The sequence below is a fragment of the Curcuma longa genome, chromosome 14, assembly GCF_044706935.1.
Source record: "Curcuma longa cultivar G26 ecotype Majalengka, Jawa Barat chromosome 14, ITB_CL_G26_1.1, whole genome shotgun sequence".
NCBI lineage: Eukaryota > Viridiplantae > Streptophyta > Magnoliopsida > Zingiberales > Zingiberaceae > Curcuma > Curcuma longa.
The window spans coordinates 10,763,461-10,822,431 of NC_133874.1; the positions used below are offsets into that span (position 1 = coordinate 10,763,461).

Genomic DNA, 58,971 nt, shown 5'->3' on the forward strand with positions numbered 1-58,971 from the left:
CTGTTAGATTTGAGAGGTGTCCTAAGGCAATCGCCTTACAGTTATACTATTTATTAGATAAATAGCAATTCACTATTTGAGTGCACATTCCATATGTGTTTGATCGGATCTTAAACTCGAATACTGAATGTCCGCAATACGATTCATAGCATGAGAGAATTTGTGATTGGATCACAACTCGTGAGCATCTCTACATGTGCAATTATGAGCGTATTGAAATTATCCCTAGTCAAGGAATTGATGAGCACGGATGTCATCGATTCTGTCGAGACTAGCACGTTTTGAACTCCTTGGTTAGCCAAGCAGCTGATCTCACTGCCGTCAACATTAGATGTTGAGAGTTAAACGTGGATGCTGGTTAAAGGTAACCAGTTCATTGGAGTGACCTGTCTTTGAGACTTCATATGGTTCTATATATATATGTCAATGAAGATCTCAATGCAGCTTAAGTGCGAGTTTCCTTTGACTTGCGGTATTCAAGTCACCTTGGTCATGGAGGCTTATACTTTGACATCTTAAGTAAGCATCTCCGAGGAGGTGTGGACCCGAGATGATTGGGTATAAGTCGAAGTGTCCGAAGGTGTTTGAATAGCCCACAGAGGATTCACCGCTCCTTGGAAAAGGAGACGTATACCCTGCGACCGCTTGTCAGGATTGTTACTAAAAGTCTTTGGCCAAACCATTACATGTTAAGAGTACGATACTCTTGGATACGTGTACGAGTAACTTGAATCCACAGGACAAGAAAGCAGCTTGGGCTAGGTGTGACGTAGTCAGCCTAGTGGGGATCGACATATAGACCATGTCCTGAACAAAGCGAGTATAAAACGGTGAAAGGAACGAAGCACGATTCAGTGTAGCTGCTGAAAGGTTTAGAACTGTTCTGGAATCAATCGTTGATTTTTTAGTCAATTGGGAATCATGATATACTACTAGGTGTCACTCATGATCGTTCCGTAATTGATGGTTAATTACGGACGGCCAACATAGCCGAAAACCTATTGGGTCACACGCACAACAAGTTCTCCGAACGACTTAAAACGAGTTTGAGAATTAGATTCTCAGAACGAGAGATATAAAATTTGGTTGGACCAGACAATGGACAAAATGATGGAATTCATCTTACGAAGATGAAATGAACGAAATTGATTTCATTCAAATCAGAGGTCGTTTGGTTAGTGAACCGAATTGAACCAACTTGGTTTGGTTCATGATGGAAGAGATTTTGGCAGAACAAATGTGATGAAAAGCTTCGTCTTATGAAGACGAATCGAACAAAACTAGTTTGGATCAAATCTGAGTTCGTTTGATTTATGAACCGAGCGAACCAAGTTCTAAACCCGATCTGGTTCGGTTCGCTACAGTATGAACCTGGTTTAGGGTTTTGGTTTTATGTTTTACTTTTTGTTGTTTTGTTTTGGCTGCCGCTAAAACAGAAAAAAAAAAAACCAAAACTAAAACCCGCGTTACTGTAGCTTCCCTGTTTTTTATCGCGACTTTTGTTCTTGTAGATCTTCCTTCCCTCTCCTCTCCGCGCCGTCTCCCCACCGTGTGCGCCAGCCGCAAACAAGGAAGAAATACTGAGGTTAGGGCACGTTGTTTGCTCCTCTCGGTTTTCCCCTTCCTTTCCGCTCCGATCGCGACTTTAAGGGATGAATTTCCGCCGATCAAGCGCCTCACTCGTCGGCCTTTGTTCGTGCTGTCTGCCGAGCAGAAACGCGAGCGACGCCCGCCATCCGCCACCCGTCGGAGAAGCAAGGACGCAACAAACCCTAGCCGACGCTATTTGCTTCCTGTTCGCGTGAACACAGCCGACTACAAGGAGGAGAAACGCGAGCGCCAGTCTTCTTCTTCCCGAGTTCACCGGCGTTCTTCTTCCCGATAGCACCAGCGGCCTCTTTCTTCCCGGTGGAGAATCGCACGTGAAGGGGCTCATTCCTTGCTGAGAATCACGTGTGAGGGTTTCCTTCTTGCGATGAATGCTTCTTGTTGCCGGAGAGAAGCATGCTCTGCTTCTTGTTGCTGGATTGTTGCCGAAGGAAGCACATTGCGGGAGAGAAGCTTGTTGGCAGAAATAACTTGTCACCGAAAGCATGTTGACGGATAGGAGCCGTCCCGGAGCTGCCGCAAGGGAGAGGAGAGAAAAATTGTATTCTCTGTATTCGGCCGTGGTTGTGTGGGAGAGGAGAGAAGAAATTCTGTTTTATCTTTCTTTTCGAAGCGATTTATGAAATCGCTGTCGAAATACTATTCCACTATCATTACCGAAAAGTTTTCGGTTGTTTGTCCTAATCGGCGGTCAACGGTTGACCACCGATAAACTACATCGGGAATACGATTCTTGATGATAGTTCGAAAGCCTCAGAACGATCGCGACACACGTTGTTGTGTGGTTTCCGAAATAAGGCTTCTCTCGATTCGATCGTCATCGATCATCGGCTAGTACTGAAGACGATGACGCGACTCGTGGTTTCCGAAGCCGTCCAGACGGGAGCTTGGCGTGGATCACCAGTAGAGGCGGGACTCAGACGAGGATCGCTCGATTGATTCAACATGGCTCAACATCGTCATCGCGAGGTACACGTTTAGAATAATTTTATTCTGTAAATTTTATTTATGCACGTAGAATAATTGTTATTTAGAAAATTTTAATTTCCTGCCATGCCTTGTACATGTTATTACCTGCTATGCATGTGTGTGTTGTGATAATAATTAGTTTTAATTATCTGTATATTTCCGTTGCGCACGTTTCCGAAACGTGAGAACACGCGCATTGCACCAGGACGATCCCAACACTACTGTTGGGTTGCAAGGGTGCAATCATAGTTCCACATCTAAAGTACATGGAAAAGATCATGGGGTTAAAAGGATGGAAAGTATCTCTATTGGTATGAGACTTTTTGGGAGAGCCCAAGAACAAAGCCATGAGGGTTTAAGCCCAAAGTGGACAATATCATGCCATTGTGGAGATATTTTGATTCCATCAGTTTTAACAAGTGGTATCAGAGCGAGATCGCTCTTCACCGGACTAATCGCGGATGAGCTATGATCCAGATTTAACCATGTGGTTTGAACCTTAAATAAAGGAAGTGGGGTGCTCCCGTATCTGAATCAAGAGGACCAGACACCAGGTGAGAAGTCCTAGTAGGTCGGGTGGACCGAGGGGCAAAAAGTCCTAGTTGCGACTAGGTGGGAAGTCCTAGTAGGTCGGGTGGACCGAGGGGCAAAAAGTTCCAGCTGCGGCTAGGTGGGAAGTCCTAGTAGGTCGGGTGGATCGAGGGGCAAAAAGTCCTGGTGGGTCAAGGATTCAGACATCAAAAACGACGTTGAGGGGGGCCTGTGGTCCTTTGTTTGAGGGGGGGATTGTTGGGTTGAAGGGTGCAAACATAGTCCCACATATAGCTGTCAAGTCGGGTTAGGCCCGCCGGGTTGGCCCGCCCCGCCAAGAAATTTAGGTGGGTTGGGTTGAAATTTTATCAACCCATTTTAAGACGGGTTGAGGTGGGTTGGCCCGCCTAGGCCCGCGACCCGCATGGGTTGGCCCGCGACGGGCTTGGGTTGGCCCGTGGGTTGAGAAAGTTTATTTATTTATTATAAATTTTAAAATTAAAGTATACAACTTAATGAATTAGTGGATTTCGTTTATTTAAAATACAATTTAAGCTTAAAAATTATAATTCAAACTTAAAACTGTCAACTTAATCAATTTAAATTATATTTTAAATTTAAAAATTTTAATATTTTTAATATTTTTTTATTTTTTAACAGGCCCGCGGGTTGGCCCGCCTAAACCGCGGCCCGCCTTGAGTTGGGTTGGGTTTGAGATTTCGACCCGCCAAATTGGTGGGTTAGCCGCCCCGCCCCGCCATATGATGGGCCCGCCATGGGTTGGCCCGTCCCGCCATGGGTTAGCCCGCTTGACAGCTCTAGTCCCACATCTAAAGTACATGGAAAAGATCATGGGGTTAAAAGAATGGAAATTATCTCCATTGGTATGAGGCCTTTTGGGGAGAGCCCAAGAACAAAGCCATGAGGGTTTAAGCCCAAAGTGGACAATATCATGTCATTGTAGAGATATTTTGATTCCATCAGTTTTAACATTTACTACAAACAGTATATGGATTCGTCCAAATCAGTCAGACCAAAGTCGTGCGTGCGTGTAAAGGGAGACAGGGAAAAAAATAAATCCTTAATATATTTTTAACAGCGTATTATCTATCCACGCTGCTAATACCATTTTTTTAACCCTCTTTTAACAGCGCAGAATTTTTGCACGCTATAAAAAATATTATTCACAGCGCACGATTATACGCGCGCTGTTAATTTTAAAATATAATATATTATCCGCAGCGCACTTAATTATGTACGCTATAAAAATTATTATTAACAACACACTATAGATGTGTGTCGTTAACGACGTGTTGCGGAAAGTTAAGTTTGTTGTAGTGCTAGATTCGTGTAATTTTAAAGTCAAAAATAAATCTTCTAAACTACTTACCTCTAAATTCTTAGAAATATAGTAGGAATCTACTATAGACATCTATTATGGGATACGTGGAAAAGCATTCAACGCATACCTTAGAGTGTTTCGCTTTGACACTCTTTTGTCTAGATTTTGTAGATTTATTAATATCTCCTTAAGACATGCATGTAGTTGAGCCACTATTTCTTCCTTATCTAACTTTAGGTTGCTTAGTTGATTGCTAAGCAGATCTCTTCTGGTGAGCTTGATTTCTAAGGTACCTTCATGAAGTTCTAGAAACTTTTTTCAGAGATCTTTGATAGAGTTGTAAGTATCAATCAGATTGAGTTCCTACACTAGTAACACACTTAGTAAATGTAATTCAGCCTTACCATTTGCCATGAATTTATCTCATTATTTCTTACTCCATCTGGTTCATCAATTTCTTCACTATCCTCGTTCCTGGGCACTTCGAAACCATGTTTAATACAAATCATAAATTGAAAATCTATTTGGAAAATACCTTCATTTTCTTTTTCTAAATTGTGAATTCACCCTCAAACTTTGGTGGGTTGGATGTTTGATCCGGTCATTCCTCCTGATCTAGTTGTTGAGTTGGCGATTAGTCCTTTTGAGCAGTCTCGTTCTGATACCAATTGTTGGTGCAGCGGAAGCAACTTGGAATCACTGGAGGGTAGTGGTGAATAACAACTTGCAAATCAAAATCTCAATTTCTCTTGCTAATGTTTTAGCAAGGATACACTAGTTAAAAATACAAATATAATATGAAAAATATGAAACATGAATTTACTTGGTTACAACTCTCGGGTTGTTAGTCCAAGAAGTATGAAAACTTCACTAAAATCTCCTCATTAGAAATGATCCGGAAGCAAAGAAGCCTCATACAACGGTTGAGCATAAGAACTATAAATATCGAAAGATAATGAATTCGAATGTGTGTTATTTTCTTCTTCGAGTTTCAGTCTATTTATAGCCTTCACCACGATTGACCATGGTGCTGATGTGACACTTTTGAGTGCTTGAATTCGTCGAACTCAATCCACTTTGGCAACAGACCACTAATAGCTCTAGATGATTCCTTGCAATTCGAGCGCTTGGAAAGGATCTGGGCACCTGAATTTTACTACATGGACTCCATCCTGATCCATCTCGGTAATGATCATGATAGCTTGGATTTGGTATTCCGGCACTTGGAATTAATCTGGGTGCCTAGAACAGCTTCAAGCGCTTGTAATGGTCGACCTTGGGTGGATCATTTTCCTTCTTCGTTATACCTTGGTCACCTTATGCATTCTTCTTTCCGGCTTCTCATTCTTCAGATGCATTAACCCCTTCTTGCTTGCTCCTCTGCGTCCTTCTCGCTTCGTTGAAGTACTCTTCTATAGCTCCTCGTACCTTGGATACACTGAGCCCGCCAGCTCCTTTTCCATGCCATCCTTCTCACTCGATTGCATCTTTTGCCAAGGTTCACCATCTAGAACACGTGTGTTATCCTAAGTCTCTGTATACTTAGACATATACATCAAACATAACACGGACCTAATTTCAGACTTATTTGACCACACATCAAAACTCCACTAGAGTACTAACACTGAGTTCCAGTCAACTAGAGTGGTATTCAAGCATCCAAAAATATGTAATGTCAGTAACAGGATGAACAAAGACTATCTCGTGGATCAGATTGACCTACCACGTCATGTATTTTTGATCTACCGATAAGGGTTTTTCGATCAACCGAAAGTGTCATGACTAGACTCTATAAAAGGGAGGTGAGGGTCTCTTGCTCAAAGTACACACAACATGATCAAATCTTTAATCACATTCAAATTTCTAATCCCTTTCCTCTTTTAAGTTTATACTAAACTGTTGTAAGAGGTTTCTCTACCCCCATCACCTTACTAAAGAAGAGAAGGATAGTTGACAAATGCTTCCTTCTGTGCATAGGCCTTAGAGTAACAATTTGGGGGTGTTGAACCAAGTACAAAACTCATGTCCATATTGCTTTTATGTTTATTTATTTTATTAATGTGTGTGTCCTTGCTAAGTAATTAGCAAGAGAAAAAGAACTTTAATTTGGAGGTATACTATTGACCCCTCCCTTTCTAGCGATTCATATCCCTTCTGCATCACATTCAGTAGGAACATTTGGGTTCTAAGCAACTAAGAGAATTTTCAATTAACCAAAAGATGTAGGGTATATGAAAACAGGCAATTGGATATTCTGAGTGACTAGAAGCAAGTTGGGTGATCAAAGAAAGAGGATAAATATTGGATGCTTGGTAAATGAAAAGAATCAGTTCGGGAAATTGTGTTTAGGATGATCAGTAGTTGGTCCAGTCAACCGAAGTATAGATAAGAATCAAGCAATAAAGGAAATGTTATTAGTAGGAAAAACAAAAATTTGAGGTCTGGTCAACCTAATTATCCTTATAAAAGAGGTTGCGGGTGAAGCTCAACACACAACTCAAGGCCAAAAAAAAAACATCCTTCTACTCAAAGTTATTGTTCTTGTGATCTAGGAGGCGGCAGCATGAATGCAAATCCCATTTAGGGCTTGTAGACGTGATCAATGATTGTAAAGTTGATTTACACTTTTCTTTTATTATTATATCTTTTGTATTATTGTATTATTATTATGATAGAAACTTTTAAGAGATTTCTTGGACTCTAGAGGGTTTCTAAAAAAGAGGAAGGTAGTAGATTCACCTTGAGAAGTAGTATGTGGAATAGCAATCCAAGGGGTTCCTAACCACGTAAATCTAGTGTGTCTTCTATTTGTGAGATTGTTTTATATTTTTTATATTTTGTTATGTCCTAACAATCCAACCAAGAATGTTTGACTAAGTGGTATTCATTCTCTCTAGTGTCTAATTCGATCCTATAGTGACAAGGCTCTGATACAAATTGTTAGGACCATAGTGATGGCTCGAGGGGGAGTCAATATCCTTTTTCATGCTTGTTTGGTGAATTGAATTAAAAATTTTTAGTGTGGAACAAGCAAAAAACAAATACTGAAATAAGACAAGAAGTAACAAGCAATAAAGACTAGAAATTTTGCATGGTTTGACAATCCAACCAAGGACTCCTACTCCATCCCCTTGATCTATAAGATGGATCACCACTTAATGTTTCCTCTAAAATTTCTCCTTATTGGATGACAACCAAAGGTAGAGAAACCTTCTTACAACTCTTCTTGCAACAATGTGGTAGTTGAGTATAAGAAGAGTAGAGAACAAGTGTCACAAGAGAAAAATAGCAGCAAGTATGAGGAGCATTAGTTGTCTTCCCAAACCTCCAAGTCTTTGTATTTATAAAGTATTTTCCTGTGATTATACAAATTCATTCTCAAGTAGAGTTAATTAGAGATATACCTTTGATACATGTCACAAAGAACATTAGCGTAGCTTAATTTTTGTATTGAGCCACTTAAACATCATGTGAGATGTTAGGAAGATGTGGTTAGTTCATAATGCTTGTTATGATGCATTACATTATGCTAACCTATCATCTAGAGATATGAATCGCTAGATGGAGCTTGTGGCACTTGATGGAGAGGACTCCCACCGCTCTCCTAGAGTTGGATGCATCGCTAGATGTTGGTGGTGTCTGCTTGGCGTCTGCTGGGCATTGATTCACTACTCTAAGGAGCTATGTTTCTGATGCTGAGGACACATGAGGATCTGCGCCGGCTGGAGGTGATGATGACACATGACACAATATGTTTTCACCACACTGACAAAGGGGCGCTGCGGTCGTTGGCAGGAAGGTCGGATGGACAGAGTTATCTGCATGATAGACAGTGTGTGAGATGTATTGATAGTGTTGGTACACATGTGAGCACATAGATACTATGACACTTACTCAGATCTGACATTTCGTCAGACATGACATGAGATAGAGTCATGAGTTTTTGTATTATTGTGTTTTTTCTTGATGATATATATATTTACCTTCATAAAAAAAGAGATATGAATCATTAAATTAATCATCGAAAAATCTTGTGCATAATCAATGTGCAAATCACCAAAAGAACATGATTGAAAATTTCAACAAAATATTTTTCAAAATAGTTTCGAAACACCTAGAAAGGCATATTTTTAAAGTTTTTCAAATTATTCTAATTTGAGTTACATCATCAAAGTTTCATGATTCTCCAAATTTGTTCATATTTGAAAAATAGTGGGTATTTTTCTATAAAACTATTTTTCCTTTATCGACTTTGTTAGGCCATATATGCTTAATTTAGTTATCATTTATCAAAATCTGTAGAATTTATACCAAATTTCTAAATTTTAACTAAACAGTTGCATAATTTAGTTATCATTTGACTATTATATGTTTCATTAATCAATTTCTAAATTCATTTGGATGATCCTAGGTTATCAATAGATCAAACCTCTACTAAAGGTCAATCTGCCTTGCTGCTTTGTTGTCCTGGTTGCATTTCTATCCTCTTACTAGAAATGTTTTGTTCTTTGTTTGCAATATTTGGAACAACTCCTCCATAAGAAGATTGTTGTTTTTAACACCTTGACTTACATTCTCATTCATTAAAGGGGGAGAAGTTAAAGGATGAATTTTTGTCAAAATCCTCTCATCTGTATGACTCAATTGAACTTGCATACTGATTTACGAATTCTAGATATTATTGGTACATTACCTAAGGGGGTGGTTCCTCTACTTTAAATGGAACAATTTCTTTTGATTATATATATGTGTTATATACTTCATATAAATTTCTTGAGGGAGGTTAACTAGAGGAATAGGTCATGGGGAGGTCTTCACCTTGATTTAGTTGTTGTGAAATCCCTATGTTTGAAGCGTGTCAAAGGAGGAGAAGTGCAAGTTTTAAGTAAGTCAGGTTGGATTGGAAGCGTGCTAGAGGAGGGGGAAAAACATGAAAAATAAATTTACTTACTATTGGTTAACTCTTCGAGTTAACACAACCGAACAAAAATAAATACAAAACTAAATACCACAATAGTAGACACACTATAGGTACAAGATATAAGATTTGTCATGGTTCATAACACCCAAGTTGCTACTCCATGGTCCTACAATCCTTATTGAGATTTTCACTACTTTTTTCTTTCCAGCCTTAGTCAAAGTAGAATAAACCACTTATAATATAGTTATTTTATAGTTAGTTGTAGATATAAGCACAAAATTGATAAAATACAATAAAAAGAACTTCACAGAGCTTTTAGAAGTGGGAAATGGAGTCTCTGCATTTGTGAAGTGTATTCAATCTTTTTAAAAAAAGATAGGAAAAAAGACAAGAGGTTGAAGGCCAAATCCTCCTAACTGAATGGTTGAGCATTGAGAATAACACATTTTGCAGAGCAATCAAAGAGAAGATGACCAACAAAATCATTTCTCCTTAGAAATTGTGCATGGACAAGCACATCATCATTTTTACACACTTTACCATCAGTCAACTATTCAAACTCCATCAGTTGATCACATTGATCTTACCGTATCTAGTTGATTTATGGTATGTAAAAATCTTCGAGATGAGTAATTCCAACTTCTAATTCTACTTATGTTGACTATGCACTCCAATAATCTATTGTGTTGTTGATGAGTTGACTTTCCTGTCGATGTTGGGAGCACCACTTCAAATCTATATTTTGATATATGACTGAGTTTAAAGTTAGTCTATGTGTGTACTAATGAAATTGTGTCAAGTGTGCAGGTGCAGATTACTTGACAAGAGGTGAAGTCCTAGTTGAGAACAAGGAAAAGACTAAGTCTCAGTGGGGCAAGGTAATAGAAGTCCTAGTTGGGAACCAAGTGAACGCAAGTCCAAGTGGGACTAAACAAGGAAGTCCTAGTTGAGATCCAAGAGGTCGAAGTCCTACAGGGGCTAGATAGTGGAAGACTTGGTTGGGAACTAGGCAAATCGAACCCAGTTTGGAACTATATGAATCAAGTCCAAGGGAGTCAACTCAGGGTTAAGGTCTTGGTAGCAAATCTAACCAAGTCAACTAGGAGTAAGTCTTGGCAACTAAGTCTAGATGAGTCAACTGAGAGTTGAACATCTAGCTAAGGTATGCAAACCTAATCATTAATATATTTTATCATACTCATTATGTGTTAAATTTGCATAGAATAATTTTTCAATGGTTTCATGTGATCGAAAAGGAGGTTGGGGATAAATCTCGACTAATAGAGTTGAAGGTTCCAAGTGATTAGAGTGAGGAGCGGGGCAACCTCAATGTCCGAGCGATCAGAGAAAACTTTTAGGTGATCAAAGTTAAGGAATGTTGGTGGAAGGAGCACTAGCCTACCTACATAGTTTCAATGCTTGACAATATACCTAGGTCTGATCAATTTGATCAAGGGTTGATTCAAATAAGACATAATATTTAGATGCGAGTGAAGTTTAGTCAGATCAAAGTTGACTAGAAGACTAGCGAGAACTCCTAGTCAGTTTAATCGGATAAGAAGTCCTAGTTGGAGGCTAGGTAGGGGAAGTCCTAGTTGGAGGCTAAGTAGGAGAAATCCTAGTTGAAGGCTAGGCAGGGGAAGTCCTGGTGAGTAAAGCTAGGCAAGAAAGTCTTGATCTGTGAGATTGTACTAGTGAAAAGTTTACTAAGTGACTAGTCCTAACTATAGGTTAGGTAAGGTAAAGTCCAAACAGGTCAAGGATGATCGAATGTTTGGCAGGTGGGAAGTCTACCTAGTGATTAGTCCTAACTGAAAGTTAGGTACGAGTAAGCCTATTATGTTAGACCAACAGGATAAGACTTAGGTAAGTCTAGTAGTTTAGACAAACTACAGGTAGGCTTAGGTTACTTGTTTGTTGTACGTTGAGTTTGTAGGAACTAGGAACTAGAAGCGAGACTGAGGAAGGATAAGTGGAGCAAATAAAAGCAGCCGAACCAAACTTAGAGTCAACTATGGTCAAATTTGATTTGACTGGATCTGGGTGCATGGATTATGCTCCGAGCGCTCGGAGCGTCCAGGAGCCAGAGGTTGGTCTAGGCGCTTGGATAAGGTGGAATTAGCCCCGATAAAGATCGATAGAACCAGATCGGTCCAGGGTGCTCGGAAAGGGATTCGGTCACCCAGAAGTGTCTTTATAAGGCCATCAACGTCCAACATCAAGTAACACGAACTAAGCTACTACTTCTTCATCTTGTGATGCTACTGAACACGAACAGAGTCTAGCTCGTGCAATCGAGGAAGCTCCAGGAAGGGTGCACTACGCTCAAGGACTTCTAGATCAATTACACGAGTGTTGTCTTTATTTTAATTAAATCTTATTATTCTATATTTTATTTTTATTATTATTGGATTGTAAGATAGATTTCTCCACCTTTGAAAAAGTTTCAGAAAAGAGACCATTAGTGGATTGACATCTTCCTGTACATAGGCTTTGGATGTACGAACCCTAGGGGGTTAGAAATCAAGTAAAATTTATGAGTCCCCTATGTTATATATGTCTAATATCGACTGCTAGTCTATTTGACAAAATAAATAAATGAATGAGCACTATTCATCCCCTCTAGTGCTTACTGGTCTTACAATTGGTATTAAAGTAGGTCTGCTTTTAATTAGACTAACCACCATGGGAACAAGAAGGTAAAGATGGAGGGGCGAGAAGTAATTACTTTAAAGTTCATTTAAAATTGCATATAATTTATTTTAAGGGCAGGGAGAGAGGACACTACAAAAATTAGTGCCCTACTCATAAGACTCGGACGACACCACCGACGACAAAGGAGCAACTGATGCTAGGAGCCAAAGGAATAAAGAGCACATCACGTGCTTCATGTGCAAGAATCGCCACTTTAATATAAATTCCCAAAGAAGAAGACAGAGAAGGAGTCAAAATCAAAATTAGGGGTTGCGATTCTACTAAGTCCATTAATTTATGAAAATACCCCTAAGATTTTGCATGCTAGATTTACTTTTATTGATAATTTATATAATGTTAATTTAATTAATAAAAATATTAATTTAAAAAGTTAAAAAAAATTAAAATTAATAAATTTGACTAATCAAATGATTTGAAAATTTCAAATTTGACTAAGTCAAAATCTAATAATTTAAAAAATTCAAAATTAATTAATATGACTAATTCAATATCTAATAAATTAAAAAATGAAAACTTAATTAATTTGACCAATTCAAATTTAAATAATTCAAACTTAAATAATTTGATTAATTTAAATAATTTAAAATTAATAAATTTAAAAATGTTGATTAATTCTGATAATTTAATTAATAAAAATAAATTAATTAATTTGAAAAATTCAAACCCAAAATCATATCAACAATGAAAAATCACCTAACTTTAATAATTTAACTAATTCAAATTTAACCACTTCAATCATTAATAATTTAAATTTAATTAATTTATATAATATAATTAATTTAGATTTAATTGAAATAAATACAAAATTAGTCAATTCTTCAACCTATTTAACAAAGATAACAATAAATTAAAAAATTTAAATTTAATTAATATAAAAATAATTAATAATTCAACCAACTAAGATAAAATTAATAATTATCAAGTAAATCTAATAATTTAAATTTAATTAATAATTTAGAATTTAATAATCAAGAAAATCTTAATAATGAGACAAATTCAGAACCTAACAAAATAAATTCTAAATTTAATAATTTAACCACTAAAAATTCAAAATTAAATCCTAAAAATTCTTACAATAAATTTTTAAATTTTAAAAATAATAACTTAAATTTAAATATTAAAATTTAAAATTTAAATAATAAAATTAATTACAATCATATACCTTTTAATTATGAAAATATGAATAATCCTAAAAATTCAAAATTAAATCCAAACAATTCAAAACTAAATACTAAAATTCAAGGAAATAAATCTATATATTTTAATAAGTGAAATTTAAATCTTAAAAACTTAAATTCAAATAATAAAATTAATTATCATCAAGTTCTATTTAATTATGAAAAAATTTAATTCAAATAAAAAATTATTAATTCAGAAACAAAATTCAAACAAAATAACAAATCAATAATTAAAATAAACACAATTTAATTCCATAAAACTAATAATTATAATTATGAAAATAATTATAATATTACTAAATGAAATAAAAACTTAATAAAATTTAAAATGTGTCAAAGTGGGTTGACACATTCGTGGGCCCATACGAAATATATCAAATTAAGAACTTAATACATTATTAGAAATTCAAAATTAGTTGACTTGATTGACTCATGCATATTTATCATGTACATGCATATATTTTATTATTTATACACATAAGTGTCATGTCATTCATTTTTAAATTTCTACTTAATTTAGAATAATTAGTTAAGGACATCTGCATGTTTGACACTTGTCTAACATAGTACTAGTGTAATATATGAGAAATTTTAGGGTTGATTATAAATAATCGAACTCTAATAGGTAAGGATTAAAGGGTTAATTAGTCATTTGAGACTTGATTAATTAAAGATTGGGTTTTAAATTAGGGTAATGAGGTAACCTAACCCTTTAGTCTAATTAAGAGGCTAATTAAATGAGCCCATTTAATCCCTAATTTTAGGCAAATGAATCAGGTCATTTACCCAAATTAAAGACCAATTAACTTGAGCCCGAGCAGGCCAAATTGCTTAAGGGTTAATGGTTAAAGGGTATTGGATTTATAGTTTATTGGATAATGTTATTGGATTCTAACCATTTGATCCGTTAAGATGCTATCAAACCAGTAACCCACTAAACTAGAACCGAAGTCTCCTCCTCCCAAATCGCGAGATTGCGATCTTTCTTCCCACTTCGCCGATGAAGCCCTTCTCCAGTCGGGATCCTCCTCATTCACCGAAGCCTTCTTCCCCTTCCTCGTCGAAAATCACCCTTTTCCTTTCTCTCCTGGTGATCCTTTCTCCACTTCGTCGCGTGCCAGCCGCCGAATGAGCCAGCCATTGCTTGCCTCACCGTCGCCAAGATCAGATGATTTGACGAGGAAGCATTCTTTCAATTTCAGAGCCGAGAGTGATTTGGAGGTCTGTGTTCCGCCTGAGGATTCTGATGGGTGGTGATTTGAGGATTCGACGTTGGGATCTGAGGATTTGTTTAGATCTTGGGTGGCGGCATAGGTGATTCTAGGGTTGGTCACTTCCGTTGGCCTTGCTCGGTCTGCTCAAGGACTTCATCAAGGTTTGGCAGATTTTGATTTCCATTTTGTTTCCTCCACCGCTCTAAGGTCTTGTATCTTAAAAGAAAGGTTGATTATCACAGATAACTAGCTGGATTCAAGATTGGATCAGAGATGAGGTGGGGCTGAGGAAGTAGATTGGATTCTAGGGCATTAATCTTGTAAGGTGAGTTCTGTTCTTGAACTGGATTAGTTCTTGATCGGAAACTAACTAGGATTTATTGCTGTTGGATGGATTTTTTTAGAGTGTTGATTAATCTATTTATGGTGATCTGATCAGTGTAAGTTATTGGTCAGATTTTAGGAATTTGTTGGATCTATTAGTGTTCTGTTGAGATTGTTGACCTGTTAGGAGTTAGGGTTCTGTTGAAATGTTGTTTGCTTGTGGTGGCTTGAATTGATCTTGATTAGTAGATTAGGTTCTTGAGTTCTGATCTGTTGGTGTTAGATTTGGTAGTGCCATTAGATTAGGGTTTCGGTTTATTTAGATTTTAGTTTAGGATTGATCTGATTAAGTTAGATTGTAATTAGGGTAGTTAGGTTAATTAAGTTAGGTTAGTTTAAATCTGATTAGACTTAATGAAATTAATTCATGTTTAATTAACATGAGTTAATTGAATTATGAATTTAATTGGATTTGGGTTATATGTAGATCTTAAAATTTGTTAAGATCTATATGTTTATTAATGGATGTTGTTTATTTCTTTTGTAGGTCCTTGATTTTGATCAGTTACTTACGAGGATATTTTTGGGAGATTGACTTATATATGTAGATGGGTAATCTTGTATTTGGCGATCTACTCTTTTTGCAGTGCATGATTGCCTTTTCTATTGTTGTTGATTAGTCTCTTGATCACATACCTATACCTGTTAGTGGGTAATTTACTGTATTTGGTCAATACAGTTCTTTCTATTTCCAATGCATGATTCTTTGACAGTTCTTGTAGTTTGATACTTTGATGTTATTCTAGCCTGTTATTTGTATACTACTTATGTTATTCATGCTCATATCATGCTTGACCTTCTGTCTATTGATCTTGGATTATTAATCTTGACTATTGTCTCTATCATTGATATGACATCTGTGATCCTTATTGATATGGTTCTTTCCTTAAGATACTTGAGATCATCATGACTTATACCTACGCTTATTGATTAGTATGGTAGGTGCCGATTGTTATGATTTGAGCATCTCATCATGATGCATTATGAACGATTGTAAATCTTTTGTGGGTCTATCGTGATGGTAGTTGGCCTTTAGTGGCATTATTATATAGGTGGTTATTATACCCTATTTCCATCTTGGTGATGGCGACTGTATGGCAGTGTACGCAGTCGATGGCTATATGGCAGTGTACGCAGCCGAGTCGATGATCTGCTTCGACACCGGGTAGGGGTGGTACTCGGAAAGTACATAGTTGGTACGTCGGGGATGAGTATTAGAGGACAGATATCGGCCATAGTATACATAACTTATCATAGCTATTGGATCACTGGACTACTTGATTGTACCTCTGATCCCCTGATTTGGATCACCGGACTACTTTGTTGTAGGGCGCGGAGTACTGACCAACCGATGCCGGACATTCCCAGACTCAGATGCTTGCATGAGTGCTATAGTGAGTGTGGCAGGCAGCATATGCTTATATATATATATATATATATATATATATATATATATATATATATATATATTGGACCACATGATACTGCATCTTGATTGTTTACTTGTTTGATTCTTGACTGTTGCACTATGTTTGACATGTCATTCATATGGTGCATTAAATGAGATCCATTTTAGTTGTTTATTATCTGCAGAGACTTTATTGATACCTTGTTGACTTTTGGTGTGCATCTATCCTGTTGCTTTTACTTTATTCATGCACTTTCTTTCTGTATTACCCACTAAATATTTGTACTCACATCTTTGGACCCCGAGATTTTTCTGTCTTTCCAGATATCAGGTAGGAGCTTACAGAGGATGTCAGGGATCTACCAGCTATGCCATCTCATGACAAGGACTCTGTGTGTGTGTTGGATATGGTTGTAGTATGTTGTAGTATCATGTGTATGACTTGTTTACATTTCTGCACCATCGGACTTCTGATTTCGTTTCGGTGTTTTCGAAACTATAGCATGTATTCTATACGTGATTTCGTACTATTATTTGTTACGTTTCCTCTACGAAACTTTGGCTTTTCGTTACTTTTACGAATTTATTCTTTGATCGTTGTGTAGAGTTAGAATTTCATTCTTATGCATTGTGTAGGATGTGTACGTGGCCATGTGGGTCACTTTTATATTTTTTATTACTTGTATAATCCATATTTTGTAGTGTGGATAGGCCGTGTAGGCCTTATATATGTTTGTACACAAGGAATTGTCATGTAATATTGGGGAGGGCTGTCGAATTTTTTTGGACGACTATCTCCCGGGTTGTGACAACTAGGGTGGGGCGAAATGATAGTACATCAAGGAAGCTTGATCTAGGTAATCAAATGAGGTAAGGAGTACCTTGCACTTAGACATAAAACCTTTAGGTCAACACTATATCTACAATCCTAAGATACATAGGTAGAAATTTCTTGTGGTTAACAATTATAACCTAAGGGAGTGTCTTGCTAAGGTGGAGATTATTCTTGAAAAATCCTATTTTCAAAAGACCTCTTAAAAATTACTTGAAAACCTCTTTTAAAATATATTTTTGAAAACTCATGTTTTGAAAAATGATTTAGAAATTATTCTTTTAACTTGAACAACCCCTAAGATACATAGGGAGATTGCCTTGAAGTTAACAAGAAGCCCTAAGGAAGTGTCAGATTTAGGAAAAAGTTCAAATTGAAAGATCAAGTAAAAGTCATATTTTGAAAAACATTTTTGAAAGTCATAAGTTATTTGTTCTTTTTGTAGGATCAGTGTGCGTTAGGGGGTGAATAGCGCATCATTGTTCGTTCATTCTATAAAACACTCACAATGGATATTAAAAAATAAGAATAGGACATGCAAATTTATTTTGTTCTTAATCCCTCAATGTTAGTACATCCAAGGTCTATGTATTTGAGGCGCTCGTCCACTAGTAGTCTATAGGGAATCCTATGCGATAAAATAACAAAATTCACAGAGAAAAATAGGATCCTTCCCGTGATTCATGCAAAAAATTCGTACAAGTTTAGATATATGAAATCCTATCTAATATGGTATACCTTTGATGCTTACTCTTCGCTTATTCCGTTCGTCCAAAGGTTGTCGGATCTCTAGCACGTTTAAGTGTTCGTACCTTTATGTGTATCCATACTAACACTCACTTTTTGGAGAAAGTTAGTTGTACTAGAAACCTTTTTGTGTGACTCACGACCAAGAAGAAGAGAAGAGAAGATGATGTTCATCTAACCTCACTTTAGGGTAGAAAAACTCTTTTTATACCCAAGTCATGAATACCAAAAGATTTTAAGCTTTTGGTATTCTCTCATCAATGCATGATTAATTCTATTAATCATGAATGATAACTTCCTCTTCTATGCATGATAACTTCCTTTTCTTCAATGCATGATTAATCCATATTAATCATACATAATAAATCAACCTCCATTCATCAACTTGGTTTAATTTGAGTCTAACTCAAATGCAACCAACATGAGTCTAACTCAAGTCTTGACCATCTAATGAACTTAATTGTTCCTTTAGTCAAACTAAAATGAACACATCTCCAAAATAGAATGTTATTTGTGTGTGCCTCAATAGATTCTTGTAACGTTGACAATGTCTCTAAACCCCATTTTAGAAACATAAGCAATGAGTGACATCTAGCAATGCATCATTACTACCCAAGTGATAAGAATGTCAAGATCCGACATAACCTTCATGACTATGATAATGTATGACCATGTCCTTCTATCCTCGATATCTAAATTGATCAATGAGAAATAGACCATGTCATCCTTTTATCAATCTTTAAGTTTCTTGATCCCCAAGTAGACTCACTCAAGCAAATAAGTTCAATATCTCATATTGACTCATTTGAGCATGGTCATGCATTTCGTGGTCCTACTCTATCAAGAGGACGTAAGATATCACTCCTATTATATGAGAGGGATAGATCCTATCTACATCACTCACATCCCTCCGCATAATTTGTTACATACCCAGTGATCACCTTTATGGTCCATCCTGTTACGAGTGACGTTTGTCGATACCAAAGTACATAACTCTTTATGTAGGGAACTGTAGTGACTTTAGGTCTAAAGACTATTCATACCAATAATCACATGAGAAAGTTTATGACACTCATATAACGATCCATGAAACTTTCTCATGGTGGATCAATTCAGTATACATTCTCGAATGTATATACCCATGTATCAATTCGATATTCCATATCCATGACTTGTGAGATCAAGTCATCCAGTTGACCTACATGCTAGTCTCAACGCATTTATATCATCCTTGAATATTAATACTTGATTAGAAATGATTAAGAGTAGTGTTCTCTGTTGGGATGTATACAAGAATCCTAGCTATCTATGTAAATAAACATTATGAAATGAGAATTATTCTTTGGTCAATCTTTGCATTTAGTTTTTATGCAAAGTGTCCATTTAATCTATATTGTAGATAAACATGGTGTGCGGAGTCACACACAGAAGACCATGTTATCAGTTCCTTGTAGATTATAAACAATGTTCACAAGCAAGATGGATTGGACAAACCATTGGACTGGTTGTAATGTAATTTGGTCTTGGTTTGTCTTGACCATAGAATTACACTAGTACACTTAGTGTGTATTGAGTAGGACCACTTGAGGATTGTTCGATTTATACTGACTATATAATCCAACTAAACTTCTGTTACTATCGATGTACATGCTCTTAATCTCAATATAATAACGAACACATGTACTTAGTATATACTTCTTTGATTCATCAACAAGTGAGATCTAAAGCGATAGATCAAAAGGCCCGATGAGTTGGGAAGTAGTATTATGTACATGGTGTGTTGTTGATTATAGAAGGAAACTGTGTCCTATAATCTAGGCTGATGATGTCCCCTTGAGGAGCTCATAAAGGATTATCATGTAAACCCTGCAGGTGGATTTAGTTCTGAATGATAACAAAGGTTGAGTGGTATTACTCTTGGATTAGAAGTTGATTAAATTTAAGTTGTCAGTAACTCATTTAATTGACGGACATACGATATCTTAAACATAGGGAGATTAATGTACTTATAGTAAGAAGGAGCTCATATTGTAATATGAGATTGGTGCGGTAGTGCGATGATAACTCTCTAGCGGAATGAGTTATTATTGATGGACTTAAGCTGTGTGTTCGGTAAAGAACATGGAAAGCTTAAGCCCATCGGAGATCTAAACCAATTCCTCCTCTAGGTCCCTGCTGTAGCCTCTGGAAATCCTCAAATCCGCCTTGGAAGAATTCATGAAGAAACTAGGCATTCGAACCCATACAAAGTCGTGTAATCGATCAACTGATCAATTACACACCTTGGTAATCGATCACCTGATTGATTACCAAGCTCCGTAATCAATTAGCTGATCTATTACAGAGGCTAGTAATCGATCAGGTTACTTAAGAAGAAAAAGTTACGAGCCTTAATCGATTCCTTGATCGATTAAGCCTTTGGGTTCGAATTGGTTACTTTTGAAATCATACCAAATTCTCAGATCTGATTGATTCAAATTATACCAAGTTTATGATTTAAATCATACCAAGTTTATGATTCAAATCATACCAAGTTTATGAGATGACTAAGTTATTAAAGAGGAGGCTTGTAAAGGGTTTGAGACACACGAAACAAAAAACCTTTTGGTGGCCGGAACTCCTCTTTGGTCGGCAGCCACCACCTCCTCTTCCTCTTCTCTTTTCTCCTAAGGGTTGGCTCCCACTCCCCCCCTTCTTCTCTAAGGGCCGGGGCCTTCCAAGATTTCCTTTTGCGGCTTTGTGGTCGGCGTTCCCAACTCACCCTTTTCCAAGGGCAGCGTCAAGGAAGGTGGAAAAGATAAAGAGAAGGAAGGAAATTAAAGTTTCTTAGCCATCGAAGAGTAGAATTCTGGTGGAGAAATTCTCGAAGGATCGTTACCCACACAACGTTCGAGAAGGAGAGGACAAAGAAGAATCAAAAAATGCTATTCACCCCCCTCTAGCGAACCAACCGATCCTAACATAAATGACTAACAAGAAGTCCTAGCCGGTTAGACTAGGTAGTAGATCTGGAAGAATGGGCAAGGAAATCCTGGTGAGTGAAGGTAGGCAGGGAAAGTCCTAGTTGTAGGCTAAGCAAAGGAAAGTCCTAGTTTGGAGGATCAGGCAGAAGTCTTAGGCAGGTCAAGTGCACCAGATGCAAGTCCATGCAGTGTCGGAGGACCGGGAAGCATGGCCAAAGTCCAAGCGAGTAAGGTCAGGAGGACCAGAGGCTTGGTGAAAGTCTAGGCAGTCAGGAGGACTGAGACCTAGCAACAAATTCTTGAGGGCCGAGGATCACAGCTAAGCAAGAAGTCTAACAAGTCTAGAGGACTTGTTGGCAAAGTCTCCTGAATGGAGTGGATAAGGGCGCGTTCCTAGTTTAGGAACAATAGGCATCAGACTAACTCAGGATTTTGGTAGAAATTCAAAGTTAGACCCACAGAGTAAGGTTTAAGTTGCTTGCATGTTTGTATGCTTGTCTTGCAGGAACCAGGAGCTAGAAGCAAGATGGAGAAAGCATTAGTGAAGCAAATAGAGGTAGCTGAATCAAGCCCGTGGTCAGCTCAGGTCAAACCTGAGTCAATTGATTCCAGGCGACCGGAATGATTCCAGGCGATCAGAATGTTCTAGGCGATCGGAATGAATGTTCCAGGCGATCGGAATATAAGACTCAGCCCGGATAAGATCAAAAAAATTGGATCGGATCAGATCCTATCTAGTCGCTCGAATGAGGGTTCTAGTCGACCGGAAAAGGCTATAAAAGGAGGATGAACGTGCACAACCAGAGATAACAACAACAAGCCATCTTCTTCATCTAGTGGTATTGTTGAACGCGAACGGGGCTAGGCTTGTGCAACCGGAAAATATCCAGGAGGAGTGAGCGGCGCTTAGGACTTCCGGATCGACTCTATACAAGTGTTTGTCTTTATTATTACTATCTTACTTTGTGTTTTATTGTTATTCTTTATTGGACTATAAGACGGGTTTCTCCGCCTGCGAATGAACATTCAGAAAGGAGATCACTAGTGGGCGGGCGCCTCCCGTACATAGGCTTTGGATGTACTAACCCTGGGGGGTTAGGAACCAAGTAAAAATCCGCATGTCCCTGCTTTTGTTTCTAATATCTGTTGCTTAGTTTTCTGATAGAATGAACGAATGAAAAAGCGACAATCACGCTATTCGCCCCCTCTAGCGCGTTAACGATCCTACAATAGCAACTTTGACCTTGTCGGATACTCTGACTCGGGCTATGCTAGTTGTCAACTAGATCAAAAAAGTATAAGTAGAGGATGTCAATTCTTGGGTCCATGTCTAGTTAGCTAGTGTAGTAGAGAGTAACAATGTGTTGTATTATCTACAACTAAAGCAGAGTATAGAGTCATGGGTAAATATATTGCACAATTACTTTAGATGATGCACACATTAATGGATTATAATTTAAAATATCATAACACCAAGGTGTTAATTGATAATATAAGTTTCATAAATCTGACCAAAAACCCAATGCACCACTCTAGAACAAAACACATAGAGGTTAAACATCACTTAATTAGAGACCATGTCGCTAAGGGAGAAATTGTACTCGATTATGTTGAGTTCAAATCTAACTTACCAGACATATTTACCAAATCTTCACTAGAATCTGAGTTCAGTACAACTAGAAGACATTTAGGGCTATGCTTGGTAGACTTAGGGAAAATATTGGATTTTGAAAAACTCATGTCTTCAAATCTACTATTACTTAGTTTTTCAAAAATATTTTAAAAGTTTTTTTTCTTTTTAGAAAACTTAATTTTAAAATTTTAATTTCAAAGCAAATGAAAGGAATGTTTTAGCCTTAGACTAGAATTCTCTCCTAGAAAGCATGAACTTATAGATCTAGGTTAAGCATCTTACAAAGCACACTAGATAACTTGATTGTGTATTGTGAAACCTTGAACGGTGTGGGATGCCTAGGAGTCTAGCCTAAGTTTCAGATGCTTATATTTTCTTTATAGATAACATGCTTGGACTCAAATCTATACGCTTATTTATATTATGATTATGTCAAAGGGGGAGAGAAATTTCAAGTTCAAATGATTTCAAAAATTTTTAAAAAGTTTAAATGAATTATAATTACAATTTTTTTTGAAAAGTTCAAATAAATTATCAATGACTTATGATTTTAAAGTTTATCAAGTTTAAAATTTTTCAAAAATCAAAAACATCTTCAAAAGTTTTTTAGAAAGGGGCTTGAATGGTTTTGTATCAAACTCATCAAAACTAAACCATGTTAAGTTCAGGGGGAGCGTATAAAATTTTTCAAAACCTTGAATCTTTTCCCAAGTATAAGTTTAGGGGAGTCCTGAAAGTAGGGGGAGATAGATAATCATTGCATAACTATTATCACATGCATGAATTGTATAAATATTTTCTTAAGCATGAATTAAATGACATTCTTTCAGAAATGTTTTTTTGACATTTTCTTTAGAAATGACATTTTCTTTAGAAATGTTTTCTTAACTTGAAACTCATGTTGTCATAATCAAAAAGAGAGAGATTATTGGTGCAGGGAGCACCAGATGATCGAACCTTAATTTTGATGATGGCAAGAGGTTCAAGTTAAGTGTGTAGTATGTTCCAATGTGTTGATCTAAGTGTGCAGGGAGCACAGAAAAGACTTAGTTGAAACTAGGCACTAGCAAGTCTTAATGGAAAATAGGCAATGGAAATTCCTGACTGGAGGCTAGGTAGCGGAAGTCCTAGTCTGGAGGACTAGGCAGAAGTCTTAGTAGATCAACTAAACCAGGTGAAAGTCTAGGCAGGTCAGGTAGACCAGATGCATGGCGGGAAGTCCAGACAGGTCAGGTGGACTAGATGTTTGGTGGAAAGTCTAGGCAGATCAGGTGGACCAGTTATCTAGCAACAAATCCTCGAGGCCGAGGATTGCGACTAAGCAGAAATTCTAATAAGTCTAGAGGACTTGTTGGCAAATAGGTAAATTCTCCCGAGTGAAGTAAGTAAGGACGCGTTCCCAATGTGGGAACAGTAGGCGTCGGTCTAACCCAGGATTTCATTCAAAATCTGAAATTAAGACCATAAATAGTTGTAAAACTGTGTAACTCCTTCCTATTATCTTTGTTTTGTGCTAACTTATAATGCAGGAAAGGAGGGGCGGGAACTTTGATTTCAGGCACCCTTATCTAGAATCCAAGCAACCGGAGTCCAGGCGCTCGGATTTGGTCTAGGCGACCGGACGTCAGCAAAACCAGGCCAGTGAAGCAGTGAGGTGGTGTAGTCCCAGTGGTCGAGACACATCAGCTTCCAGGCACTCGGAGTGGTTCCAGGCGCCCGAATTCAGATAAGTGTTGCGGAAGTCAAAGTTCATCCGGAACCTCCATGTCAGCATACAAGCGCTCGGAAAGGGATGCAGGCGCTTGGAAGTGCCAAATCAGCAGTGTCGATGGTGGATCAGCGGACACCGTGGAGGCACCTTGAAAGGGTTCCAGGTGCCCTGAAAGCCCTATATAAGAGCTTCGAGAGAGACCCCTTAGAACATCAACTAAGAGACAATCGACAACTATCTACACGTGAAGAAACACCTAGGAACATCGTCGTAATGTCGGAGTGCTACATAAAAATCTGCAAATCTTCTACTTCGGTAATCTTTATTCGATTCTATACTTATTTCAAAGGACAATAATATTTTTATTGTTCCTATTTTTGTAATCGATAAAACTCCCTTTCGTAAGAGGGGAGTTTCTTAGTGGATTGCCTAACGTAAACGATCAAACGATCGTGGGCCTTGGAGTAGCTACCTGTGGTTGTGAATCAAGTAAAATAATACCTTTGTCTGTGTTTGTCTTTGTGTCTGATATTTTCCGCTGCAACTTACATTACTCTGAACGAACTTACGAATGATTTTACAAAAAACAAAATGTTACTAATAGTGTTATTCACCCCCCTTTAGCGCTCTCAACGATCCTATATCTATTGCAACGAAATCAGTTTTCATCACGACATTAGCGATGAAAATAAATATTCATCGCAAAAATTGCGACAAAACTAAATTTTCATCACAAGCAACAAATAGTGAATTTTACGACGAAAATATTATCATCACAAAATAGTGACAAATTTGGCGATGAAAAATTTATTCGTCATAAAATTGGCAACAAATCAATATTTTTTCATCGTAGAATTTTACGATGAGCTGTTACCCACAAAAAAATTTTCATCGCATATTTCATCGCTAAACGATTTTGCAATGAAATTTTTTTTATTTTCATCACAAAATTCTTCCCAAATTGCCTTTATTTTGTAGTGAGTTTCAGGATTATCTAAGGGACAATGGTATATTGTCTCAATGGACTCTACCGTATACACCTTAGCATAATGGTGTATCTGAGAGGCAAAATTGATCCCCGTTAGACATGGTGAGGTCAATGATGAATCAAGCAAATTTTCTTAGATTCTTTTGGGGTTACGCACTTGAGACTGCTATATACTTGTCAAACAGAGTCCCGACCAAGGTTGTCTCTGCTACTCCATATGAGATATTGAATGGTAAGAAACCTCATTTATCTTACTTGAAGATATGGGGTTGTCCTACTTATGTGAAAAGCACTATGTCAGATAAGCTGGAAGCTAAATTTGATAAATGTCTATTTATTAGATATCCTAAAAAAATGAGGGTTTACCAATTCTATCATCCCATAGAACAAAAAATGTTTGTTTCAAGGCATGTTGTGTATCTAGAGAAAGAGTTTCTCTTGTAGAAAAATTATGGGAGTAGAGTCAAACTTAGTGAAGTTCAAGAGACTCAAGTAGACATTGATGAGATACCTAGTCAAGAACCACAACGATTACTCATAGTGATGAGCCATCGGATGAAGCTTTAGAGACACAACCTCTTCAAAAATTCAATAGGACACATAATATTCTAAAGAGATATGAATTTCTCGTAAGTGAATCAAAAGATGTGTTACTCATTGAAGATGAGAAATCTACTGATTATGAAGAAGTTCTGAAAAGTTTAGAAAGGAATAAGTGGTTAATAGTTATGAAGTCAAAATGAATTTCATGTATGAAAACCAAGTCTGAAACTTGGTAGACCTACCTGAAGGCATTAAGTCTATTGGGTGCAAGTGAGTTTTCAAGAAGAAAACTGACATGGATGGTAATGTGATTACCTGCAAAGCTAGATTAGTGGCAAAAGGATATCATTAGAAGCAAGACATTGACTATGATGAAACATTTTCATAAGTAGCTATGCTTAAATCCATTCAGATACTCCTTGCCATAGATGCTCATTATTACTATGTGGTTTGACAGATAGATACGAAAACAACTTTCGTTAAAGGAATCTATCTGAAGATGTGTATATGATCCAACTCGAAGGTTTCATATCCGTCGATAAAAATAAAGTATGCAAGCTTCAACAATCTATTTATGGATTGAAGCAAGCATCTAGGAGTTAGAATATCCATTTTGATGAGATAATCAAAGAATTTAATTTTTCACAAATCTTGACGAACCCTATGTATACAAGGTTAGTGGGAGTGCGATCATATTTCTGGTCTTATATGTTGATGACATATTACTAATAGGAAAGATGTGTCTGCTCTATAATCAGTTAAATTATGGTTATCCAAAAGATTCTCCATGATAGATATGGGAGAAGCGATCGATATCCTTATTATTAAGATCTATAGAGATAGATTAAAAAGGTTGCTCAGTCTTTTCGTAGTTAAATTAAGAGACTTGTATTCTTAGGAGAGGATATATCTCAAGACTCAATCATTAGAATGATCGTAGTCATGTTCTATTTTGATTGTTGGATTGAATTGATTAAGTGTCGCATCATAGTTATATACTTTATAACTAGTAGATAGAATATTTCTATTGAGTGAACAAACAATTGATTAGATACAGTTAAATGATGTTAGAATCTAATTAAATGATGAATGAGCTAACTAGTGAGTCAATTCATACTTAATGGCTTGTGAATAAAATATTTTTTGAATCTTAATTGCCTGATCACTAGACGATTGATTGACTAATAATAGAATCCAATTAACTGATGATTCAAAGAAAAAGCCCAAAATAACCATTGATATGACACTAAAATTACATTGTTAGATAATCTATGGGAATCAATTAAAATGTAGTCATTGGTAGACTACCAAGGGAAGCCAACAGATTGGAAATAGAACAATAAGCGAAAATTAAAGGGAATGAAAGTTATAAAAACAAGAACCAAAGTAATTTTGCTCATAGTAATTAATTTCTTCGCTGTAAAGTATCCGATTGGCATGCATACATCGACTCTTGTTTATACTTTTTTCGGCGGCATACATCGACTCTTGTTTATACTTTTTTCGGCTACACGTTCGTGTGGCCTCTACCAATTCTTTTAAGGTCCAAACAAATATTTTTAAAAAACTGATAGAATGTCTAAAACCATTAAGTATTATACTTTGACTTATATTGTAATCTGATAGTCTTAGGGATCTATGGAAATGAATTCATTAAGACACTGACCACCCATTGACAAGTAAGCTGAATACTTTTTTGCTCATATAAATATTTTCTCCCTTTCTTATAAATTTGATAAGAAATAGATATCCTTATGTTAAAGTTCAAAAATAATTCCAAAATACACATTCGGATGGAATAATTAATCGTTAAATTCAATCTCTATGAATCATTGCAAATGAATCAGTCCAGGTAGTCGCACAAATGCAAAAACTCAATATTTAGGTAAACTGGCATCACCGAGAGAGGTGCATATTACCCGAGCAAGTATTCTAATAATGTGACAAACGGATATGCATAAAGCAATAAGGTTTACGAGACATCACAACAAGGCTATGAATTTAGAATCTTTAAGTATTAATACTTTGGGAAGTTCAGTTAACATTGAAGCATTAGACAAAACTAAGTACATAAATTCAAACTATGGATCATCCCATCGAATGCGGTGCTTTGTCGAACCTGGCTGGATTTAGTCCTCGTGCAAAGCCTTCATTAGGTAAAATCTATTGAAACTCTGAGTTGCAACTCTGTAATTTTCATTGGAAGGAAAGAGGTTTTAATGCAAGACTCACTCAGTTAATAGATAGATTAACACACTATGCCAGGTCCATACAGAAACGCATGGGTAAACAGCACAAGTGTGAATGTAAAATGCAAGGAGAAAAAAAAAGGAAACATAATAATAAAGTTCAAGCACCTGAAGTCCTAAAACAATTATAAACATAGCAAAAGACAAAAGTCTAAAAGAAAGATTGAACAAAATAGGCAGTATTTCCAAGATGTAGCAAACATTTGTTGGCTATGTCTCTTTAATCCAAAAATGACTAATTTAATCAAATTTTATGTGTCGATCAATATTATATCATCTGAATGATTTAAATTCTGTAATAAATTGTTAACCATATCTAGTCAAAAAAATTACTTAGATAACACGGCATATGCATTAACTTATGTTAAATATGATTAAATAAGAAAATTCATGAACTAAAATGGATATTTTAGGGTGGAAAATAGGATCTGATGGTACAGATAGACTACATGAAATGTGCCTATAGTTTACCCCTTTTTCAATGGAAAGTTCATGAAAGCTGGCCTAGTTTCAAAAAATTCTCCTGATGAATGGTTAAGATGTAATAGTTATCTTCAAATTAACTTCAAAATGGCCAAATAGAAGCGTGCATGAACCACCATTGTTTGGAATTGTCAAGAAAAACAATGAAAATATTTACTTACCCATTAATTTGGTTGCAGTAGTTTGATATTTGATTCGTAATTAGGTAGCTATCTACACGAGATGGCTCAGGAATTGGTTTGAAAATTGGATTTGTTGGATCTTCCTCCGGTAAGGGTTCTTCTCCAGCAGCCTTCCGTGCCATGTTCTCCACTCTACATATTAAAAGGCAAATAGTCTGTTATCATTATTTAAAATATAAGTTTATTTGCTATCAGCAAAGAACAATATGAACAAGACTTAGTCAAACTTTGTTAAATCATGCAAAAAAATGGCACTACTTAGATATGGCATTATAACATAAATTTGACCACTTATCGTTGATTTAGTGGCCAAGTAGCTCATCATCATCTTAATCCAACTATTTAGGGTCAAGCCTAATGGATCATGCCCTTCCATAAAGTTAAGATGTGTGTCATAGGGTCTACGCACTTTTACAATGGTTGTCAAATACTGGCTACATGTATCCTCCACTAAACAATATGCTAGGTTGTATCATACTCTGCATGCACTGATTACATGCCAGAGTTCAAACAACAGCAATGTTGGTCCATTTGAGGTTTTTTATTTAGATTCAAAGCTTACCACCAACTTAAACTTTTATTCAACAAAATGTTAGCTTGATTTGACCAATATCTAATCAATTAAAACACCATGACGAGGCCAATAAACTATTAATTGTAGGAACCAGGAAGATCCATAATCAGTCACACAACGCATGAATATGCAATTCAAAATTTAGAACTGGGTTTAGTTGCAACTCAAGTGCATTCTTTCTAACACATTTGTAATCAAAGCAATTGTCATGTTTAGCTCAACCATCTTAAGATAGATGCCACAACAGATACAAAAGCAAAAGTACTCAACTTTTTTCTACATATCTAGCTGGAGTAGTTTGCTAATTTCTGTGAAATTTAACAAATAATAAATTCAAGATTAATTATATAAAACTTGATAGTATTTTACCCGTTAATCTGAATTTATTGTCAATATAATACTGATGGCACATTCAGTTTACAATTCATAATGGCATCTCTAGAGTATCAATTTCGCAATGTCAAAATAAATTTTAACATTGCAACTGGTTAGGGAAAAGAGTACTAGTGACATTATACCAAGGCCCCATCTTCTTAATCAGACAGTGAGATGATAACAAAGACGAAATCCTTTTTTCCCATTTCTTGAATTAAAAAATATACAATAGTTGGATAAACTGATTATATGCACAATATTACCTCCGTTTTTGAAGCCATGCTTGTTGTTGTGCTTGTTGCCTTGAGAGGTTTCGGTAATAGTATTGGAACTAAAAGAAGCAAAAACATAAAACTACAAATGTAAAATCTTCTAGAGAAAAGAATTTAGATCATTGGCAAAGCACATCAAACCTTATTCTGTTCAGCAGAAAGATCTTCCATGCAATCAATCAAAAACTCCAAGTTTCTCGCCATATATGGAGCAGTAGACAGTTTCAGGCGATCATAATCACACTGCCACACATTGTCATATGTTCCTTAGGCTTAGCAAAAAGCATGAAGAATGAACAGGCTTGAAAAATAACTATCGCACAATCGAGAAATAGACCTGTTTAACAGGTAAGTCAGGTTCCAATTCTGTCATGAATGCAGTAACAAGTGCAGAATTGGAAACTTTAATCTGTTCAAGCAGAAAACAGAAGTAGACAGAATAAGTGGCCAAAAACATATGAAATAAATATAAGAGAACATCTACCTATCTGACATATGCAATAATGTATATATAAAAATAAGAATTAAATCTACAAAAACAAGCTATAGCATATAAGGCATGATAGTTTAAGTGACAAGGAGCAGCCCACAGGTATCTCCTCAAAGATATCAACCCATGACAATTTCTTTTCCCTCAACCTGAAAAACAGGGACACCAATAGCACGTAAAAAAAGTTGAAACCCCAAATAACTTGGAACATAAAGGATAACATACTTCTCCCCAGTAAAGTTATTATTGCGGTACAGATCCATAAAAGAATCTGTCAGTTTTAAAGCCTTGAGAGCCAATACACCTTGAGCAGATCTTGATGGATCATATACAATGCAAACACATCTTCGAATATTCTCCTGCATAAAGAAAGGCATTTGTATAGACCAACAAAAATTAAGAGATAGAAACACAATGGTTCCACCATTATGTGTGGACTCTGCAATACTTTTATCATCCAGATAACTACCAGGGAAAAAACAACAGCAAATGGTTGATCCTCGTGTTTTTTGTAAGATTTAATCTTACTTATGTTAATGCTTGCAAGTGCATTCCTCGTATCTAGAATAGTTAAACATCCAAAAAATGTTTATTAAAATTTTTCTTTTTAAAGAATAAATCTTATAATTCTTACAGCTGCAGACAATTAGTAGAAGAGGGCAGTACTTTCTAATCCCATTGTTTTCCCTTGTTCCAGTGAAGAAAGCATTACATGCACAAATAGAAGAGGAATGTATCATGGAGACTCGAGGATACTACCGAAATTCAGGCATAGCTATTCATATTAATGTAATATCTTCAACTAATAGCACATATTTATATTCATGATATGACAATTCAGTGATAAATTCAAATATTAAGAACCATTAAAGCAAAACGACTAGCAGTAATATAATAGGTATAATAATTACATATTAACTATAAATAATAAAGAAATCAGATTAACAATAATCTGAATACTGTCAATATATTTATTAAGTATGAACAGCAATATTTAAGAACAATATTATTATGTCATGTATTTATCTTACTATTAATAACAATGTTAATTATAAATATTACTTGAAACATTTATGTATATTACTACTAATTGTAGGATAGAGTATGGCTCTAGAAGGGGTGAATTATGAGATCTGGAAAACACAATTAAAGAACTCAAGTCGAGTGTAAGATATTCATATTCAAATGAGTTAATTAAGCAACGGAAATAAACAAAGCAATAATAAGTAAAGAGAAAGAACGACTCAATATTCTTAACGTGGTTCAAATTCCTACTTAGCCATTATCTTCCTTCTGTATAACCATTATCTTTTTTCCCATGTAAAACCATCATCTTTTTTCCTTCTGGATATCTTCTGAATACAGAAAACCCTCTTACAAAAAGCCTTGCAAAATGTAACAAGTATAGAGCTTGAAGGTAAAAAGACCTTAAGTTCAAATAAAATAAAAGTAAAGCACATACAATTGAACAATGGAATAGCAAGAAAAAGAGCACTTTGATGCAATAGAATTATTGTTGGGTGAGCTCCCCTTGCTTCTCCTTTTATAGCCATCAAAATGATCTTGAATAAGCTCTAAAAGTTGCTTTGTATTAATATTAGTCGACTCAATCTTACCTCAGTCAACTGAAACTCAAATCACACAAGGCATATCTACTAAACTACTATCTTCAATCAACTCAATGTCTTTCTAGTCGACTCCGGTCCAAAGCAGTCAACTCAAACACTTTCAGTCAACTCTTCTAGCGGTCAGCTATGATCTTAGTACATTGAAAAACCTTAGGACTTAGTACGAACTTGTCTTTGTTCGTTCAATATGCATAGCATTAATAAATAAGTAGGTAATAACTCATTAAGTTAAATTAAGAAACTTGAACACACACACACACACACACACACACACACACACACACGCGCGCGCATATATATATATATATACACACACACGCACGCGCACACACACACACACACACACACACACACACCTCTTATCAATGCCTACGAACAAAACTTGTGAATTATATTCATCAACAAACCTCTTATCAAACTTGTAAATATACCAAAAAAAAACACAAACAAGCTTGTAATATCTGCTCACTAACCAACCAAACAAGCTTTAAAATCTAAAAATTTCATACAAGCAAACAAGCTCGAATTAAGAGCTCAATAATATCTAAACAATCAACCTCAAGCCAAGCTCATTAAAAAAAAAAGTTAAGTCAAACTTGAACAACCATTACAGAAGTTTGGTTAATTTTAGGCTCAACTACCTTATCAAATATGCTTGAATACAAAGTTTAGTTCAACTTGGCTCATTTACATCTCTAAAAACCCTTATTAATCCAAGCTTGTTAATCGAGTTAAGTAGATAAAATCTTGCTCAAATGGTATTATTTTTTAATATCGTGCATTACTTAAGTTCACTGCCAGTCAACTGAATCTACTTCCATCCACTGCCCAATTGACTCTGCTCTAAACAGTCAACTAAAACCCTCAATTAACTTTCCTAAATGCAGGTTAAGTCGACTCAACTGAGAATAGATCTTTCTATTCACAAAAAGTAGGTCTTTAGTCCACAAAACTTACTTCCATTGATTTCCTAGTCAACTAAGTTTGAGACAAAAACTATTTATTTGCGAGCAAAATTTCTTGGGTTGATTACTTACTCAACTCAAAGTGTCAATCAACTAACGTTACCTTCGAACCGACTAAATAATGGTTTCACTATGACCCCAAAACATCTATTTCTTGGTTAAATCCGCGTCTAAGTGAAAGATCTACCCAAAGCCAATTACATGTCACTCATAGCCCTTCAAATCTAACATATAAAAAGAATTGCCTTTGACTCTTCTCATGTGTTGGATATCTAGTCACCCTTAACCTAGCATGACTTCTCGTCTACAACATCAATTGGATTTCATGGTTCGCTGAGAATCCTAACCTTACTTAACCCTTACTTGGAATTTATACATTTGCCAACACCTAATAGTTATCTTTAATGGACTTCTTCTCTTTTGCCAAATATTCAATCAACAACCACAACATTAAGCTAACTTAAACCCTTTGCAAACACATCAAATCCATATGGTCAAACTCGACCACTTGGGGCATAATTGTACCAATGCTAACGTCAAGTTTTTGTTATAGATAATACCAATATTTATTTGTCTTAGATAATACCAATATCATTTTAATATCTGCCATATATTACCATATTATTGATGTGATTTTTTCAACATTAATACTAGCACAAATTTTATCAATAATTTCAGATTTGTAATACATAAAAGTGAGTTTAAATATTGATAAATTACATTAGTGATCGTTGATTATTAGAAATAGTTAGATATTGGTTCTGATTATTTGATTATCCAATAATATAATGATATTGCATTGATTATTATTAATATTAAACTGTTAATTTTTTTATTTTACCAATTCAAATCCAACCGATCCTACCAATCCAACACTGGTTGATACATGCTTCCAGAACATCTTATACAGATACCAATTAGACATACATGCCCTCAAAAGCCCAATTTCCAATTTTCTACTGCTACCAAAAGAAAAAAAAGAACAGTTAAACTTCAGAAATTTTTGCCACATTGAAAAAACTTCAAAAATTACATAGAAGAAGCAGTAACAGTGAATGTGCATATGCATTCGTAAGTGGCATCTATTGCAATTATAATGAAACCTTGCAATTCTCTCAATATCTTCAACTAAATCGAATCCATCTATCTATAGCATTAATTTTTGCAAAAGATACTCTGACTTGAATACTCACGCATTGTTTATCACTTTTACTTCAACTAGCCTATTATGGCCTGACCCAACACCAAAATAGGTCACCAATGTTTGTATGGCTCGGTCAAAATGATTTGACATCAGATTCAGAGTTTTACTATTAGTCAGATATAATCAATAAATCTACACTATTAGTTAAGTTCATTCCAGAAATCAGAGCGATTTTAAACAAGAGGATCTAATATCTGAATAACCAGTTACATAACATCATAATCTCCATGAACAATTATCTTTGCGCTACCTGGTAATTCATGAACGTTTCGATCAGTTCAACTGTCTGAAATGATCCCATTAATGTGGATTGATACCTGGAAATATAAGTCAATCAAAAAAGGACTAAGGTATAGACTACAACTTAGAATGTATAGTTGCTATTAGAGTCTATTAGCAAAATATTTCTCAGAATAAGATGGAACTGTTGAAGATTTTGAACAACTTATGTAATTCAATCTATAAGCTTCCAAAAAATAATACTATCAAGATACTTTTCTGTTCCAAGGTAATTCCACTCATAGATTCAAAATAATTTCTTAACCTTTTGCAATCAACATAAAAGGTTCAGAATTTGATTGAATTTCAAAAGGTTTGTTAATATCACTACTGAGGTAGCACTAACTACCCAAAGCATATCTAAAAAAATATGCATCCATAAATCCAAATTTGTAAACAAATATACTGATTATTTCTTTATTACTGAGAATAGGACCATTTTTTATGCCTAAGGTCAATCATCTACATGGATAACTCAGTTTCAGTTGGGAGAATGACCTCTCTAACACAAAGATATGGCTCATATATTGAGCCTCAAGCATTCGACATTAGGAATCACGTTTGTGCATTTGGTAGCCAGCAAAAGGACAGACAACCAAGCAAGATACTCCATTTCCAGTCGTGTAGAACAAATGCCTACCAGAAAAGCATCAATTTTAAGGCAAAAAAATGACTGCAGTTGGTCCATAGCGCACAATCTTTTGGCAGAATCTTCCTACATCAAGTCACCTCTTTTTCTTTTTATAGGCTACATCAAGCCTACAGAGATCGATCATATTTTTCATGAAATGATATCATGTCAAAATACCTCCTTATACTTGAGGACATTAAAGCTTTTGATAGCCCTAGATCAACTTCACTTCAGATCAGGCAAGACGAAAAATTTTATATTACCTTACTATATTACACCTAACGAAATATACAATCTCAAAATAAAGAATGCGGCTATAACTTATTAGCAGATTAGGTGTACAAAATGGGAGCCAAATGGCATATAATTTGGAAAAGTAGCAAGTTTCTAATATCTAACAAACAATATCATACCATCCTACTGTGTTATTGTCTACATTGACCTCCCTTAGGCATCTCATCATCTCCAGTTGATAGTTAGCTCCATCAGCTTCAATCTCCTCATCTTCTTCTCTTATCTAAGATATATTCACAATTTATAAAGGAAAATTAGAAAAATTAAAGCATCATACATGCTAGCCTCAGTCAGCTACCACCAAAAGTTATCCCTTCATACCGGGAAAGGAAAACAATTTGTCACTTCAAGTACACTGCCAACATCCAACCCAAGAAGTTGGCCTGTCACTAGCGCTGGTAAGAACTCATTGCAATGCTTGATTATCTTTAGGACAGCCTGCATGATCTCCAAATATCATAACTATAGAAAAGAGTGACAACTTCAAGATATGAGATATGACTAACCAAGGTAATGATTCAGTATCAAAAAAGGAAAAGAAGCATCACGAGTGAATCACTCAGGCAATGTTGATTCAATATTTCATCTACTAATGACCACCACTCACATGCTTTACAATCAAAACTTTCATGTGATACAAACACAAGCAACATGTGATACTTTCAATGACATTAAACTATTTTATTAGATGTATGACCGAAGTACTATCTCTTTTGCCATGAGAATACTCAAAATACATTCACCTCACTTAGCTTTCAACAAACAGAAGTGTGCCAGAAAGGTCCTGAGAAAGGTTTCACAACCAATTCCAATCAAAATCTCTGACACCATTAAATTCCACCATGGCCAATCCCAAACTCGGATAAAAGAGGAGGATAGCATTAAGTTGACAACCAACATCAAACAAAGGCAAATATTATGTACGGATCCATCAAACCATTGTGTTAATGTCAGGTTGTTCTACAAAAAGAACGCGTTACAGAGTCTGACTACAATGCCTTGGCAAAAACCACTAATCTCCATGAGAACTTGGATATAGTGTTAAACAAGATATTAAGTATCGAGCTACCGTGAGGTATCGGCAATATGAGGTTATCACATGGTCACGGAGGTTGTCGTGACCTCGCGGCAGCTTCCGCGAGTCACAACTACCTATCAAGGTCGCGAAGGCTACTACAATCCCACAATGGCCTTCATGAGGTCACGGAGGCTATCACAACCCCGCTGTGGCCTTGCAACAACCTCCACGAGTCACAGCAGCCTCTGTAAGTCGTGAAAGCAGCCGAGCCTTGCTCTTTTTTAAAAAAAAATCTTTTTCTATTTCCTTTTTTGTTTAAATTTTTAATTTTAGAAAAAAAAATTAAGTTTTTAATTAGAGAAAAAACATAATTTGTTTCCTTTCCCCTTTAAATTTTTTCCTTTTAATTTTTTTCCTCTTTCATCCATTAATTTTTTTCTTTATTGTTAATTTTTTACCTCCATTCATTCATTAATTTTTTTCCCTCCATCCGTCTATAAAGGTAAACATTGAGAAAAAAAATGCATCTTTAATCTCTTTAAAGATGGTTAATTTTTTTCTCTCCATCTCTTCACAAGGTAAATAGAAAAAAATAATCTCTTAAGTTCTTTAAGGATGTTTTTCCCTTCTTCACACGTCCACAAGGTAAACATAAAGACAAAAAAAGAAAACATATTATTAAGAAAGATAATATAATTTCTAACTTTGTAAAATATACTAGTACTAATGAACTAAATTTAATTTAATTTTAAACTAATCAAAATAAATTCAAATTAAATCTAGTTTAAACCTACTTAATATGTCATGTCTACTTGGTGGACTTCAATTAATCCTAAATCGACTTTTACTCAATTAGTATTAAACATTTCACAAGATAATATGAAAACTTAAATTCAACATTCAACATCTCAAATATAACTCAATAATAAGCATCTATAGAAATCAAATATTAATAAAAATATTTTTAATTAATATATTTGATATTTTAAAAGTACCAAAATTGTATCAGCACAGTACGATATGTACCAAAATCGTATTATTCTAATCATAAATTGAAACTCCGACACGACTTAAAATTTTAAACCTTAATATTAAATATACAAGAGTTCTCACATCCTAAGTTGGATAAGAACAGACATTATAGGAATATCGATTGTCTTAGATTTGAAACATAGAACATAAAATTGTTCCCTAACAAAATAATAAAGGTAGTAAATACGATGATTAAGAGAAAAGTTAATATTTTATGTTTACAAGAGACAAAATGGATAGAGGAGAAGGCATCTTAGGTTAAATTATAGTACAAAAGAAAGATTAAACGAGAAATATAGTATATATTGTTATAGATAATTCATTAAAGAACAAAGTAGTAGGAGTAGTTAGGAAGGGAAATAGGATTATAGCTCTTAATAGAAGCAAAAGAACTATTAATATAATTAGTATATATGCACCCCAAGTAGAATTGAATGAAGAAACCAAGCATAAATTTTGGGAGGACGTACATAGGAGGAGATTTAAATGGGCATTTAAGAATAAAAAATGTGAAATATAACAAGGTGCATAAAGGGTATGATTCTGGACAAAGAAATGAAGAAGGAAAAGTTATATTGGATTTTGCAATAGCATATGAACTTCTAATAGTTAAATATTTTTTTAAAGAAGAGAGAAAAATATCTAGTTATGTTTAAAAATGAAAACAACAAGTAACAAATCGACTTTCTTATGGTTACGAAAAGGGATAGAAACTTTTTAGATGACAAACAAAGTATATTTAAGGAGAGGATAAAAACATAATATTAAGAGAAATACAAGGCAACTCGACTCTGATATGAAATAAAATGATACCAAATTTGAAAACAATAGCCAAGAGCATACTAAGTTAAGAAGACGAACACCGCCAAATAAAGAATTTTAGTGATGGAATGAGAAGTATAAGATAAAATGATGAAAAATGAAAAACCTATAAGTTACTGCACACTTGTAAGGCTGAAGAAGATTTTAAAAATTATACAATATCCAAGAAAGAAACCAAGAAAGTAATGAGTGAAGCAAGAATGAAGCTTTCAAATGCTTGTATCGAAAGTTTGATACAAAAGAAAGAGAAATGGACATCTACAAAATAGCTAAAGCATGAGATATAAGAACAAGGGATCTTACCCAAATAAAATGCATTAAAGATGAATCCGATAAGATGCTAGTATAGGATGAGCAAATAAAGGAGCGATGAAAGAGACATTTTTATCAACTTTTTAATGAAGGTTTAAGTGATCATTAAGAAACTTAAAGTCAAAGGAGTAAAAAAATTAAATTTTTATTGAAAAATTCAGACTTCAAAAGTGAAACAGACAATGAACGAGATGAACAATGAGAAAGCGATTGGATCGAATGATATTCTAATTATGGTTTAAAATCTCGACTCGTGCTTAGGTTTCATTCCCAAACCGAAACGATACAGTTTCAATATCATATCATGTCATACCGATATAGTTTCAGTATTTGTTAAATATAAAATATATTAACTAAAAATAAAAAATTTAATCTAAATATTTAAAAATAAACTAATTTTTTTCAAAATATATATATTAAACTAATGAGATAATTTTATTATATTTTAATTAAGTCTATTTAAATTATCTCAATCATGGCTAAGAATTGATTAAAATTACTAACATAAGTTATTTAATTAAATCTAAGTTAAAACCTTCGGCTCTCGGTTCCATGCTGCCAACAACCGCGGGCCTGCCCAACACTGACGACCAACGTGACGCCTCCGTGACGGCCTACAAGCCAATCAAACGCGTCGATGGCAGCCTTCGGACCAATGGGATGCATGTCGATGGCGGCCTTCGGACCAATGGGATGCATCGTCGGGTTAGTGCAAAGCATCCGAACGCGTCGTCAAGCCAATGTGAAGCGTCTGGACACGTCGTCAAACCAGCACAAAGTGTATGGATGCATCGCCAGGACAACGCAAAACATCACCATGCCGATTTAGTTTCGATTTTTTTAATATAAAATATATTAACTAAAAATAAAAAATCTAAATATTTAAAAATAAAATTAAAATTAAAAAATAAAATAATTTTTTTAAAATATATATTAAATTAATTAGATAATTTTATTAAGTTTTAATTAAGTCTATTTAAATTATCTCGATCATAACTAGGACTTGGTTAAAATTATTAGCATAAGTTATTTAATCAAACCTAAATTAAAACCTTCGGCTCCCAACACCCACCTATTCCATGCTGCCAACGATCGTAGACTCGCGTGACGCCTCTACGGGCGGCCTCCAACCAATCGAACGCATCACCGACTTCCTCTGAGCTAGCAGGTCTCATTGTCGAGCTAGCGCGAAGTGTCCTAATGAGTCATCGGGCCAGTGCGACACGTCCACGAGGCCTCAAGGAACATTGGCACTATAGGCTTGCCTGTGTTGGTGTCAATCCACATATGAAACGAAATGTTTCACCTATATAGAACGAAACGACACAAGATATTAAACTATGATTCTAATAAATATATAAAAATGCCTAGAGAAGCAAGGGATTGAATGGTTGACAAGGTTATTTAATCTGATATTGAAAACAAAGAAAATGTCCAATCAATGGAGGGTAAGTGCTCTAATCTCCTATATAAAAATAAAAAAGATGTACAAAATTATATGAGTTATAGGGGCAATAAGCATACCATAAAACTTTAAGAAAAAGTGATAGAAATTAATTGCAGAAGGAGACTAAGGAGACCGAAAATATCGTTGGATCATGCCCAAAGAGTTGCTGATAAAAGATATACATTTTAAAAAGTATAGAGAAAAGAAGTAAAACTTACATATAGTATTCATTGACCTAGAAAAAATTTATGAGAGTCCCAAAGAAATTATATGAAGAATTCTAAAAAAGAAATAAGTTAGCGTAATATATATTGAAATAATTAAGAATATATATGAGAATATAATGATAAGAAAACTCTAGGTAAATTAACTGAAGCATTTTCTATAAAGATAGGGTTACATCAAGGAGCAGCTTGAAATTCATATATTTTTACACTAATCATGAATGAACTTACTAGACACATCCAAGACATATTACCATAGTGCATATTGTTTGCAAATGATATTATTTTAGACAATGAGACACATGAAGATGTAAATACTATGTTCAAATTTTGTCAAGTAAAATTAGACATAAAATGTATTAGCCTAGTAAAGTAAAGACAGAATATATAAAATTTAAATTTAATAGCATTAAATGTAAAAAGACAATTGGTAAACTAAGAGATGGTGAATTACTTATAAGTGAGAGTTTTAAGTATCTAGGATTGTGTTATGGGTTAGTAAGCCTAGGTCAAGAAAGTCAAAATCTGATCCAATTGGAAGCGACACTACAGAGGCAAGGCCCGATCTCGTGGCCGACTAGCTCAGATCAATGCCCAACCCCACGGCTAACTTGACTCATCACCTGGCTTGGCTCGAGGCCCCACACTCTAAGCCCGAGCTCTCCTTTCTGCCCTAGTAACCGCTCGAGCTCTCCTCTCAGTGACCGCTCGAGCTCTTCTTTGAGTGACCGCTCGAGCTCTTCTTTGAGTGACCGCTCGAACTCTCCTCTCTGATTCAGCAACCGCCCGAGCTCTCCCCTCTAGCTCAGTTGTCGATCCCCGAGTCGACCCCCTGATCAACCGCCCGAGCTCTCCCCTCTAGCTCAATGGCCGATCTTCAACTCCAACTCCGACCGACTTCCTCGACTTCATGACCAAGCTCATGCCCGACTCCTAGACCGTCCAACCGCCCGACTACCCGAGCTCCCCACTCTAGCCTAGTGGCCAAGTTGCAGCTCGGCTCCCTGATCAACCGACTCTGCAACCCACTCACCACCCCACTCAGTGCTTCACTGGTTTTGCTCCTGAATGAATCGTGATCTCTTAGCTAAAAGTCGACCCCTAAGTCAGCTCAACCTCTCTGAGGTCGCCTTTCTACCCAGACCGTCACCAGAAGGGCACGTGCAATAATATAATATTTGATAGTAGCTCACCTACCTCATCAGTACAACATGAGTAACGCAACATGGTCCTGGACCATACCGAGTATGGGCGATAAGATCCTTAACTACCGCGGCGATGGAATATTCTCCTTATCGGCGATGGAACATCTCCCTCAAATGACTCCATATAATGACTCCGCTTATCGTGGGTGCAAGTAAGCGGACACACAATCAACACTCTCCTTCTCTAACATTTTCGGTTATTCTTCTTCTCCATCTCCAATTGGCGACCTGACTTGAGCATCGGAGCAGTTAAGCCAGGGCACCCCCAGGCCTCTATTCTCACTCTCCTCTTTGTAGCCTGACAGGAGCTCCACCGTCTGTGGGTCTTGCGTGACTTCACCACCATCAGTCGATGACTCATCCGTAGATGATCTCAAGCAAGAATAGATCACTTTTGTAAAAGGATAAAGGAATTGATAGCGATGTTTCATATAGTATACAAGCAGGATGATTAAAATGGTGGAGGACGTCGGATGTTCTTTGTAATCATAAAGTAACTGTGAAGGTTAAAGAACAACTTTATAAAACAAGAATTAGACTTACTATCTTATATAAAATTGAATGTTGGGTTATGAAGTGAGCACATGAGGAAGAAGAAGAGAGTCGTAAAGATAAGAATCTTAAGATGGATGTGCGGGCATATGCAGATAAACAGGATAAGAAATGAACATTAGAGAGAAAATCAGAGTTGCACCTATTAGAAGAAAATCCTGAAAGACACATTTAAGATAGTATGGATATGTACTTATACATCCAATAAATGTCCTAGTTAGGTGATGTAAAGTTATGAAAAATATACACATTAATAAAGGAAAAGGGAGACCAAAGAAGACTTAATTAGTAACGATAAAATAAATTAAAATTTATTTAAATATAATAGGGGATCGAGCCTAATGGCGTAGGAAGATCTATATAGCCGACCTCACTTAGTGAGATAAAGGCTTAGTTATTATGTTATATCTTCGACACCATTAAAATCAGCATATCAATTGAGATGAATGTATTTCCAAGTAGCTTCTAGACAAATTAATGTTCAAAGAGTAGCTATAGTATTTTCATAATCCCTATGATTCAAAAACAAATTAATTTTACAGATGAAACTCATTAAGAATCTTATAAATACGTAGAATTAACCATCTATAGATAAAACCTAAACCCAAGACAAACATATAATGAAAATTTACAATAAAAACGAGTACAAGCTGCATAACCCAAAAAGATTGGCAAAAAAATGTCTATCCCTTACATCCCATATGTACATTTCTTTTCTCTTTGATATTGAATACATAGAACAAAGACTCAATGCAACGATAAATATCTGGAGAAAAATACTAAACCCTAGTAACAGATTAAAAAGAGATAAATTAATATTGTGCTGGCACCCGGAAACTCATCAACTTTAGATTGAAACAAAATGTATGTCCTCAAACAGAAGGTCAACAATCCTAGAGAAAATAAAAGCAAGCAAAAAATCTTTAAGATACCAGCCCTTCAATCTGAACAACTCGCAGAGGTGGCGCAACCTCCTCGGAGGTGGACGCTGCTTGAAGGAAAGAACGAGCCATAGCTGTCAAAATTTAAAACCAATGCAAAACGGTAAGAGACGATAATAAGAGAGCAACATAAATCATTCCAACAGATTAGGACGAAGACATGGAATAAAGAAAAGAAAAGAAAAGTTGGGAATCACTCACTATTCGCCATCAGGTATCAATTAGGTGTAGGGCAGGGCGGCGCGACGAAGAGCGAAGACGAGCACCCTGGCTGAGGTTTTGTGCCGACTAGGGTTCGTTTCGGATCTACCGGGGTTAAGTCGCTTTTATAAACTGGTAAAAGTTATACTCTATTTATAAAATATTGTATTCATTTTGCCTGCCTTCCTATTGTTCCCCAGTACTATATAATATTTTACTCCCATGACATAAATATTTCTGCCTCCGATCGCAATGGAACTTAATCTATTTTATCTAGCTACACGGCATGCAAAATACTAATTTCTATTTTTCACCACCAATTAAATTTCATTATGCCCACGGTTGAGAATATCATATTTTCTTTCATACTGCAAATAGATTTTTGTCCATCCACGTGGAGTCAATTCGACCGTTAAAGAATTTCGACCCTTAATTTTAATTTTGATTATGATTCATGATTATTATAGTTATTATCTATATTTAAAATTTTAAAATAAATAAATTAGTTTATATTGAATCAGCATTAAAATGTTATATCCTCCATGTGGTCACACTCGTTAGAATGGCATTATTTCATAATTATATTCTTCCTTATTATAATAATGTATCATAAACTACAAATTATAGATGATAATCAATCATATATATTATAAAAGTTATATTTTTTGATCAATTTTATATGTTTGAGATAATCTTCACTATAAATATTTTTATTATTGAGCCAATTGTAAGCAGTTACCGTAACTGCCCACCACGCACGCCTCTGATCTTCGTGGAGCAAAGAGCCTCTCCCTATTAAAGGGAGAGGAGAGGATGAGGCAGTGGTTCCGAAGGCTGTGTGCCGTGTATGCAAGAAGTTTGTGCGTCCAAGTTCAGGGAGTCTACTGTGTTGGTGCCGGAGTGAAGAAAAAAAGGGAGAATGCCAAACAGAGAGGATTTGGTTTGTGGATTTGCGAAGAGTCTTCCGTCAGTGATTACTCTTCCGACAGAAGCGATCTTTGCCGGAGCCGGAGACGAGGCACGCTTCAACAGGTATAATTCTAATATTGGTATCAGAGCAAAATGTTAGAAAAATACCTGTTCTGTTCGGCCGTCGGAAGAACAGCGCAGAGGCGCTGTTTGTTTTTTTCTTTCTTTTCTTTCTGTTCTCCGCGCTTCTAGTATGCGTGAAACTCGATCGGTTTGGGTTTTGACGCGGGAAGCTTTGCCTTCGGGGAAGCTGGCGTCGGTGGGGATGCTGCCTTTCTGTCTCTTCAGAATCTCCATCCCAAGTATCTTCTTTGCAGCTCCCAAATCTTTCATCTCGAAATCTTTACTTAGTTGTGCTTTGACCTTTCTTATCTCTCCCTTATTATTGCCGCAATCAACATATCATCAACATATAAGAGCAGATAAACCAACGACCCATCATCAGTCTTCTTAATATAAACACAACTGTCATAGCTGCTTCTTCTGAAATCATGAGTAGTCATAAATGAATCAAACCTTTTGTACCATTGTCTAGGTGACTGCTTCAGATCATAAAGGGACTTTTTCAGCAAGCATACATAGTTCTCTTTTCCTGAGACTGCAAAACTGTCTGGTTGCTGCATATAGATATCTTCCTCAAGTTCCCCATGTAAAAATGCTGTCTTCACATCCAACTGCTCCAACTCAAAGTCATGCATCGCCATAATACCAAGTAAGGCTCGAATCGAACTATGCTTTACAACTGGGGAAAACACATCTGTGAAGTCTACTCCTGGAACCTGACTAAAGCCTTTAGCAACTAATCTTGCCTTGTATCTGGCTTCTTCAACTCCCGGTATTCCTTCTTTTCTTTTAAATACCCACTTGCAGCGAACAACTTTCTTACCCTTAGGTAATTTCACCAGGTCCCATGTGTTGTTCTTACCAAGTGACTCCATCTCTTCTTGCATAGCAATCATCCACTTACCAGAATTATCGCAGCTAATTGCCTCTGAATATGTCTCAGGTTCTTCACCGGAATCAATCTCCTCAGCCACGTTTAAGGCATAAGCGACCAAATCAGCCTCTGCATATCTCTGTGGGCGTCTAATCTCTCTCCGAGGCCTATCTTTCGCAATGGAATATTGTAAAGGTGCTTGTGATGAGTCAGCACCATCCACAGAATCTGAAATAGGCTCCGGAGTAGTCTCTATAGATCTCGGCTCAATCTCAATCTCCACCTGTGTGCTTGTCTTCTGCTTATCTCCCTCAGAAGGAGTTTTAGATGGAGACCCCTGAAGCATGCTAGTTTCATCAAAAATAACATCTCTACTGATGACGACTTTCCCAGTCTCTGGACACCAAAGTTTGTATCCCTTCACTCCTTGTCTAAAGCCTATAAATATGCACTTCACCGAACGAGGCTCCAACTTCCCATTATCAACATGAGCATATGCAGGACATCCAAAAATTCTCAAATTAGAATAACTAGAAGGAGTACCAGACCATATTTCTTGTGGAGTTTTCTTTTCAATAGCAGTCGATGGAGAGCGATTGACAAGATAACAGGCATATGCAGCGGCTTCGGCCCAAAAAGACTTCGGTAACTCAGCATTAAGGAGCATACAACGCACCTTCTCCATCAAAGTCCTATTCATCCTTTCTGCTACACCATTTTGTTGAGGATTATGCCGAACTGTATGATGTCTCACAATACCTTCAGATCTGCATAAGACATTAAACTCATCAGAACAAAACTCCAAACCATTATCAGTTCGGAGATGCTTCACTTGTCTCCCTGTCTGCTTCTCAATCATGACCTTCCACTCCTTGAAGGTAGAAAAAACATCACTCTTCTGTTTCAAAAAGAATGCCCAAACCTTCCTGGAGAAATCATCAATAATAGTCAACATGTAAAGCGCACCACCTTTAGATGGTACTCTAGAAGGCCCCCACAAATCAGAGTGAATGTAGTCTAGCGTACCCTTTGTGTTATGAATGCCAGTTGAGAACTTAACTCTTTTTTGCTTGCCAAAAACACAGTGCTCGCAGAACTTCAGCTTCGTAATACTTTGACCATCAAGAAGTCCTCTCTTGCTCAATTCGACCATGCCATTCTCACTCATATGACCCAAACGCATATGCCAAAGTCTAGTAACATCAAAATCAGACATAGACGAACTAGCGACGGCAACATCACCAATAACAGTGGATCCCTGCAGAACATATAAACTGGCGGTTTTCCTCAGCCCTTTCATCACAACAAGAGACCCTTTACTGACTTTCACGACTCCACCTTCACCAGTGTACTTGTACCCTTTAGAATCAAGAGTACTTAAAGAGATCAGATTTCTCTTCATGTCAGGGACGTGCCTCACATCACCAAGTGTCCGAATAGCGCCATCAAACATCTTAATTCTGACCGTACCAATACCAGCAATTCTGCAAGATGCATTATTGCCCATCAACACAGCACCTCTCGAAACCGTTTCATATGATGAAAACCAATCCCGATTGGGACACATATGAAACGTGCAACCAGAATCAAGAATCCACTCTTCACTTTGCTTCGAATCAACATCAGATGCAACGAGGAGTTCACCATCACTGTAATTTTCAGCAACATCAGCTTCACCGGACTTCTCTGGTTGTTTTACCTTCTGATTTTCATCAGCTCTTTTATTTTTATTCTGCAGCTTGTAACATTCTGATTTGATGTGACCCTTCTTCTTGCAGTAATTACAAATTTTATCTCTATTTCTGGATTTTGATCTGCTCCTCATATTACCACCAGAACTTCTCTCTTGGGTCCTACTTCGAATAATAAGACCCTCACCCTGTGCCTCAGATCCTCCGACAAGCTGTTTCATCTTCTCTTTAGAAAATAATGAATCATAAACTTCATCCAAAGTAAGAGTATCACGACTATATAAAATTGTATCTCTGAAAGTTGTATATGACGAGGGTAACGAACACAATAAAATCAATGCTAAATCTTCATTGTCATATTTTACCTCCAAAGCCTCTAGATCAGAGACGATTTCCTTAAACACAGTCAAATGATCTCTTAACGACGTACCTTCCACCATGCGATGAGAATACAAACGTTGTTTCAGACCCAATTTGCTCGTAAGACTTTTTGTCATGCACAATTGCTCCAGTTTCAACCACAACGCAGCAGCGGATTTCTCTTTCAAAACATCCTGCAAAATCTCATTCGATAGATGAAGGTAAATCTGAGATAGGGCTTTTCGATCCTTACGTTCCTTTTCCTCCTTTGTCCATGTCGAGGGCATCTTGTCAAATCCTAACAGCGCATCGTCCAAGTCCATATGCGCCAGCACCGCTCGCATCTTAACCTGCCACAACGTAAATCTGGTGTTGCGATCCAAAAGCGGAATATCATACTTCATGGTTGTCGTTGCCATTAATCCCGATTGAAAAACCACAAAATCAAAACGAACTTCGCTCTGATACCACTTGTTACGAGATTACGGCAAAAATAGACAACAAGAAAAATAAAGAACACACAGATTTACGTGGAAAACCCTTGACGGGTAAAAAACCACGGGCAGAGGAGAGAAAATTCACTATCAAAAAGGTGGAATACAATGACGGCACACAATCTTTGTGTTTTACAACTCTCATAGGAAACCCTAGCAATAATAAGCTTTTATAATAAGGAGCAATTCATATCAGCCGTAGATCTGTCATAATTTGATTTAATCCATATCAGCCTTAGATCTGTCATAATTTGATTTTCACCATAGATCAGATCACACGGTATTCGGGTCACCAATATCTAACATATAAAAGGGAATTAATGGATAAAAGATATTACTCTAAATCTGATGGAATTAAATTAAAGTTTATTTTTGATGAAGGTAATTCTATAATCATCCTCTTTATTCTTTTCACATGTGAGACTGTCCACTTCCATCAGCATATTCTTGGAAGGACAAAGTCCTTGTATGGCTATATGATTCTAACCTATTCACACATCCAAACTTGCAATACAATAAGTTTTGAATGAATGACATACATCAATAAAGTTATAGTAAAATTTAACAACTTACAACATGTAGGTGTGCAAATCCTTTCAGCATTGGAATTTGATTTCCCTTGAGACCCTCTGGCTTGGGCCTCTGTGAGAGCATCACACCAATGGGCTTCATCTATGGGGCCATATAAACAACTAATGCTAATTATATCTACCCATATTTTAAAAGTCATCTACATAATCAATTAATGATAGTACTGAGAGTTTAGATATATTGATAGTAGTAGAAAATAACATACAAATACAAAAATACAAAATAAAAAGTTGACAAAAAAGAAGATCAAATTCAGGATATGGTTGTTTGTTGATGTTGATCAGCTTGTTCTCTAATTCCTTCTTTGAACCCTCCTGATCTAAGAAATATTGACGGTAGAGTAGGGTGGAGCCGACATCCAAATGCAAAGGAATTTCATCACCATGGTCTAGAAGTCCTAGAATTAGTGCAACATCTTTTCTTATGTAACTAATCTTTTGATTTTAAATGATGAAACACTTAGCTTAATAGTCCTAATTGTCAAACAAACTTTGTACAAAGCCTCTGATATTTGTATTATTCAGTATGTCTAGGACCCAAGCAAATGAGCTTCTACTTATCAACTCCATCTATCGGTCATTTGGATGTATTAATGATACAAAAGACTTAAACTGGATAACGTTATTTTTCCATTGTATTTTCTTACGATATGCACGAGAAGTAGAGCTTCTATGGGAGGTTGAGCACTAGACGTCATTTAAAACAAATAATTAATATCTTAGTGAATTATTACAATGTTAGTTTTGAACAATAAAATGATATATAAGTTAATTCTGTTGAGGATAACATGTTGTAGCAACTACGAACTCGTAGCTACTACAACATGCTTAGACCACTTACCAAAATATTATAGTAGCTACGATTTCGTAGCTACTACAATGTGCATAGACCATTAACCAGAACGTTGTAGCAATTATGAATTCGCAGCTGCTATAACATGATTATACTAGAACGTTGTAGCAACTACGATTTCGTAGCTGCTGCAACGTGGTTAGACAACAATTTAAAATGTTGTAACAGCTATGATTTCGTAATTGCTATAATGTTATATTTGTTTCAAAAAATAGCGTTTGGATGTCTAGTATAGAGGAGGAAGATGTTCAGGTAATCAAATGATAACTGAACTTACACTAAACCCTAAACTCTAAATACATACGAGGAGAAAAGTCCAACCACACCTAAACAAGAAATATGAAAATACATACCTTAGAGAGGAAACTTAGGAGGCATCCAACAAGCAGTGCAGTGGAGTTGATCGGTGAAGATGATGAAGGATGAATGAAGGAGTTGATCGGAGGAGGGTTCGAAATGTGATGGTTTATGGCAAGCCACAAAATGTATTAGATTTTTTTCTTGACCGTCAGAGTGAATAGTGGATCAAGGACATAAGGGTAATTATACAAGGGGTGGGGCACCCTTTTAATTTTTGGAACGTGGCACACCCCTTATTGTGCAACTGCCACACCTATACTTGCACCCACATAACATGGCATGCGCCTGGCGTGTCCATAGGCACGATCATGCTGAACTCAAAATCAGAAAGACTGTGTCTGCAATCATAGAATGTGACCCCCCTCCCCCCGTGTCGTTGTCGTCTGTCATGGTCGTGTCACGACACTGAATTGGGTTTTAAACCCTGATTCAAATCCCTTCTTCCTCATGCTTTATTCAAATCCGAGCACTTTAGAGAAGAAACTCTCTTCTCTTCTTTCCCTTTCTCTTCATTCACTCTCTTGCTTCCTCCTCAAGAGAAGGACCATCCTCCTGTTGCACTTCCTTTTCTTTTCCCTTCCACTTCTTTCCTAACCCTAACTCCAGCTTGGATTGTTCTTGTCTTTTTGCAAGAAATCATGATGTTTAAGTGGTAGAAGTGCGGAGAGGCCTCTGGCTCGAAGGACAAGGGTAAGCGTAAGGCAAGCGACGAGGATAACGACAATCCTTATAACATTATATTTCGTAATAATAATCATAAATCTCGTTATGATATTCTTGCTAAACGTAAGATTGTGAGTACTAAATACATAAATAATTGTACTTTACAAACCCTTGGGATTAAGGATGATGTATATTGGATGATTAGTAGGATCGGATGGAATGGTTTGATGAGTATAAGAGATCCCACCTATTCTAGATTTGTCCTCGAATTTTTAAGCTTGGTGGAGGCTAACATTTTAACGAGTGAGGGAAGCCATGAAGGGATAATTACTTTTTGAATATTTAATGAGGAATACCAATGGACTTTGGAAGAGTTTAACATATTTAATGAAGGAAGTCATGAGTGGTGTCAGAGTTACAGCTGTTAGGGATAGTCAAAGATCCAGATCAGAGGGGTCCAACTCGACAGGATATTCACAATCGGAGATATTCATGTGATGAGAGCGTGATATCATGGGGATATTCTCGATTGATTATATTCTTAGAGTGTGATCTATTACAGGATGTTTTTAAAATGAGTGCACGGGTAGAATCTTATGTGATATGTTATGGAGATATTTTCAATTAAGGATGTTTTTAAAAAGAGTGTATGATTGAAGTTATGTATGATCTGTCATGGAGATATTCTTGGTTGATAATGTTTTCAAAGTGAATGCACGATTGAAATCCTATAAGATTTGTTACGAAAATATTTCCAAAGTGAATATCTAGCTGGAATCTTGTATGATCGGATGTTCTCAATTAAGAATATTTTAAAAATGAATACACAATTAAAATCTTGTGTAATCTTATTCACTTGGGGAAGTGATATGGCCGTATGGGGGTTGCAGACAATCAGCTTAGCGGATTATCGGCTAGAGTAGCCATAGCAACTCATCATTCTTATGTCGTGCACAACATGATAAATCTCAGTTAACCCCATTGACTATCTCTGAAATTATGTTGTGCACAATTAGTTACTGCATGTGGCTGCATCAAACAACATTTGACCCACTTCTTCTTCAGTAAAGGTTTTGTTTTTGTTTTTGTTTTTTTTTTGCTGAAGGGGGTTATTTTTTAAAAAACAATTAAATGATAAAATTTTAAAATTTATAAGGCAGATTTACCCCTCTACGTTTTGGGTTGGGTTTGTGGGCAACGCAGCAGAAACGCCGTGTGATGGGAAACCGTGCTGCTCTCTCTTTGTCAAAACTACTTCAAAGGTCTCGTCTTCCTCGTTTCCTCCTCCCTCGCTCTGCTCCCACACTGCCTCCTCCCTCCCCTCTTCCTCTCCTTAGCCTCACTCTCCGCTCTCATGTTCCCTCCCTCGGTTCCTTCGACACATGCTGGGGTGCCCGGGGCTTCAGCTTCGGATCCGCCAATCTCGTCCTCCCCGATGGCAAACCACGGTTCGAGATTCACGAGATCGATCAGCCCACCAAGGAGAAGTATCGGACCAAGAAGAGGCTGAAGCTTCAAAGGAAGCGGGATAAGCGGAAGCGCAAGGAGGCGAATAAGGCTGACCCGCGACGGATCCGACCTAAGGGTAAGAAGAAGGATAGATTTCCCTCCCAGGAAGACCGGATCAAGTATAAGATTGAAAAGGTTAACTGTTCGACTTTCTAAGCTTTGCTACTTCTTTCTTTCGGGTTGCTTGAGTTGATTGTTTATTCAGAGCAGTTAGATACATAATTTACTGCATTTCAAGCTCTACGTGCCCTCATGAATCTTCTTTGTTGTTATTTCGTTAACAGTCTGTGATATATAGCTTTTCCTATATTGTTGACTTCTGTAGCGGGTTAACTGTTTGCTGAAATTCAGATATGTTTGTTTGTGTTCATTTGTGTTCATTAAAGAGGATTCTTAATTTGTTCAATTTTGTGACGAGGGAGTTTGTGTTTTTTATTATCCTTAGGAATATAATGATGTTAGCAATTGTTAAATATGTTCTTAAACAATTATTGGTTGTTATCTTTCTCTAGTATTAAGGATGGATAATAACACCTCCGGTAAAGTATAATGCTCTGCTACAACTTACCATTAATACATTAGAAGTTTATATATTTGGCTTCAGAAACAGGCTTAAGTAATCAAACTTGTGCTCGATCAACTGGGAACAATATCATTTTCAATCAGAATTCTTGTTCCATTGCAGGTTGTATAGCTATCTCAAAGGCAAATTGATTATGCCATTAGTTCAATAATAGTTGGACACTATCAATTTTCCTTTTTTTGTTCAATTTCTTCGCAAATGTTGCACCAGGAAAATGGTTTTTTAATTGGAGCTAATGATATAGATCATTTTGTTCTGATTGAAGGCCAAAATTAAAGAAGCATTGTTGATTGAAAAGCTAAAGAAATATGAAATTCAGAAAAGTGAAGGCCCAGAGATCAAACCAGAAGACTTGTCAGGGGAAGAACGCTTTTACCTGAAAAAGATTGCTCAAAAAAAGTCCAATTATGTACCTGTGGGAAGGCGAGGTATCTTTGGTGGTGTAATACTGAATATGCATTTGCATTGGAAAAAGCATGAGACAGTTAAGGTCATCTGCAAGCCATGTAAACCTGGTCAAGTTCATGAATATGCAGAAGAGTTGGCGAGGTTGAGTGGTGGGGTACCCATCCAAATTATTGGGAAAGACACGATAATATTTTATCGGGGGAAGAACTATGTTCAACCTGAAGTTATGTCACCTATTGACACACTGTCCAAGAAGAAAGTATGTATCTTAACTCATCCCTTTTAGATGTTTTATTTCATTTTTTGTTCTTTTCACTCTACTTGTCACATGTATGTTTGTCTTCTATGCTTTTACACACCTTGCTATACATGTGTTGAATCCTACCACAGATAGCATGGGTAAGTGCTGCATTTGGGTACGAAAACCAGAAAAATGTATCAGTAATTAGACATCTACAATATTTCTTATATGTTAAGCACTGCATAAATTCTATTTTCCCTCTATGATAGATTTACATGACTAGAGTCATGGAAAATGGATTCTTATGTGACAATGTGTTGTTTCCTCACAGTTCTCACTTTTGATTTTCAGGCACTTGAAAAGTCCAAGTATGAACAATCACTTGATACAGTTAGGCGCTTCATTTCAATATCTGAGAAGGAGCTCGAACTTTATTACCGACATGTAGCACTTTATGGTGATCCAAACACCCGCAATGCCGATTTTGTATATGGGGATGCTAAGGGAAATTCACAGTTTAGAACAACAAAAGTGCTACACTCACCTGAGTTAGGAAATGCTGTATCAACTAGTCATGATTCTTTTATCTCTTCGACTGGTGAAATCTCTAGTGATCAATCAGATAAAGATGAAATCTCTAGTGATCAATCAGATAAAGATGATTTCTCATTAGCTACCAATGATACATATGCAGATGTCTAATGAAGAACATCTGTGCTCATCTCAAGCTAATGAATCAATAGCTCTTTCAGAGGAAGAGGCTGATTTTGATGAATTGATGACCCACAACTATTATTCGGATGGGGACCTAGTATTACATTCTGAAGTGGATTCAAATGATGAAAGAAAGAATTTGAGGGCACACAAGAATCCTTGGAAAATTTTCTACTTGCTTATTCATTAATAGTGCCTTTTGCTACGGGTCTATGGAATATCTTTGTTGGCTTCTAACAAGGTCCTAAACTTGCAGCTATACTGGATCCTTCTGTTCTCTATTTAAAGCCTAGAACTGATGGATGAAAAGCATGTAGGCACATGTGTGTAACACCCAGAAATTTTTATTTTATTGTATTTTATTTTTTATTTTTTATGGTTTCATTCCCATCTTTTTATTGCAATGTAATTATGTTACTTACCATGAACTTGAAAACAAGGTCCTATAAACAACTTCCTCACTTAAGGTATATTGATTGGGTAACTTTCTTAGATCCTTTTATCTTGGTAATTTATATTCTTTTCAAGTTTGTTACATCTTGCTATATTAGTTCACTCTTGTTGAGCTCATTAAAATCAATTTATATGAGCACATTTATAATGATGTCCAGGGTTTCTTTCACCATTTTCTTTGTTGTTGCTAGGATTTAGATAAAATCTGTATTAGTCTAGGGGATCAAAGTATAAATTAAAAAGTTTATTTCAACGTGGTACAGGAACCATGATCCTCATTGTTTGTTGTTAATCATCTTCAGTTGCTGATAAAGTTATTTGATGACTATTATCTGCCTAGTTTTGGTTTTATTCCATATTATTCTAATTATTGTATCCTTCTGAAGAAACATGAAAACGGAATTGTTGTGATTGTAGTTGATGTGGATGGCATTGTTTTGGAATTGATCTCAATGTGATTATAGATACTTAAAAGTGTAGCTTCACAAATACTTTCAAATCAAAGATCACGTTCAACTTCATCAAAGTGTAGCTTCACAAAATACTTCAACCCAACTTTTTGGGTCGGTTGTGTGGATTTTCTCGCCATTGCACTCTAAGGCTTTTTCACTAGTGACTAAACTTCCCAAAGACTGAATCTCATTTGAATGTAAGCACTCCCATATTGGTAGAGACATGGATGTATCCAGAAATTTGAAGTGGACTGAGCTTTGGGTGTGGAAGGGGTGGGTTAAGCACTAAAATAAAATAAACCAAGAGAAAAAGAAAGAAAGAAAGGATAAATCAATTTTTGTTGGATTGAACTACAATCGAGGACAGCCCTATTTTAGATTTGTCTCTAGGTAAAGACTTGTAAAACTTATGTATGCTTATTTATTGTTGGAGACATGTGTCAGTTTATTAATTGTTTGAGAAATAACATTGGTTCAATGTGGGAATCCTTAATATCCTGAAGACACAGAAAATAATTAGTTTACTTGAACCAACAAGAATTGGGATATTTGGCTGATGATTCGGCAAGTTATGCTTAAGTTATGAGGTCTACAACTAAATATGACATTGTTACTGGAGGAAGAAGATTATCTGAAAGGAGCAATAAACAAATTGTCATTGCAAGGTCCAGTGTTTGAGCAAATATCATGGTGCGACTTGTGGTATAATTGACGTTTGTGGTTGACATTGAATGAAAATGAACTAGCTTTAGCTTTCTTGGTTGAACCTGTAACTACTCTATGTTATTACAATTATCTGCTATTTATGTTCCAATTATTATGTGAAAATCAAGTTCATTGAGGTGGGTTATCTATTTTCCCAAGAAGCAATCATGAAGAGAATGATTTCTGTCTGTTAAATTATGTAATAACTAGGACACATATATATGTTGACCTTATCGCAGACAACTTTCTGTCATATTTTATAAACAAGCTAGGGTTAGGAGATATTACATATGATGGATGTCCTTGAATCCAAGAGAAAACCTATGTCTCTTCTACTTTCTTCTCCATCTCTTCTATTTTGATGAACCTTAATTAATTTAAAACTTAACCCATTCATTAAATCTTAATTAATTAAATTTAATTTTTAAAATCTTAATTAATTAAACTTACTTACTTAAATCTTAATTAATTAAACTTAATCTTTAAACTCTAATTAATTAACTTAATTTCTTTTAAATTTTAATTAATTGATTTAAAATGTAATTAATTGATTTAAAATGTAATTAATTGATTCAAACTATAATTAATTGGTTAATTAAAATTCAACCTAGTTAAAACCCATAAGGTTCGACTCAATCTAATCCGAGCGCCCGGATATAAATCCAGCTGTCCTGAACCTCTTCCTGAACACCACCTATAGTTTTGCGCAGGCGCCCTCGATTTTAGGATCCAAGTGCCTGAAATTTTTTCCAGGTGCCTCGATTCAAATCCAGGCGCCTGGATCACGTTTATAAAAATAATCTGAACCCTAACTTTCAAAATTGCACCAAATCTTCTTTCAACCTCAAAAACTCTCTTACCGCACTGTTGCCAAGGTTCTAGGTCGTCACGTTCTTATTTCTCTTTCGAAAATGCCTAAGTAAGTCCCCAAAACAATCCTAAAGCAATTTAAAGTTAATTTTTTCCTTAGTTAAGTCTTAATTTATGCATTAGGATTAAGAGGAAGACTACTGAGGTTGGTACTTCTAGTACTCCTAATACAGATCCCAGATTTCTCATTGAGAAATTTAGGATTAGATTTGCATCATTAACCTTTGTACCTCCGCATTCTAGATATTTATGTAGAATATTTTCGCACATATATGCATACCTTCCATAGAGGTCATAGAGCATTACGACCTTTAGTGACTAGTGTATTATACTAGTCCGGTTAATACGAGTTTATGTGCTGAGCTATATAATAACCTAGTTCAGATCGATGATCTGACCTATTCCACCTGAGTAGCTGAGAGGGATTTCATTTTATCTCCCACCATTATTAGAGAGCACTTAAGACTTAGACATTCATCATGTATATTTACTTGCTACCCCCTAGGGATGTACTTTTTAGTGATCTCTACTTGCACATCACACTAGACCTCATGCATTCATATTTCTTTGGAGAGGAGAGGATCCCTACTGTTACCCAGTTCTCTTCACTTAGACTCAAAGTGCAGGACTATGTTTTGTACAGAGTCTTAGTGACTTGCATTTGTTATGTGATGATTGACTGAAATTTTTATATCATATTCTATTATTAATAAAGGTAAAATTTAGTTATTATATTTACTTCATATTTATATTAAATGACTAAATATAATAATATCCTTGAGTAGTAGGTTCTAATCTACATCATATCAATTTGTTGAATTGATAGTGAGATGATGTAGAGAACGCTACTCTTAACTATTCCTAGTTAAGTATTAATATTCAAGGATAATATTAATGCATTGAGACTAACATGTAGGTCAATTGATTACTTGATCTCACAAGTCATGGATATGTGATATCACGTTGGCACATGAGTATTTATTAGAGAATATATACTGAATTGACCCGCTATGAGAAAGTTTAATGGATTGTTATATGAGTGTCATAAACTTTCTCATGTGACTATTGGTATGAATAATCCTTAGATCTGAAATCACTACGGTTCCCTACATAAGGAGTTGTGTACTTTGTTATCGTCAAACATCACCCGTAACTGAGTAAACTATAAAGGCGATCACTAGGTATGCAACGAATTATGCGGAGGGATGTGAGTAATGTAGATGAGATCTATCTCTCCCATATGACAGGAGTGATATCTGTGAACCTCTTCATCGAGTAAGACTACTAAATACATGGTCATGTTCAAATGAGTCAACATGAAATATTAAGCTCATTTGCTTGAGTGAGTCTATTCAGGGATCAAAAAACACAAAGATTGATATCGAGAATGACACGATCTATGCCTCATTGATCAATCTAGATATTAAGGATAGAAGGACATCATCATATATTATAGTAGTCACGGAAAGATTAGGTTAGATCTTGACTTTCTCATCACTTGGGTAGCAATGATGCATTGCTAGATGTCGCTCATTGCTTATGTATCTAAAGCGATTTAGACACATTACCAACGTTACGAGAACTTATTGGGTCACACACAAAGGGCACGATGCTTCGAAGATTGATTGATTTTAGTTTGACTAAAATATGATCCGAATTAGATTAATTGAGTTAGACTCAAGTGAATCCAATTGGATTATGGAGTTGAGTCTAATTTGAGTTAAACTCATTTAGATTAGATTCAACCAAATTTGAATGAGATATTAATTCATTAAAATGTTTAATGAATTAATAATAGAAGAAGACCAGGGATTTTTCTCTTCATTGGATGAAGAGAAGATGAAGAGCCAATATGAGAAATATGTGCTCTATTTAGGTTTTAATTGGCTTTAATGTGGGGAAGCTAAAGAGACAAAAATCCTTCATATTCATGAGATGAATATAAAAGACTTTTTCTTACATTTTTCAAAGGAAAAAAAGGCATTTTGAGCGATCTTCTCCCTCTTGGCCGAACACCCCTTTTATTCCTCCTCCTTATTTTGGCTGAATCCCCCTGTGTGACTAACACCACAAAGGCGATTCTTCTTTAAAGCTTGAGATCATGCTCGTGTGGATATGCATAGAGGCACGAACACTTGAACATGCAAGAGATCCGGCGAGCTGAGAATGAGCGGGATAAGCGAAGAGTACGCTTCAAAGGTATAGATCTATTAGATAGATAAATCGAACTTCGTACGAGTTTTTTTTTTGCAAGAATCGCTCGTTGGAATCCTTCCATTGCGAATTTTATTGTTTGTCGCATAGAATTCCCTACCTTCTTTTCTTTATTTATTTAACACCTCTCCACAAATGTGCCATTTTTGTTTTTCCTTTGAAATTTAAACCAATTTCTTCACATTTAGGTTTCACAAGAGATAAGAAATAGCATCCAATCATCAGAATCTAAAATTCACTTCACATGAAACCACAATTTCAATGTATCATTGGCACATTGAATTCCAAAAACAATTCAAAATCAAAGTGAAACTTTCCTTTTTCTCTCTATTTTCACACTGTTTTGCCTCCATTCTTTTTGCATCATGAAGCTTGATTGATAATGCTAATGACCATGCAAAGTTCTGTGCAATTTCATTTCGTATCAGCCCCTCAAAAATTGTAGCAAAACTGGCTGAAAAACAAAACTGCAATTTCTGATTTCCTTTTTTTTCTGTTTTGTTTCTGATTTTTCTTTTCTGTTGCAGCAACAATCTTGAAGGTTTAGAATCTGAATTTGTTGTTTATAAAGCAATTGAAATGTGGTAGGTTCTACTGTGGTTCATCAACTGATCAAATTCTTGAAACTCCCTTGATACATGGTTCTCTTCCTCCTTCATTTTGCTTCAAATGTTGTCTTGCTGTTTTTCCTCCATTCTTTTTCCATAATGAAGCTTGATTGATAATGCTAATAACCATGCAAGGTTCTGTGCAATTCGAGCTCAGATCAGTCCCATAAAAATTGTAGAACACTGCTGAAAAATAAAGCTGCAATTTTCTGGTTTTTCTGATTTTTTTT

The 58,971-nt window shown here is 36.0% G+C and overlaps 2 protein-coding genes across 3 annotated transcripts; one reads left to right on the top strand and one right to left on the bottom strand.

Moving 5' to 3' along the window:
* Window positions 1-27,628: 27,628 nt before the first annotated feature.
* On the bottom strand, window positions 27,629-43,168 carry LOC141845064 (eukaryotic translation initiation factor 3 subunit H). 2 transcript variants are annotated; one of them, XM_074733096.1, is made up of 12 exons: window positions 43,068-43,168; window positions 42,858-42,940; window positions 35,635-35,751; window positions 35,433-35,536; window positions 34,360-34,426; window positions 30,538-30,671; window positions 30,413-30,461; window positions 30,160-30,231; window positions 29,964-30,065; window positions 29,814-29,881; window positions 28,581-28,733; window positions 27,629-27,874 (listed from the first exon to the last, which is right to left on the bottom strand). In XM_074733096.1, exons 1-12 carry the CDS (start codon window positions 43,075-43,077, stop codon window positions 27,817-27,819), a joined length of 1,017 nt encoding a protein of 338 aa, XP_074589197.1. In that variant the 5' UTR covers window positions 43,078-43,168; the 3' UTR covers window positions 27,629-27,816. The 2 variants fall into 2 exon arrangements, with proteins under 2 accessions (XP_074589197.1, XP_074589198.1); XM_074733097.1 differs by lacking the exon at window positions 28,581-28,733.
* Window positions 43,169-51,202: 8,034 nt separating this feature from the next.
* LOC141845375 (uncharacterized) lies at window positions 51,203-53,901 on the top strand. Its single transcript, XM_074733441.1, has 3 exons — window positions 51,203-51,628; window positions 52,342-52,743; window positions 53,077-53,901. The coding sequence occupies exons 1-3, from the start codon at window positions 51,203-51,205 to the stop codon at window positions 53,425-53,427; spliced, it is 1,179 nt and encodes a 392-aa protein (XP_074589542.1). The 3' UTR covers window positions 53,428-53,901.
* The last annotated feature ends 5,070 nt before the right edge of the window (window positions 53,902-58,971 follow it).

Excerpts from the sequence above, each read along its gene's own strand:
- LOC141845064 (XM_074733096.1), bottom strand. Across the intron at positions 35,537-35,634 it reads CAAATTGTTTTCCTTTCCCG|ATAAGAGAAGAAGATGAGGA; the intron begins GTATGAAGGGAT and ends AATATATCTTAG. Across the intron at positions 30,672-34,359 it reads AAACGTTCATGAATTACCAG|GAGAATATTCGAAGATGTGT; the intron begins GTAGCGCAAAGA and ends TTCTTTATGCAG.
- LOC141845375 (XM_074733441.1), top strand. The coding sequence starts at position 51,203 with ATGGGAAACCGTGCTGCTCTCTCTTTGTCAAAACTACTTCAAAGGTCT. Across the intron at positions 51,629-52,341 it reads TCAAGTATAAGATTGAAAAG|GCCAAAATTAAAGAAGCATT; the intron begins GTTAACTGTTCG and ends TTCTGATTGAAG. Across the intron at positions 52,744-53,076 it reads ACACACTGTCCAAGAAGAAA|GCACTTGAAAAGTCCAAGTA; the intron begins GTATGTATCTTA and ends TTTGATTTTCAG.